This window comes from Diadema setosum, chromosome 21 (assembly GCF_964275005.1).
Source record: "Diadema setosum chromosome 21, eeDiaSeto1, whole genome shotgun sequence".
In the NCBI taxonomy this organism is placed as follows: domain Eukaryota; kingdom Metazoa; phylum Echinodermata; class Echinoidea; order Diadematoida; family Diadematidae; genus Diadema; species Diadema setosum.
In genome coordinates this window covers 17552620-17624708 of record NC_092705.1, presented here as the reverse complement: position 1 = coordinate 17624708, position 72089 = coordinate 17552620, and the positions used below count along the sequence as shown (strand labels likewise).

At 38.4% G+C, this 72089-nt stretch overlaps 2 protein-coding genes across 2 annotated transcripts in view; both read left to right on the top strand.

The window, feature by feature from the left end:
- Window positions 1–11399, top strand: part of LOC140244363 (sucrase-isomaltase, intestinal-like) — a 34901-nt gene extending 23502 nt beyond the window's left edge. The window contains exons 14-23 of the mRNA XM_072324004.1: window positions 1506–1540; window positions 2362–2478; window positions 3092–3237; window positions 4434–4518; window positions 5490–5546; window positions 6351–6475; window positions 7653–7747; window positions 8183–8232; window positions 10536–10697; window positions 11337–11399. Of these exons, the coding sequence (XP_072180105.1) occupies window positions 1506–1540; window positions 2362–2478; window positions 3092–3237; window positions 4434–4518; window positions 5490–5546; window positions 6351–6475; window positions 7653–7747; window positions 8183–8232; window positions 10536–10697; window positions 11337–11399 (935 nt within the window). The remainder of the gene's footprint in view (window positions 1–1505; window positions 1541–2361; window positions 2479–3091; window positions 3238–4433; window positions 4519–5489; window positions 5547–6350; window positions 6476–7652; window positions 7748–8182; window positions 8233–10535; window positions 10698–11336) is intronic.
- A 23196-nt stretch (window positions 11400–34595) lies between these two features.
- LOC140244494 (uncharacterized) lies at window positions 34596–70965 on the top strand. The gene is made up of 17 exons (XM_072324124.1): window positions 34596–34696; window positions 36668–36846; window positions 40183–40321; window positions 40845–40959; window positions 41852–42043; window positions 44839–44978; window positions 45770–45902; window positions 46601–46967; window positions 48404–48775; window positions 57379–57719; window positions 58764–58876; window positions 60090–60258; window positions 61794–61979; window positions 64125–64408; window positions 65316–65497; window positions 67739–67805; window positions 70327–70965. The coding sequence occupies exons 2-17, from the start codon at window positions 36787–36789 to the stop codon at window positions 70389–70391; spliced, it is 2925 nt and encodes a 974-aa protein (XP_072180225.1). The 5' UTR covers window positions 34596–34696; window positions 36668–36786; the 3' UTR covers window positions 70392–70965.
- The last annotated feature ends 1124 nt before the right edge of the window (window positions 70966–72089 follow it).

Here is a 72089-nt window from a genome sequence, read left to right as displayed (position 1 = left end):
TCGACAAATTTGATTACTAGTATCTTAAGTTTGACAAACATAGCCTAATATGTATGACATTACACACTAGAATTGATAAGAATTCAAAACATATTGAATCACCCCCTCCCACACACACACACACACACACACACACACACACAAACCGTTAAACCAAGAAAATTCTTTCAAGAAGTCAAAACATATTGAATCACCTCGCTCTCCCCACACATACATACAAACCGTTAAACCAAGAAAAAAATTCCAGACTGGAATCCTTAAATTATTCAATGAATTTTGCAATATCCTTATAAACAAGATATTATGAAAATAATTGGTGATCTAAACAGCCTATCTAAGAGTGAAGCCACCGTCGATCAAGTTGCGATATGATGGTATAACAAACGCAGCCAAATATATTTACTTTAATTACGTATTAAGAACTGGTTGAGTTGCTGGGAAAGAATACATTTCCAACTGAGGTATGCCATAATGATACCCACAAGCATAGACGTGCGTGATTTGAGGAAAATTGCTCAAAATTACGAAAGAAGTACTTTGCTCTGAAAAATAAGTGCAAGAAATGTAACGATATTGACGCAAAGAAGTTGCTCGAAGATGACCGTCAAAAATTGCGCAATTATATAAACAGACAGTGAGAAAGTCGAGATCCAAATATTGTGAAACGATATAAGCCTACGTAATAACTATAAAGACCAATGAAGGAAAACAACCCCAACAGATATTGAAAACTTATCATTATAGGCTACAGTAAATCAGAGAAAACATGTAGTCAACTTGACACTGGAAACTTTAAAATTATTTTCGAAAAATTTGATGAACTTGACAAACACTTAAAGAGTGCAAACAATGTTACTCAAAGAGACCTTTATAGTGTCGGTAGCATAAGTCAAGCTACTGAAATGAGAAATATATATATATATATATATATATAGTGTGAGAGGTGTATCTTCAGCTGCTAAACCCCTGGGCCGTCGCATCTTAGTAGTGTGTACATGTATAACGAGAGTAAAGAAGAGGCGGTAAGGGTAGCTTTTGAATCCTCACAATTTGATTTTACTTCGAGCTTTCGGGCCCTGCCCTTTATCAAGACTGAGGACAAATCGGACAAAATACAGAACATTGATATCATATACAAAAATAATGATGATCAAGACAAAAGTGAAAATAATAACGACAATGATAGAGGCAGAAACGACATAAAATAAATACACTAGTAGGAGTACATATATGCGTCAATCTTACATAATATAACATATATACATACAATCACAAACAAGCATACATACACTGACATATAAACACTTACAAATACGTATGATTACGTAAATACTCTTCTTTACTCTCGTTATATATATATATATATATTATGTATTGTCATTGTCTATGAGTACCAGCTAACGTAATACTACCAGTATCACGGTACTTTCTCTTGCGAACTTTTATTACATCAGCACATGAATAACACTCTTTTTTTTTTATTATCTCTCTCTCTTCTTCATCAGCGGTACTCGAGATGAGCATGTTTGGATTCCCATACGTAAGTTCATGCATTTTAATCAATTCACAATGAGACGTACCCTTAACATGTGAGATTATTCATTTATACCAATCCGGGGAGGCGGAGCCGAGGTAGTGGACTTTGAGCGATTCCGAATTCCACTTGTCCATTGTATTCATTTGAGATTAACAACAAACCATTTGCATCCAGAGAATAAGTTCAGCACCCAAATGTTCACAAGCTTTCAGGGCAAGTGCAGATCCATATTTCAGGTGCGACCAAGGTTGAGAAAATTTTGGCTTAAACTACATATCATTGCTTTAATCGATCACAAATCCCATCATTTAGATTTACATTTGTTTGGAAAAATACAAATAATCATATACAAAACAGTAGGCTCTCTCTCCTTCATTTTTCACAGTTATGTCTATTTTTGTTTTTTATGTTTTACAAGAAGGACTGTTTCACCAACTCCAGAGGTATCTTGCTTTGTTGTTGTTTTTGTTGTTGTTTTAAAGTTAGAGGGGCTTCGGCATGAGTTGATAAAACATTCGTACAAGTTTTGAAGAAGAAACAAAAATAACTTGGCCTGAAGCTTGGCACTTGACCACACTATGAGCAAAAAAAAAAAAAAAAAAAAAAAAAAAAAAAAAAAAAAAAAATGTGTACCTGAATGATATAGGCAATGTGTGTCTATATACTCGATCCTTTTGCCGGATGCAATATTGTAATCTCTCTTTCTTTCTCATCGCATATCTCGTGCTCATACAGTCAGACCATTAAGTTGTATAAAGTGGTTAATGCAACGGCATCAAAAACAGATTGTCACGTTGCACTCTGGTGTTATCTAACGAATGTAGGTCGGCGCTGATATCTGTGGATTTTTCTATAACACGACGGAAGAACTCTGTCATCGATGGATGGAGCTTGGCGCTTTCTACCCATTCGCACGCAACCACAACACAAGAGACACTATAGTACGTAATTAGGCCTACTATCATGACGCTTCATACTTGTACTAGTTGGTTGTTGTAGCCTGTTTTTCGTGCCAAAAAAAAAAAAGAGATATTAATTGTGAAACCCCCAAACAATAATTGGAGAGCACGTTCTCTAGAGAACAAATCTTTGCTCATTCTTCTTAACAATGAATCAACTACGTTGAACGGGCCCTCATCGCTTCCTAATTGGTGGAGACAACAAAGAACATCAACTGTGGTAGAGTCTACCGTATCAGGACAATTACACCTTCTGGCTAAATACCGGTTTGTGGTAGGGTTAAGATAAAGACTAGGGCTAGGGTTAGGTTTAAGGTTAGAGCTTGGGTTAGGATTATGATTAGGTACAGAATTATGATTAGGTATACAGAATTATGATTAGGTTTAGGGTCAGGTTTAAGGTCAGGGGTAATTGTCCTAGAACCGAGTCGCTATATACCAGAGTCTTTACACCACAACCATTTGATCGATCAATCGATCAGAAAATGACATTATTATCAAATTAGTTCAACCATTTTTCGCAAGAATTATTGCACCGCACAAATTATCTTATTATCAGCTGCAATAAATATCATTCATGTCGTTTTGGCAATAGGACCAGCATCCAACTGTGTGGACAGATGTGGCAACAACATCCCGTGAAGTTCTCCTCATTCGCTACCGTCTCTTACCCTTTCTCTACACACTGTTCTACCACGCCCACACCGAGGGATCTACGGTTGCCAGGCCACTCCTTCACGAGTAAGAATTACCACGGTATTACAGATGTCAAATGTTATAGCAAACATCCTACAGAAAGACTTTTGCTAGTAGGAAGTGTACAATATGCAATTAAAAGAAATATTGTCGTTGATGCGTCAATTAATTTCTTTTTCGTTATATTTTCATTTATGTGTATAAATCATTTTTGTTCATATTATTATTATTATTATTATTATTATCATTATCATTATTATTATTATTATTATTATTATTATTATCATTATTATTATCATCATATGTCATTGCTCTGTACCTTTTACTCATAAATATCGTTGGTGCTTGCATAAGCCCGAGCAACAATAGTAATAAGATGTCTCCTTTCGTTGTTTTCATAATTCTTTTTTTTTTTTTTTGGACGCAAGACTACTATTATTTTGCCCATTTGAAATTATTTATTTGCAAAAGGAATTAAGATGTTTTAGAAAGATAAGAGTAGGAAGTCGTGGATGTCGTGATTCTTATCTGCGCAAGTACGGTTGGTCTTATTAGGGAAACACATTGATTGTTATACAGTCGCATACTTATAGAAAACACTTTTTTTTCGACGTCAATGAATGCACGTCAGAGCACTATTGATTTCCGTTGATAAAAATGTTCGTAGACATACAGTATAATTAAGCGTTTTCAGTTGTCCGTCCTGTCAACTATTTTCAGAACGCGCAGCTCATTGTTTTCTCCGAAGTTGTTTGGCGAGGATTTCCGATTACTACAGTACATGTACTCCAAGTGCATCAAAGTGTAGCTATCCCATAATTCACCTTGCCCTTCCTTGATGCATTGCTAAGAACTACAAAAAAAAAAAAATCTTATATCAGCACCAGCAACAATTACAATATGTTACTGTGTGACCAAAACCTTCACAGTCCAGAGAAAAAATGTGATCCAGTGCCCCCCCCCCCCCTTTGACTAGATAAGCAGCACAAGCAATGCTCCTGCGAAGTTAAAATGTCTCATTTAGAAATGAAAGTAATATTTTGTTACGTCGTCAATATAGTACTACTACTATTGGTAAATGAAACATTACACACATAGTGTAATGTTTGATGAAAACATTTACATATAACATTGATATTTAGAACCATACATAAAACTAGCCAATTTCTTTTGAAGACATTTCGACTCCTTATCACTGTCAAGTTTAAAGACAATGATTAGAATGCCTTATTCTACTTCAGATTTCCAACAGATGTCAACACATTCACTATTGATCGTCAGTTTTTATGGGGACCATCCTTCATGATATCTCCAGCAACAGAGGAGGTAAGTTTGTTAAAAACGTTTCTTTCATGTTCTTTCCCCTGTAATTGTATGCTTAAGATTCATCAGAACAGAATCACAGCATTAAATGGGAATAAAACCCATACGGATGCATAAATATACAGAGACTCCAACTCTCCCGTTTTCGACGGGAGATCTCCCGCCGAAAATCCATTTTTGCAAAATCTCCCGTTCTCCCGCTTGAGATTTAATTTCTCCCGCCCTGGCTCTTTGTCTTCCGTTGGAAAGGATTTCTCACTTATTTCTATCGTATGTTGAAAAAATAAGCCTTAGATAGCATCAGAGAGCATCTAGAACCCTGGGAATTTCGCGCTTCGCACACATCAACTTGGAATCTCCCGTTTGCTAGGGGTTTCAGGCGGGAGAATCTCCAGATCAGAAGGTGCTTTTGATTGGAGTCTCTGAATATATATGTATGTATATTGATGGATTGAATGAAATTCGGCAGTATTAGAACACGTTAAATCGGACAATTCATTCAAAATTTGCGCAATGTTTCACCTTTTGTAGGTATATATTCGCTATCACAACTCACTTTTCTCCATTTTCTAAATCACAGAGTATTAGATTTGACACCATCATAAATAGAGTATCATTGATGGATGTTGAGTGTTGGATCAATCTGATAATCCCATCACTTGATTTGGTTGCGATGCATGGAGTCCCAATCCATTCAACAAACAATAGAGGGTGCCATGTTGTATATAATTGGAATATAGCCTTACCTTCAAATAGAATTCCTTCAGGTTTTTTCGCATTTTTCTTTTTTTATTTAATGAAAAAGAAACATGCAATGTCGACGCGAGTTTAATCTTTAAGGTTTTTTTTTTTTTTTTTTTTTTGTATTTGCTCTGAGATGGCAGGTCACATAATATTATGGTTTACATGTTTCCCTGTATCGGTTTTGTCTAATGGAAACTGCTTGTTTAATTTTCTTCCCACTTGCAACACAGGGACAGCTGTCCGTCGAGGCGTACTTTCCTGAAGCCCGCTGGTATGACTACCGCACGGTACGTTCTAAAGTCTCTTTATCAGAACTTCTCTAGAATAATGTTAACATTGTCATCAACTTCTTCATTTTCAAAGCCCCCCCCCCTTTCCACAAGTCATTCTTTATTGTCTTTATTCCAAGCATCGTTGTTAATAATTTCACGTTGTAGGTAAAACATCTTGCCCAAGGCTTAAATGAGCTGGTAGGTTTCTAGCAAAAAGAAAAACAAAACAAAACAAAAACCCAATAGTTCTGTATAAATATGTATCGAATGCATAAGCAACTTCGTGAAAATACCTTGCAAAGTTATGTATTATGTCATATAACGAAGATAACATCGATGACTGGTCCCACTGATTGATAACCAGTATTCATTTTAGATATCAATTTGTGTCATACTAATCATTAATACAAGAGAGCAAATTTGATTATCTAAACTTTTCCCTTTTACGAATATGATGGTCCTAAATCTAGTTTACTTATTACTATGGTATTATTATTTCAAAAATCAAGTTGAAAGAAAACGGTTTACAGGCAAGACAGTAATAGAACCAGTGACACATGAGAGAGCAAGGGAGGCGGGGGGGGGGGGGCAAAGGGAGAGAGGGAAAGAGGGGAGAGAGAGGGCGGGGGGATCTTCGAGCCGTCTAAAAAGACATTTTCCTTTTTATAATGACTTGAGCTTTTACTCCTTTTCACAATTTCTTTTTCACACGTGTGTGTGTGTGTGTGTGTGTGTGTGTATGTGTCTTTGCGCATGTATGCATGTGCGTTTGTGCAATATTTGGGTGTGTATGATTATGTATGTGTGTCAACTCACTAGGGTAGGGAAGAAGATGCAAAGGGACGCCTGGAAGTATTGAGTGCTCCATTAAACTACATCCCATTGCACATCCGTGGAGGTTACATAATTCCTGTACAGGAACCGAATGTCACAACGGAGGCGAGGTAAAGAAAGGGAATGATATACAATTAAAGAAGCAGAATATCTCATAATTTGGTCTTCTAAACAATATATGAAAGGATTTTCCTCCTTCTGCAGAAGCCATCCATTCAAACATTTGATTTATATTCCAAGCATATTTTTTTTTTCTTTATCTGCGGGAACCTAGTGGGAATTTAAACATCTCGTCAGAAAGGGTTGATTGATTAACTTCACCCAACAGATTGTTTAAAATTCTCTACAGATTAGATACTATATTCTTTCCGTCTTAAACGGAATGGAGAGGCAGAATCTCCTGCGTATCGCACTATTAGTTAAGATACAATGTATGTATGTATTATAATATATGTGACCGTGCATCACAAAACGAACATAAAGTCGCACCCCTTGATTTGACGTGAGGACTCAAAAAAGGTGAACCGGGTCAACTAAGTCAATTTGAGTTTTTCATATTTTCTGAAGGAACTACTCTTCTTCTACATTATTCTTAAGTTTGGGATCATGAAGTGAAAGAGAAAATGCATTTTCAGCAGTTTTTCTACAACTCTTTTTTGTAGAGTAGAGAGATCAGGTATGTCTTAGACCCCCTTTTCATTTCTTGACAACCCTTTGCACACTCTTCACTTTCAAGTCTGATAACTTTTCAAGGGATAAAGCTACTGCATTGAAAGTCGGCATTCATGATGGTCAAAATGTGTTTATAGAGCATGCTCAATTTCAATTTAATTTAATAATCCCTTCATTGTTGTTCCTCCAATGGTTTACATCCTGTTTTTGTCCCATTCATCGCACAGCAAGCATTTTTTGGTAAAGATTACGCGCTTGAATACATACATAGACCCTATATTTCAGAGCCTCTTATCTCAGTTCACACTTTTCCAGAATGCGTGCTTTCTTTCCAATGTTTAGATAGGTTAGGAGAGTCCATTTCAATTGAGCTATACATCATTTTAAAGCTTAGTGTCTGTTCTTTCAGAATCTGCTCTTAACTAAAATTCCCTGTCTGGCGACTTTTTGTTTGTTTTGTGATGCAGGGTCACATATACATATATATATACATAACGAGTTTCATTGATTGAGGAAGCACTATAGCACATATCCTTCGTTTTTTCACCATTCACTCACTTTCTCTCTTGCTGTCTCTCTCTTTGTCTCTCTTTGTCGGATGTTAATGTTGGCTAGTCGTCAGAATTCCCTTGGTTTGATCGTTGCCCTCGGAGACAAAGACAACTACGCCGCCAACGGTGACTTGTTCTGGGACGACGGGCAGTCTAAAGGTTGAGCGACCTTCATTTTGTTTCTGTATTTTCATTGTATGTTTTTATTCATTGTATGTTTTTATTAGTTTCAATTTTTGCTTGGGGTGTGAGCTGTACTATCACAAAAGGGAATAAGAACCACATAGTGACGAGTGTGACAAATGCAATTCACGTCGAAGTTGTTAAGTGTATAACGACGGTAAATGTATTGTTTTTATAAGACTCGATCCAATGTTATGTGTCAATTATAATCAGTGTTCAATAATTTCCTTCATTTCAAATCAAACGCTCAAATAATCTTCACTTGCTTCTGAGCTAAACTGCAGGCAAGTCGTTTTGCTATTTAGTTTTTTGTATTATCTCATTTAAGTACATGAATTCATAAAATGGATTCTCACACGTATTTTTGGAATACTTTTGAAAGTTGTCCACCCTTCTATTACTCAATTGCAGACTCTGTGATCACCGGACAGTACACTTACAGCCAGTATACAGTAACATCGGTAAGACTGCCAAGTCTTAATTTGCTGTGAATTCGAATAGGCTGATATTTCCATCAGAGAGAAAAATGGCAGGAGTGCTTCCACCATAGTGATAGATAATGCGCCATTAAGATGTCTTCACGAAGCCAGGCTTGTACGTACAATGAGACACGATTATGCATTAAGTCATGAGGAGCCCCAAAATGCAATGTCCTCGATATTTGTGTGTGTGTGTGTGTGTGTGTATGCGTGTGTGTGTGTGTGTGTGTGTGTGTGATTTGTACACATTTTACGAATGCATTCGTAGGGAGGCCTGATGAAAGGAAAATTATGCAATTAACCTGCATTATACATTACTACATTCATTTTCTAAATTAACGTGGGTGGATTTTGACAAGATCATCACTTGTGTTATGCCACGAAATCCAAGAATTTTTTATCCAGAAATTAACCACAAAATAAAAAGGAATGCATGTTTTAGGAACCTTAATTACTAGCTCTGAAGTGGTTTATTTGCAATGGTGATAACGATCTGTCAAATACATTGGCATCGATGATTACAGGAGCAGGGGCCGCGGAACGTTTTTCAGTTTGGGGGGGGGGGGGGGGCTGCGCAGCCGGGGGGGGGGGGGTGTATCACCGGCGTAGCCTGGATAATGATCTTGTGATCTTGGGAGGGCGGCGGTTACTATGCGAGGGAGCCAAGCGACCGAGCCCGAGCGAGCGGAGGGAAGGGGGGGGGGGGGGGAGGGTGTGGGAGGGGGATGTTCCCCCTCCCACGGGGAGAACGTTTTGCATTTTGATGTTGTAAATGGTGCAATTTGATGCATCTTTTTGCGTCTTTTATCGACTTGAAACGGCCCCACTTGTTTAAGGTAGCAGGATATTTTGATGTGGATTATTATTGAACAATTTGCCAATTAGCCTGGATAATGATCTTGTGATATTGGGAGGGCGGTGGTTACCATGCGAGGCAGCGAAGCGAGGGAGCCCGAGCGAGCGGAGGGAAGGGGGGGAGGGTGTGGATTATTATTGAACAATTTGCCTATAAAGTGGTAGCATTAAATAAACTTCTTGTATTAATTCATTGTTACTATTAATTTCATGAACGTTGTCTGCAGTTAAGCAATCAAACAGAAAAGGCATGCTCACGAGGGTGTATCTACAAAAGGGATATTTCTCTTCCCACACGAAGGTGATTTTACATTTTCAGACCTGAAATTCAGCGATCTGGTGGAAACTTTTGGTGCAATACTTGGATTTTTTTCTAGCTCCCCCACCCCCCCCCCCCCAAAAAAAAATATTTATGGAAATGATTTGGATTTTTTTTTCAGGAAAGTGTTAATAGCAAAATCACGGCATTTAGCTCTTATTTCGCGTGTGCATCATCTGTGTGTATTCACAAAGTCTAATGAGGTAGAGGGGGAGGATGTGGGAGGGAGATGCCCCCTCCCACTCGACGGAGCTTTTGCGTTTTTAAAATCAAGATAAAGCGATCTGAAGCACACTTTTTGTGAGAAATTCGGATACTGTGATTTTTCCCCCGATTTTTCCCCTTTCTTTTTTTTTTTTTCACGATCCAAAAGTGTGTGTGTGTGTGTGGGGGGGGGGCACCCCCCCCCCAGCCCCCCCCCCCCCCCGGTTCCACGGCCCCTGAGGAGTTAAGTATAATCATGACACGTCCATACAAAAACAAAACAGTGCTTATCGCTTAATTTTCTACTGCATGAAATTCAAAGTCTATTATTTCAGACTTCAAATTAATTGGAAAACTGAAGGGTCTAATACTTGCATGTTTAAAAATCGATTGAAAATACTTGAAAAATACATGTAAAAAAACCCAGATTGCTTGTGTGCCATAATTGAAATCTAATCAAAATAATTGCTACAATGCCACTGTCGAAATGCTAAAATACCATTGTTGATGATAATGATAATGACAGTTATTAAACAGTGATAACCATAACAACACAGCAGTAATAAGATGTATATAAAACATAACAACAAGAGCCTAGTTGTTTCATATATTACCTGTTTAATAAATAATGGTAATCAAAAATGCCTGATAACAAAAAAAAATTGAATAAAAAAAAACAAACAAACAAACACCAGAGTGTCGTCGATCAAGCTCGCATTTAATACACTTTATAATTCCATTCCCTGCTGAATACTCCTGCAGGCTTTCACACTATAAAAGGCGCATACATGCCAATCAGTCCCTTGCGTGGCACAAACTGTTCAGTCAGGACGGTATCCGATAATCTGTTTTTACCAAACATAACACTTCAATTTCATATTTTGTTTGAATGACATTTTATCGCCAGAATTCCAGCAGCAGCTCGCTCCGGATGACCGTCATTCACGACGAACTGCACCCAACTCTCTCTTACGATTCGGTTGAGATTCTTGGTTTGGGTGCTGAACCGACCATGGTCATCGTAGATAAAGAGTCTTGGACAGACGTCAGTTTTAATGTCACGACCAAGGTTTGTTCATCTTTCCTACGATTCACGGCCTCGTGCTATTACTCTTCCGTAGTGAATAATTAGGAAACCAAACAGTAAAATATAGAACATGCCAGTAAATGAGAGATAAAGAACGAGCATGGCCAGAGGGATGGGGAGGGAGAGAGAGAGAAGGAGGGGGGGGGGGGGAGGGAACGAGAAAATAATGTCCACCGGACATTTTTCCACCTGAAGATCATCTTTATCAAAGACTTTGCTGGTTTGGATAGTAACCCTTTAGTATTTGGGCCCCCTATAAATATTCCGTGGTATGTTCCCGCCCGCATGTGTTTGGCAGTATTGAGATCCTTGCGCTTTTTGTTGGATCATGATATCCCTGCATTTATATCATCACTGCACGTATAGCACAGTGTGAAAAGAAGGTGTGAAGACACAAAGAGAGAAAGAGAGAGAGATTTAAAGAGAGATTGTGACAGGACGAGAGAGGCGGCATGCAATCTCTACCACAGTGGATTAAAGTTCCATTATCACAAGTTAATAATACTCTTTTTCTTTCATTATTTTTCTTTCTCTGTGCTTATTTTGAAGGTAAGATGTTTCAGCAATATCTCTTGAAATAATAATCATCCTTTCTCCTACGTCTTGTCCTTCTCTCACAAGGTTTTGACCCTCAACAATCTAGGACTGAGTATGACGAGTGATCACGTGATTACTTGGGACTAGATGTACGCCATGCCCGCTGCATGTGTCTGCTTGCTTTGATACAGAAGACGACAGCGACATTAACCAAGCAGGGACTGATGTCCATGCAATCATGAAAATATGGCACAGAATTGCATTTTTTTTTGTCTTAATATAAAATATATATGTTTCTTGTGATACTGATTCCTGCCATCATAAGTTTCATGACATGCATTAAAATAATCATCAAACTGTTCCTCTATACAGAACAGGAACCAAACAATGCATAGTCTGTTTTCTGATTGCCTGATAAATAATGGACTTCTTTATCTTTGTCTGAGAAGAACCTGCAGGAAAATGAAATAGAAATGATCATAGATAACCCGGCTCGTCTGATTTTGTTTTCTAGCTTCCTCATTCGTTATGATATGCGTGTTTGTTATTATGTTTGTTATAATTATACACGCATATCGTTGCATGTTTGAAATATCATGATGATAATGGACTGAACTGAACTGAGTAGACATAGTTGATTGTCTGTGTAATCTTAGAATATGGTCTACTTCATAAGTCAGGTTGTAAGATATGGATTCTTTTAACAATTTTACGTATTTTCTGAGATGTATAACGATTGGAGAAAGTAGTAGTGTAGTGTACACCAAAAAAGCGAAGTATACGCTTCTTATTTTTTGATTGCCCTGCAAATTCATGACGAAAAAGAAAGCAATGAGATATGTAACACAGGATCGATCCCCAAGCCAATCAATTGTGTACAACTATACAGTGGCGCATGACATTGATTTTAGTGGCTGGGAATGGTCATGAGTTATGAGACGTCCATGTTAGATGTTCTTCAACCCAATTACCGGATTTTTGAGACAATGAAGTTTGTGACATACATATATGCGCAAACTAATGTGTAAACCGAATATTCTATACAAACCATCCATTGCCGTAATTGTATTACACAATCCGATGATCACAGTCATCATCGGAAGATTAAACGCTTAGTATTTGCATTTTCATATATTCAAATATTTTCATTTTGGAATAGGGGGCCTAACAACGTTCTGAAACATTCTAAAACACAAAGGAGGTTCTCAATCGTCAACTGTACCACAGTGCCATTAACGTAACATTGTTCATGATTGCCTATGTAGACTACAATGTATTTCGTCTAACCATGATTAAAGTTTACTAGTATTCAAAAGTCACGCGTGATACGTTGTTGTTGTTTCTGGTTTTCTTTATATCGCGTCTTGAAACCGACACCCTCGAGTTATACGGCCCAGAAGTCATGCAGCCCATAAGTCATACAGCCCACAGTCATACAGCCCACCAGTAAGACACCAGGTAAATATAGACCCACGAGTTATAAAGCCCATGAGTTCGACACTACGCAAAAAAAAAAAAAAAGGCTCACGAGACCGACACTACACGCAAAGCCCACAAGACCGATACTATGCAAAATAAGCTCACGAGACCAACACTATGCAAAGAAGGCCCACGAGACCGACATAAGCAGGATGAACAGTGATATCATGTAAAGCATTTAAGAATATCCAATTGTATAGAATGTACTGATAATGGCATAATGTAGAAATCGAGTGATGGGAAAGGGAAGGTGTAAGTGTGCTAAACTGCGTCAGTTGCCCTCCCTCACCCCTGGAATTTCCAATTCATTTTTTTTTTGTGCGCGTGCCTGCGCGTTTGTGGAAAAATTATCAAAAGTTACTAAAAGTGCGGACCAGATCTTACCACTTCACTTCCAAAAAAAGCAAGCACCATCATTGCGTGTTAAGTCCTCGACCATTTGTAGGTATTCTTGCTCCCACCTATCAAATAAAAAAAATTAAAAAAAAATCAGCGTATGGTCATGATTATAATACTGTATATTATAGTCGATTGAGATCTACGAAAATAAAACAACAAAAAACATGTGACTGCTAGGGGAATTTTAGAGTGCACCTTCCTTTTGGCATAATTGTAGCATGATGAGTTGACTGAAAAAAAAAACTGTTCGAAAGTAAAATTCAAAGTTGTGCAAGTCCATCTAATTTGCATAAACAAAATGGCTGCGAAATCATTACTTATTTATTCTTATTCTTGTAGGCTATTACTTCTCGGAAAATCTCTACAGAAGTGACAAATCAACGTTACTTCAGTAGCATAATGAAAAGGTAAGGCTGCAGACAAGAATTTAATACACTACCATCCCACAACGTAAAATTGTTGGCAAAATATGCGTTTATTAGTTGTCTTTATGACATTTTACCAATGCTTCCATTATTGATGGAGTCATATAGCAAACACTGATAATGGCGAGTTCACAATTACATGCAGATCAGATACAAAGTTGACGAATTAGGAAGTAAATTAACATATAAAAAGCTATATGCACATGAGGATAGAATGGCTGAGAGATGAGTGGTTAAGCTACTACACATACACGGATTTCGAGATTTTATGACATACCTTTGTTAGATCTTCAATTATGAACGACAAAGAAAAAGATCTCACGAAATTTTATGACAGTCAAGGATAACACTATCTCATGTACATACTGAATAAATCAATGCCTGTTTTGCATGTCTTATTTTGTCCAAAGTTCAATTATTATTTAAATTGCGTCAGGGACTATTAAACAGCTGTAATAAGTTAGAAAATAATTTCTTAAACGGTTTGGATTATATTCAATCATATGCATGCCGCAGCCAAATATGCGAATGAGCGACCCATGCACGCAAGGTACCTTACCTTGCAAATTAAATGCAATATTATTTACAATCTCACGCACAATAGTGAGACGGAAGTGCACCCGACAGTATGTTATTTTCCCTTTTATGACATCAACGCAACACCCTGCAAAGATAAATACATATACAGTACTAGGTGTTTCAAAAAACATTCCCCACTTTTGATCACTGATAGGCCTAGTTCAAAAACTATTCATCCGATAAAACTGTCATTGATATGAGTAGGCCCTAATAGCTGAATAGTGTGCAATTTTGTTGGAGGTGATTTGAATGTGAAAGCATAAATCAGTTTCATTAAATCGAAGATTGATTTTGAATTAAGGTTTTAGATTTTGGTGAAATTTTAACCCTCTGTACAAAAACTTGAACTTTGCACAGGAACCAATGATGTGTATGTGAGTGTGTGCTGGTAATGGCCCTGAACAATGGACATGCCTGAACCACCTGTTGACTAGGCGCCAGTCTTGCGCTCCCAGGCTCATGAATGCTTAATCAATAATTCATGTGGATTGCCCTTTGTATGGGCACTGCTAATCTGAATTCATGCACGGTAAAGGGTAAAATGCATGCACATGGAAAAAGGTAAGCACTTGTTTCCATGTTTGTTTGTTTGTTTGTTTGTTTGTTTTTATTTCTGCATTCAATCAGATACAATTTGAATACAAATTGTCAAAAAGGACAAAGAATAACAAGTGCTGTGAAATAAATCGATAACAGTACACAAATAGATACACATATGTGATTGCATTGAGCAATGTAGATACACAGAAACAAAAAATGAAATATACAGTATTTTTCAGTAAACAACAGAGATTATTTCAGTAATCAACAGAGATCACTTGTTTCCATGTGCTTGCAAACACCACATTTCATTCCAGCTGGCAATCATTTTCAAATTTTGCTTTACATTTCACTAAATTTAGGATATGAATAAGCATAAATGACCTAAAGTTCTTCATTTTAATACAACTGTCTACTAATAGTCTGACAAATTTGTTGATTTTTTGATAAAAAGAGATCATTTTTGGTAAAGAGTTCAGCAGCATTTTTCATTGGGGCGATTTGTTTCACAGTAGATTTATTTAAGGCTCCATATATACACAAGTGTATACTCTAATTGATTTTCTTTGCTTCCTGTCACCATGTTTACGACAGAACAGAAGGTATTCATTGCAATTTCGTTTTTCAGAAGTAGGGAGAGCACTGTCGCGACTCAACGACAGTATCGGCAGGCTTTTGACTTTACACAGATACTGCCAGAGGCTGAATAAAGACTAGTTGTGATAGTGGAATTTCTCATGAATAAATAATGAAGCATTCAAACCCTGGCCACTGTTCAGGACCATAGTCAGGGTGTTAACCACACACACCACACACTCCCATACACACCCATTGACCCCTATGCAAAGTGAACGCCTTTGTACAGAGGGTTGAAAATATAGCAAAGTCTCATGGATTCATGGATTTCATGAAACTGATTTGTGCTTTCATATTTAAACCACCTCCAACAAAATTGTACACTATTCAGCTATCACTCATATCAATGACAGTGTTATCTGATGTACGGTTTTTGAATATTATCAAGAATCAAAAGTGGGAAATGTTTTTTGAAACACCTAGTAGTTGACATTGGAAGAGGTTCATCTGATTGGTAATTCTCTAATTAAGGCGAAATTTTGCCTACGGCGAGTCAACGCCAGTCTGTTTTCTGTAGTGTCGAACTCATGTGGGTGTCGGTCTCGTGGGTTGGCCCCAACGGGATGGAAGTACAACAATGCGATGGGACGGGATAAGCAGACTGGACAGACCGTGATTGCCTTGTCAGATATCTATTTGAAACTGTCAAAAAGTAATCTTTACCGCTGCCATTGCTAATGAGAAATCTTGTAGGCCGTAATTAAACGGGATGAACGCAATAAAACGATACCGCACGTAACAGGCCTTAACAAAACTTAAGAAGTGGGCCGTAATGAGACGCGGCGGAAAATAATGTGTAGTGTCACCTGACCAGACACTGTGAGAACGGCGTCTGATAGCTACCTGTTCACCGCAGCGAAGACTGGGATGAAGACAATGAAAGAAGACTCGTACAATGTAGAATACGGAGGAGGGGAAACAGAAGAATGTCCCATCTACCCGCGGCGCACTGCCGTGGCCCCCGGGAACATGGTGTAAACGGAACACTACATCCTGAGATATTTCAGATAGAATGTGGCGAACAAAATAATGAGAAAGGTTTACCGTAGACCTTTTTTTTTGTTCCGAGATTGTCCATCACACGGAACCGAAAAATACATTGCGTACATTATACTCCATAGCAACGATTATAATTATTTCCTTAAAGCATTACCTATAGATGTTTACATAATAAATCACAATTGACTTCATAATCACAAAATTTCTTAAGCGCCTTACGCCACGTGTTACTGTGCATGCGAGAAGGCAAACATGACGGGATCTTCAGTCCATTTGAAAACCACAATAAGCCGCGCCTGACAATTATTGGCCATAGTGGGGGCACACCTGTCAACAGTATGAGGACCACGACCTACTAACTGCGGAATCGACCTTCTGAATGGCTTCTCTGAGGCCCTATAGTCACGGGGCGCCAAGTTTACTGCACTGAGCTCCTCGAAAAAAAAAAAAAAATGAGGGCAGTTGTTCACCTTGTGTATAAACATGGAAGGACGTTTCTTATTTCGTATCTCATCTTTTCGAGGAAACAGTCGAGATATTAGTGAATGTCACTGTAAACCATAAGCTGTGCTCAGTTCATGTTTGAATATTTTCTTTTGAGCGCCAACTACTGTGGGTGACACTGAGTCTTGAACGATGTACTGTTATTGATTACTGCAATGCATTTTGAAAACTAAAGTTTATTGTTTGCTTATACCATTATCCGTCAAAGATTGTCGCCCCGAGCCGGGGGCGACAATTTTTGACGGGGCGACAATTTATGTCGCAACTGAGTTGGCGGCATAAATTGTCGCCCCGTCACAAATTGTCGTCTGGCGACAATTTTTGATGCTCGTGCAGTTCCCAATTTTTGGGGTCATCCCACGAGACTGGCACCCACGAGTCATACGGTCCATGAGACCGACATCAAAAATAGGTCGATGAGTCATACAGCCCATGAGTTATACGGCTCACGAGTCATACAGCCCATGAGTTCGACACTACGCACAAGAGGCTCAGCGAGACCGACACTAAGCAAAGAAAGCCCACGAGACCGACACTACACAATAAAGGCTCACGAGACCGACAGTACGCAAAAGAGGCTCACGAGACCGACGCTAGGCAAAGAAGGCTCACGAGACCGACACTAGGCAAAGAAAGCCCACGAGACCGACACTAGGCAAAGAAGGCTCACGAGACCGACAGGATGAACAGCGCCATCTACATGTCAATTACCTGTACATGGTGTTCCATGAAGGAGAGAATTACATACTGGCGAGTGCATTAAATTTACGTCACGCTATCGAGCGAGAGATTGTAACTAATTGAACAGCACCATCTATTGATTAACGACATCAAGTAACTATGTAAGTCTACACGTGTGGCTTTTAGAGGGAAGTTTTGTCACGCTACGGGGAGAGACATGTTAACAATTTATATGTTGTTTTTTTTTTTTTTAAATAAAATATATTGTCCTCTTCATGCCCCCCCAAAAAAAGTATGAAAAAACAATAGAGGACAAGAACTATGTATGGTTTCATTTTAGATGCCATCGTTCTATTTTAACAAAAGGCTTTCCCAATTTCTAGATAGACGATGGACAGGATGTAAGTTTTTCCGCCCTTTTCTTTCTCGCTTCACGGGAGTTAAGTAGCCCTTATTGGATATCCTATCCGTCTTCTTATACCCGCCTGCTTAGAGTTCAATTCTATTTTTTTTTCTGCAACTGTAATGTATGACATTGCAGAGGATGAAAACGTTTTATATCGCAGCGATTCACCTCGATTTGTGGCTTGTATTTGTAAAATTATTTTCCTCAAAACGGTACATTTTTCATAAAATAGAATTATAGCTGTTTTCACGGATGCATCTTCTTTTTCCGAATCCTTAAAGCTACCTTATTAGACGATTATATCATTTTCTGTGAATTTGTACTAAATCAACATCTTTGAAGATGACTACTCCCCTTCTATATCATGTAGATGCCCGGTTTCATGATATGTACTCCACACATTTTGAGGAAATAACAATGCCCGGTTTCATGGTAATACTCATCACATTCGGTGAGCATAGTCCGGCTTCATAGTATAACACTGACACATTCTGTAGGCATGAACATGCCCGGTTTCAGGGTGTAATACTAATTCACACATTTCGTAAGCATAACCCTAATTTCATGATACAATATTTCACACATTTTGTTGGCGTATGCCCAGTTTCATGGTACAATACTACGACTTTAAGGTTACAAATTGTAAGTCGCATTGGGGTAGGGGATATACAGTTAACAACAAAATTATTCATACCTCAGGGAAATTTTTGGTTTTGAGCAGATGTCTTACAAGTAAGGGATTGAGTGCTGGTGATTGGGTGTTATATCTCAACATTTCTATTGTTATGCAAATGAGGTGAAACTGGAATTAATGTCAATTTATTGAGGACAAATAAGAGTAAAAATCTAACACCCAATCACCATCACTCCTTCCTTCACTTGTAAGAAATCTGCTTAAAACTTGTAATTTCTCAGGGGTATGAATAATTTTGTTGCTAACTGTAGCTGTACACGTCGGTTATGTAAATGGTACGTTACGAATGAATGAAAGTGATAGTCTTGAAACTGTAAAAAAAAAAAAAAAAATCAAGGAAATAATACACTCTGGAAATTTGGCAATATTTCTTCCTCCTCCATTTTCTCTCTCTCTCTCTCTCTCTCTTTACCTGCCCAAATATTGGTAAAACTGAGCAGCGGAATAATGAGTGTACTTTTAAGGCTAAAAGCACAACAACAGCAACAAAAACAAACAAACTAGAATTCCATGAAGTAGGCCTACTCAGCACAACATCACGCAATAATAATGATAATAATGATAATAAAACAGTCCGAGGCAGATGAAGGGGGGGGGGGGGGTGGGTACTATGATCCATCAAAAAAGAGTGGGCAGATGAGGCACAAACGGGTGGGTTTTTTAATATTTGAAAAGAAATTTGAACAATGATAAAGCTATTTGAACCTTTTCTCAAGCAAAGAGTAACTTTTACCTTACGATTGGAAAAAAAAATATTCTGCATCATTGACGAATTAACTTTTTTTTTCTTCCCCTAATTCATTCATCCCTATATCGATACGTCAAAAAACGTAATGGCTATGATATCGCTCTCCCCCAAATAATGATGATAATGATAATAACAAAAATGATAATAATAACAACAATAATAATAAAATTGTGTGAAGAAAATAAGCGGGTGGTTCTATGATCCACCAAACAAAGTTGCATATAAAAAAACGAAGGAGAAAATAGTTTAGTTTTTTTTCTCTCATAGCGTGGGAAAAGACATATGAATAATAATAAAGAAAGATATGAGGCCCTGAGACCCGTGGATTTCCGGGGATGCTTGGAGGTACGTGGGCCGGGGTGGGGGGGGGGGTGGGGGGTATCAAAGTCCAAATATCAAGGATATCTCCCCGTTTCGACGGAACTTTTGGGGAATTCCATGAGAGTTTTTAGTAATTTTACCCGAATTTTGTTTTGTTTTGTTTGTTCTCTTTTTTTTTTTTTGGGGGGGGGGGGGTGGAAATCTAGGTGTGTGTGTGGGGGGGGGGGGGTGAGGGACAAGACAACCCTCGGATTTCAACTGGTGCTGCTAACCCCTCGAAACTCAAAGTTCTATAATTCTTTTTTTTTTTTTTAGGGGGGGGTTATGTTTATGATTTTTATCTCAATTAAGCAGGATATTATAATTATTTCTCGTTTGATGTGTGACTGTGTATGCAAGAGTTGAACGGCTGCATGAGATTAGTATAATGGATTCATCTGTATAGACATGTGGATGTGATGTGTATGTGTACGAGTGTGTATGTGTGTTAATGCGTGTGTGCGCGCGTGTGTGCGTATGAGTACGTTGATATCTATGGTTATCATTTTAAAGTAATATATTTTTTTATAATAATTTGTATGAATTGGTTATTGTTTTGATATGATGCTGTATAGTTAATGTAACCGTTCTTCAATGTGATACATTATAATTTAGCCTTCGGGCTACTACTGTCCATGTTTGTTTCAATAAACCATTATCAAATCAAATCAAATCAAATCAAATCAAATCAAATCAAATCAAATCAAATCAAATCAAAATCAAATCAAATCAAATCAAATCAAATCAAATCAAATCAAATCAAATCAAATCAAATCAAATCAAATCAAATCAAATCAAATCAAATCAAATCAAATCAAATCAAATGGCGGGAAGATTCCAACCCATGGACCGGATCACGGCACATATCAGTATTAAATTTCTCTGTGAGTGTTGGTCATGGGTAGAGCACAATTAAACGAAGAAATCAGAAAACATGTAATTGTTTCATCAATCAAAATGTGGAAGATAAAATATGTAAACCAAAAAAAAAAAAATATATACATATATATAATAAGGCCCTCAGACCCGTGGATTTCCACGGGTGCTACTGGTTAATATATAAGCAGGTAAACGCCAGGCAGTTACATTGTGCTTTCATGGTGTAGGACCTATGCTCCTTTTCTTCTGTCTGTCCACGGAGGTGTTCAATACAAGAGAAGAGACAAGAATCTCTCCTTTGTAACCATGCTCTGTGCAGGGAAGAATTAATGAGGTCTATCGTAGGTGTTGATGAGTTGCTTTGACGAAACACAGCGTTCCTGTTTAAATGTGCATTGTTCCTCAATCACAGCAAACCGAGCGAGTAGTTCGATGCCCCTTCCAATACTTTCGGCAGCAATGTGTATAGAGAACAGGACACGTGAACAAAAATCAGTTAAAAAAAATGTAGGCCTACTTCGTTAACTGTAACATGATACTCAAGTATACACATAAGTAGGGCCCTGCTTTAGCCAATTGCATTTCATTATCAGAAAGATTTCACATTTAAATTCTAAGCTTCGCAAACGAAGCCATTTTGTGAGCAAGGTAGTTGATCGATTTTCTTTAATGAAGAAAAACTGAAGGGATCTGTTCCATGTCATATACCCCCCCCCCCCAAGTCACACACAGGATTTCCACATTTCTTCTGAACGGAGGTCTCCGTGATATCATATTCAAACTCTGTAAAAGAGCGGCTTAGAGCACAGTCAAAGACAGTGGAATGTATGTAAGCTTTCAAGAATTGTTATGCAATGAACCAAGGAAAACATGCACAAAGTGCAAAGAGATTTCACTACTTCTCAATAGGCCTATCGAGACAACGAATGCCCAACGAATTAAAAAAAAAAGTAGAGATGCGTTTGGATCCGTTGCTAATGCTTAAGACTAGCTCATAACAATCACCAAGTTTGACGTTCTTTGTTTTCAGTAGCTAGTTTCGCTGGAGCTGGAGCATTTTGTTTAATTTTTTTTTTATTTATTTATTTATTTTTTTTTGCGTATCCCTACAGCATAGCAACAGCCCCAAGCTTTGCATGCATTTGCATGACATTCGACGGTGGAAAGGCTTCATTTGACTAAAGAAACGTTAACCGCTGTGGCAAATTATACATTACTTTACGTGCCGGGATTACGTGTCATGACAGGAGCAGGAAGGTGTCAGAGAAGGAGAAGAAAAGAGAATCTTTTCTTTTGCCCATGCTCCGTGCCGCCGAGATGTTATGCACTCTACCGCAGGTGTTGATAAATAAGCCAGTTCGTAGTTCCACTTTGCGCATGAGCAGAAAAAGGTCATTTGTACCAAGAGGCAAGTTGGCTTTTAAATTCACTGAGATAAGCATCTGTCATACAACATGCATCCTTGTAAATGTTGCTTGCCAGTACATCCACCTGACAACAAATCTGGTATTTGGCAATAAGAATAAAACAGTTTTTTAATGCATTCAATGCAAAACAATGAAATGGATGCTTCCCCGACGGTTGATTGACGGACCATTCTGGTCACCTGGTCTATATACGCAAGTTCATTCATTGTTTGAACACGAATTCCATGAATTATTACGTCGGGCAAGCTTACCGGTACCCATAATGTCTCTTTGAAAACGATTGAAGTGCCTAACCAACTGAGAAAAAAGAAAGGTCATTTGTACCAACGTGCCCATGAGCTAATTACGAACTGGCTTATTGCTTTGACATAAGACAGCACTTCTGCTTAAATATGCATCATTCCTAAAATACAACATACCTAGCCAGTAGCAAAGCGTTGTCCTTTCAATATTTTCAGCAGCAATTGTTCAATGTGCAAAGAATATAGGACACACGAAGAAATGTAGTAAAAATTTTCTTCTTTAACTGTAAAATGCTATTTAACAGGTAGAAACACGCAATTGCCAAATACTAAATTCGATAGATTTGGTAACAAAGAGAAACTTCTGAATAGTTCGGAAGACCTGCGGAGAGTTGCGACTATTTACAGAGAGTTGCGGATATTTTCGGATAGTTACAGATTGTTATAAATAATTATGTACAATATGACGATCCCTGCCAAGTCAATGTATTATGACAGCAAATTCATCACATATTGGACTGTCTTACATTGTACACTGGGGAAAAGTGAAATTGAATTTCCGTACAAGTTGTGAAAAGTTTTCGCATTTCTTTAATTTGCTTTACAGTAATGAAAGATATGTGAAATTTTGAACTTGAAGTTTGAATTTTATTTGTGCAGCTCAGATATGGATAAACATCATAATGTAAAGACTACATAACATAATTATACCACAAATAGAATACTATCTAGATCGATAAGTTAAACAGAGTAAGAAAATATTACTTACAGTTATGGAATAGACAAACTGTAGTTATGCTGTCATTGTGCAGCGATATTCATGACTTTCTGGGTTATGTTAAGGAGATTGTTATAATAAAGCGAAGCCTATTACATTTCCAGAAAAAAAAAATCATTAGAACATTCGGACACCCCTCCCACACCCGAATACAAAAAAAAAAAAATGTAATATCCATGGAGCGTAAAGTGGGTAAGACTATAGAGAAATACTAAATTCGTTCTCATTGTATATCTTTTATCGCTGTCCCACACCTTCCCGGCCACACACACACACACACACACACACACACACACGAAGGTTCGTTATTCCGAAGTTTCGTTTTTTCCGAGGCTTCATTTATCCGAAACACACAATTCCCTATACCTAGTGGTTCGTTGATCCAAAAATGAAATTCGGAATAACGAACCTTCGGAATAATGACCCTTCGGACGAATGAGCCTTCGGACGAATGAGCCTTCAGAATAACAAACTTTTGCAATAACGAAATGTAACCCCCTTCCCACATACCGACGCACACCCGAACCGATACCACATCCTTCCTGATGAAACGATTTCCCAATAATGATAAATAAGACATAATGGACCGTATGCAGAAAAGCAGCATCCGCCAGCACGCAAGCTCCACTCCGAATTCATATACATCTGCCAAACAAACTCATCAAATTCAAAGCTGCTGATAAAATCAATATCAACATTTATGCCAGCAACAGCTTACTAGGTATCCCTCCCCGCGCGCAGCTAAAAAACACATACGCAAAAAAACTGACTTAATAAACACATTCTTCCATCACACACACACACACACACACACACGCACGCACAAACGCACACTAAATCATCATGTGCACGCGCACATACACACTTCCTTGAAACCTCACCATGACTTTTTACATGGCATGTTTGCATGGATGTAGCCATGTAAGTTATGTGTTAGTATTTCAATGATTATGTCCAGAACGATATTACCCAGCAAAATGTGCTTCGAGGGCGGGCGACAATCCGTGCCGCGACAATCCGTGTAGGGGGCGACAATCCGTGCCGCCAACGCCCGTCACGGATTGTCGCCCCGAGCAGGAGGCGACAATCCGTGTAGGGGCGACAATCCGTGTCGCAACAGACGTGCAGCAGTGTTCTGGATGCGTTGTAGCGGATTAAGACAGGAGCGAGGAAGACCAGCTAGGAGGCTGTTGCAATAGTCCATGTGTGAAGACACAAATGCATGTACCAGCGTTTCTGTCGCTGACTCATTAAGGAATCTCCTTATTTTCCCAATCCTAGCAATGCCAAAGGAAGCCGATCTGCAGACATTCCGAATGTGGTTAGTGAGAGTGAGATGCTTATCAAGAGTAACACCGAGATCCCTCACACAGTCAGAGGAAGAGACACATTCTCCAGCCAAATCAACAGAAGGCTGAAATCCCGGTTTCTGCCTAAACTGGGATGAGATGAATAACAACTCAGTTTTGGCTTCATTCAGCTTGAGATGGTTGCGGGAAGACCATGACTTAATGTCTAGGAAAAAATGAGAAAGACTATTAGCCATACATAACTCTGTTTATGTAACATCATTTCATATAGCAATAACATGTTTAAGAGTTTTTTTTTTTTTTAACCGTAGAAATAGCTAGGGAATATAAAATACAAATAACAAGCAATACAAATGTGTAAAAACCTCCCCAAAAGTTCCAATTTTCTCGTCATGATGTACTCTGTTTCAGCATTAATGTCTACAAGACATTTGAAAACCTTAAATGACTATGATACCTCCCCATAGCAATTTCAAATAGATTACTATGGAACTTTTATCCTTGATTTTTTTTTCTCATGTTATTGCTATAGCAACATAAATGGTGTGGAATGAACGTTGTGAAAACAAAAGCTGATAGTAATTTGTTATGAATATGCTACTCAATCTCGTCATTATTTATATTTTTTTCATTAAAATATCAGTATTTCCTCTTTAAGAACTGTTACCATGGCACCTGTCATTTCTATGAGGTAACAATGTAATTGAAAAAAAAAGGATTGCGTTAAGTTATTGAAGAGAAATGTATATATTGACATATTTTGGCCTCAACAACATGTTTTTACGATGTTTAATGAAGAACACATGTTTTTTTAAAGAAAATGATTTGTTGCCATGGCAACGGCTGAAGACATCCTAAAGAGAAGTGGCCATAAGTGGATTCCTTTTCAGCATTCCCAAACGATAAAATTTAACTCTACAAAATTGATCATTTATTTATTTATTTTTTTTAATGAGATACTTCTCCTTTCTGGGGAAAAAATGTTGTTGCCATAGCAATGATAGGAATGTGGCATGAGCATAGTGAAAAAAGCTGATAATTATCATAGTAATTTGTAATGAGTATGCTACTAAAACTTTTCATGTTTTCATGATTTTTGATGACATAAAATCATTTTCTTTTATAAGATAGTTGTTACCATGGCAACCATCATTGCTATGAGGTAGCTATGACAGTCGGAAATTGTGATTTTTTTTAATTTGATTGAAGTGATATGTTTATATTGACTTAGAATGGTGTTTATAACACGTTTTTATGATGTTTAATGAAGAATACATGCTCTTTTAAAGAAAATAATTTGTTGCCATGGCAACGGCTAAAGATGTCATTAAGAAATATGGCAACAGGTGGATTCGTGTTCGGCACTTCCAAAATAAAGGAAATAGCACAAAAAATCTCATTATACAGAAATTTATTTTCTACCAACGTATCTTATTCTTGCTTTTCTTTCAATCGCAATGCTTATTTTTCTTTAAAAGGCTGCTTTTGTCATGTTGTTGCTATAGCAACGAAAATGATGTGAAATGAACATGGTGGAAAAATAAGCTGATAATCAAAATAGTAGTTTATGATAAATATTTCACTCAATCTTGTCATGTTTTCTTGCTTTTTCATGAAAATATACATTTTCTTTAAAAATAGTTGTTGCCATGGTAACCGTCATTGCTATAAGGTAACTATGACAAAAAATTGTAATTCTTTTAAATTTGATTAAAGAGGCTTTATAATAACATGTTTTGGTGTTTACAACATGTCTTTATGATGTTTAATGAAGAATACATGTTCTTTTAAGGAAAATAATGCGTTGCCATGGCAACGGGTGAAGACGTCAGTTAGAAAAATGGCAACAAGTGGATTCGTGTTTAGTACCCCCAAAATAGGGGAAATAGCACCAAAAAAAATCAAAATCTACAGAAAATTTTAAGAATATTACAACTCGCCGTCTACTAATTATTATTATTTTTTTTTAAACACAACAATGGCTATAATAATTGTACAATCGTACGGTGGTTCTGCTGACTTCATAATTATGTAATGTATTGGTATGATATAATTTTCAAGTGCATTCTTTTAAAATAATAGTGGAGGCGTTGTGCATTAATATATGTAATGCTTTAGAATCGGTTATTCTGAATGAGCTGAATACAAATGAATGCTGCAAAGTCAATGTTTATAGCCCCCAAGATGAAACGAGTATTATTTGTTTATCTGAAAATAATATAGCGGGTTCGTGAATCCCACTATAGTGAATAAATTGTTTTATGAAAGAAACGTGAGCGATAAGATGTGTTGTTCAATGCGTGTTTATTGTTGTTAAAAAATAGCTGCTGATGACTGCTTCCCAACTACCAAAATTTAATCATCGTTTCCTTGTGTCAATATCAACATTTCCTGCCCGTTCCATTCAAATCCGTTCGCAACTTATTGATTTATTTTGCAAACAGACAAACAAGTAAACAAACAAACAAACAAAACAAAACAAAACAAGCGATCGAGTCCCCCTTTGGCGGAGATAATAAAATGACGAGCCAATGGGGGTTAATTAATGGCGACAAAAGGGGCCTATAGGGAAAGTAATCACATAAATTTACTACACACAACAAGCACAATCTAAGGAGGGCTATATGTAGGAACACGGAACAATAAAACAGAGGGAGGAGTTAGAAGTAAAAGGCAGGGAGCCAAAAATTTAAAGGAAGTTGGAGATTTTTAATCCCCGGAAAGAGGGTAGACAGACAAAAGGCAGGAGGGTAAACAGACAAAAGGCAGAGGTGGGCCATTGATGATCCCAAGGATTATAAGGGCAAAATGAGAGAGATAATGATAGGGAGGTAACATCAGACAACTATGATGAATAACATAACAGACACAGAATAGGAACAGTGACACAGCATCAGCATGAGTGAAGGGGAGGGAGATGAACAAGCAACGAGCCCTAAACCTGGTGTACATAGATGTTACCAAAAAACAAACAAACAAACAAACAAACAAACAAAAAAACGAAAGTAAGAGCTATTAAAAGCAAAATACAAAACAAACAAAAGATGATATAATAGTATATAGAAGTGGAACGATATAAAAGCAAAATTCAAAGGAGAAATATAAACAGTTATTATGCATATGTATTATTGCGTACATGATAAACCCAAACAATACAGGTGTGTGTGTTTGTGTGTGTATGTGTGTGTAAAAACGGCTATACAAAAGGTAACTTTGACAAGAGGAAGGAACAACTGACAGTGACCTCGAGTAAGAGGTGTAGGCACATAGGAAAAAGTGTATAAGGAATGACAGAAATCATAATTAGTATTCATTTCCCTCATCGATATCAGGAGGTATCGAGAACATGGGGTTGGATTGTGTCGTCTCATCCAGAGCTTACGATATCTGCTTGCTCGGATTGTGTCTGGATACGAGTTAGTGCTCAAAGATCCGATGCCCTGTAGAATCATGTCAGTGATAGTATGATTTTACAAGAGAAGCGACAGGACAGATATAATTTCTGTCATTCCCGGGCTCTATACAACTCATTTTCCTAATGTACACCTCTTACCCGAGTCTGGACTGAGCAATGTTGTGCGTAATCCTACCGTCCCCTCTAGCCATAGCAAGAGGAAAAACAATCTGTCCTTCGGATAGGACATAAAGTGGAGGTCCCATTTTTATGTGAGAGAGTATATCTGAATCATAGCCCGCCATAGAGTCACAACTCATGCACGTAAAAGATCCCGCTTCATTCATTCATCGCAAAGAGCAGGGTGATAACCCGGTGAAGTGGTCCCGCCTCACATCCAACTGGACCCCTGGGTGATGGAAGACCAATTGAGTGTAGCTGAATGGATGGGTTATCCAGCCATCTTCTCAGATGGAAAAATGACAAACAAACAAACAAACAAATAAACAAATAAACAAACTACCGGTTTGTTCCTTCCTCTTGTCAGAGATTAAAATGCTGGCCACAATTATGTTCAATGCTACAAGACAGCCAGTTGAAGGGCCTGTAGTACATCAAATAAAGCTAATTCGTAAATATTCATGAGAAAAAAAAAACAACACACACACACACAAAAACAACCTTCAAAAGAAGTACAAGTACAGCAACGGAGGATACGCCGTGTGACACACAAACATATACACATTATGTACAGATACGGTCAGTGAAATGCGTTTTTTTTTTTTTTTTTGTCGTCAAACATAATTTTATAAAAAACGTAATTCTGTTCGTACTACACTGCATACATAGGCCTACCGAAGTCTTGAATCACAGCCTTAATTGTGTCAACATCGACTCACAACATTATAAGCCATTTTTATCTTATTTGTTTGTTATTCCATTTTATCACTCTTATAATTTTATAGATTATAAATCTAATTATCACAAAGCCCTTGTATCCAACCGCCAATAATCCATTATCGGATCGTCTTACCTCGTGCAACATGTTTTCTTCATCAATTTTTTCTTAGTCCCTTACACTTTCCGTTTCTGTCCCTTTCCGTTTTACCTTGCTCATTTGGCTACATACCCATGCATATTTTTGGGGTCATTCACATGTTTCGATGATAATTACCTGAGGGGGCGGGATTTTAGGGGCCAATGTACTAATCGGTTTTTGCCTTAAAGAGAAAATAAAAATTGTCATGTCGTTATAAGTTTTCATGTTCAATCTTCACAATCTAGCTGGTCTTCTGTTTTTGGTAGATAATTTGTTGATATTTGACCAAAAAAGTGTGCAACAGATTGTCGAATTTCATTTCTAAAATGCAACTCTCCCTTATTGTGATGTGTACACGTGTGTGCGTGTGTGTGTGTGTGTGAGGGGGGGGGGGGTCAAATTTCCACAACCACCCGGCTCGGTTGCTCCGCTCCTTTATAGAGTGTTCTCCTCAAATGCCATGTAATTACTCTTGACCCGTGTCTCTCTATCTCCCCCACCCCCCTCGAAAATATTTCTGTTGGCCTCTACAATGATTTTCTATTGGTTATTCATGAATCATGATGATAATCTAACCTACACTATGAAACAAACAAACAAACAAACAAACAAAACAAAACAAAACTGCAAGACGAAGACATGCAAGTTGACATACATGGAGAGGAATTTAGCTGAACGTAGGACATTACAAGACTATCGATTTCCAGAGGCAAGACAGATGAACATGCCTATACAGCTGAAAAACGATGAAAAAAAAAAAACAGCAGACGATCACAATAATATTATGATAATCTTATGGATGATGGCCAAAAGAGAAGAGCAAGAACATATAGCGAAGGAGATGGCGAATGTACAAGAAATGTCCGAGACAGTGTGTGTGTGTGTGTGTGTGTGTGTGTGTGTGAGGATAGAGAGAAGGAGAGAGAAAGAGATACACTGAGGGAGAGAGAGAAGGAGAGAGAGAGAGAGGGGGGGAGCTAAGGCCTTATTGAGCACCCCACACAAAGCACTAGCACACCCACGGTTACTGTATATGCCTACAAACGGTCTTTGGTTACTAGTAGCTTGAATTTTGAAGAACGTATAGGCCTACATATTTATAGATATGATACTAATGATGACATATGGGTCATTTCTTCAAGTTTAGTCTTTTATGCTTATAGGCAGAACTGATACTTCTTTAGAATATCTAAAAACAGTTGTTGACATCTGCCCTGAGACAATTGCTCCCATAAAAAAAAATAATATTGATCTGCTGCTAACCGAAACATGAAATCTCCCCACATGATGATGATAAGGCCTAACTCTAGCCCTAATCCTAATCCTTATAAATAAAACTAAACCTAAACCCTATAATATCACAATCCTAACCCTAGTAACTATGAATCCTTGCATGGAGAAAATATAAGATCATAGGTTCAATTTCGCAGGAGCAAATCTCAAATATCAATTATTTCACAAACAGTTACATAATTAAGTACCGAACCAAGCATGCATGGGGACATGTAGCCTATAACACATATCATATAGATTAATATCAACATTAAAAAAGATAGAAGCAGGTTTATTACATGGAATGTTGTGTGCGGACCTAAAAAGAGCAGAGCATGCTGAAGAAAGCCCCCCCCCCCCCCAAAAAAAAAAACAAACAAACAAACAAACAAACAAACAAACAAACCAAAAAAAAAAAAAAAAAGAAACAACAGATAAATAAAAGTATGCAGAACACGGCCGGCGCCACGTTCTTAAAAGTGGGGGTGGGGGGGGGGGGGGTGGGGGCAGTTTATATTTCTGGTAGCACTTCCGGGTTTCATCAACTATAACAAGCGAAAGAATAATAAAATAAAATAAAGTCTTTCATCGGCGTACAACTTGGAATCGGCAAGTCTACCTTGTTATACACGTGGATTGAGTGAATGCAGCATAATATAAGTAGAACACATCAATGATGAAAGTTTGGGGAAAATCGGACGATCCTGTCTTTGCACCTTTTCCGGATAAGCTACGGGGGCTTGTTGGGAATAGGGATTTTCCAGCACGCAGGAAAATTTTCTGCGGGCGGACAAGAATGTTGGCGAGTTCCGTACTTGCGTCTTACCTAGCTGCTGCTTATTCTGTGTATTCCGTGTCCTGTATTCCGTGTGACCTGCGTGGGAGCTTCGAAACCGATCCATTTTCAGTTACGAGCGACATACGGGGGCTGCGAAGTACATGTAAGGTACCTGCGTTACAGCTGCGAAGTACCCTCGTATGAGTTGCCTGCAAAGTGCGAAGGGCCTCCTACTGGTGTTCTACGTGTACCTCTGCGGCCAAACCCTCGCGACTCACCCGGAACGAGTTTTGAGCATGCTCAAGGCCTTGTCACACCGTGTCTCGATACAGCGAGGAAAAAAAAAAAAATGCTACCCGGACCTCCCAGCAGTAACTGTTGGTCCGCACCTGACAGTATATAATAATAGTAGGTATCTCGCCAGCAGTTGTCCTATTTACCCGCAGCCACTCTTTTGAGCATGACCAAAACTTTTCCGGGTGAGTCGCGGGGATTGCCCGCAGAGGTCCAAGCAGAATACCAGCAGGAGGCCCGTAGCTGCCGCAAGTCACAGGCAGTTGACCCGCTTGAAGTACGTAAGTTGCCCGTGGATCTATGCTGTTGCGCCAGAAGCGCGTTCCATATGCATGAAATTCTAGTGGGACATCTGTCATATCAATTTATTCCTTCAGAGGAATTCCTTCACCGAGTTGTCAGCCCTCACTCGCCACCCGTGCGCCCACACGCAGGTCAAACAGAATGGACGTAAGTAGAACGTAAGTAACACGGGTCCGCAGGTAAGACGCATGCCTAACTTGCCCAAATCCTTGTCCGCTTGCAAAAATTGCCCTGCGTGCTCGAAAATCCCCACACGCATCGAGCCCTCGTATCTTGCCCAAAAAGATGTGACGGGGCCAAAGAGGTTCTATATGTAATAGAGTAAGCGCTCACCATTCAGTGCGTACAAATGAAAACGGGGCCAATTGAACAGTGGCGCGCGCGCACGAAAGAGGTCGACTACCAGAAACCCGAACCCGGAAGTGCCTATAGTAATACACGTAAAGTACAGCTTCGAAGATGGGGTTGGGTTGGAAAAATCATTCTAATTTTAAGGAAAATCAATATTTGTCCATATGCCTCCGGATTTTATAAGTGAGATACATTCTCAACACAGTATACGTGTTTAGATGAAAAAAGGACTTGCTCTAATGTGTCAAATATGTGCCTTAACATGAAGCCAAAATTTCCAAACAGGCATTCATGCATTCATACTACATAAAGACTGCAGAAAGGTGCAGTGTATACTCTTTGGTATGGGAGTACAGTTGTACTGATTTCACATAATATACGTCACTTAGAAACATCAGACACACATTCAACACACACTCCCACACGCATACAGCACACACTCCCACACACACACACACCCACAACAAACACACACACACACAACAAACACACACATAGTACGCACACACACGTACACACCAAACCACATTTTTCCAAATTCCAACACACATACACACACACACACACACACACAACACACAGTGTATTGTGTGTGTGTGTGTGTGTGTAGGAATTTGAAAAAAAAAGTGGTTTGGTGTGTACATGTGTGTGGGTATGTGTGTAGGTGTGTGGGTGTGTGTGGAAATGTGTGTTGTATGTGTGTGGGAGTGTGTGTTGTATGTGTGTCTGATGTTTCTAAGTGACATATATTATGTGAAATCAGTACTCCCATACCAAAGAGCATACACTGTACCTTTCTGCAATCTTAAGGAATGCATGAATGCATGTTTGGCAATTTTGGCTTCATGTTAAGGCACATATTTGACACATTAGAGCAAGTCCTTTTTTCATCAAAACACGTATACTGTGTTGAGAATATATCTCTCTTATAAAATCAGGAGGCATATGGACAAATATTGATTTTCCTTAAAATTAGAATGATTTTTCCAGCCCAACCCCATCTTCGAAACTGTACTTTACGTGTATTACTATAGGCACTTCCGGGTTCAGTCTTCTGGTAGTCGACCTCTTTGAAAATGGCGGCGGGTCGTTCAATTGGCCCCGCTTCTGTATGCGAGCGCGCGCTCTATTACATATATACAACCTCTTTGGACGGGGCCAAAACTTGGCCGCGGGTAAAGAGGACTTGCGTGCGCAACTCCGGGTAACTACGGGTGAGATACGTGCTAAAGCTAGGTACTGTCATGTGCGGGTCATCTGCGGGGACATCCGGGTAACGAAAATTGTTCTTCGCAAGTCGCACACAAGGCTTGCCCGGGAAAGTGTGACACGGCCTTAAAGGACAAATTCACCTTCATAAACATAAGGATTGAGAGAATGCAGCAATATTAGTAGAACACATCAGTGAAAGTTTGAGGAAAATTGGACAATCGATGCATAAGTTATGAATTTTTAAAATTTTTGTGTTGGAACCACTGGATGAGGAGACTACTGCAGTGTATGATGTCATATGAGTACAACAGTATAAAGAAAAAGTAAAGAAAATTCAACATATTTTAACTTTTTTCGCATAATAAAAGAGCAATTGACTTGCCTCTTTCTAAAGGCAATGGGAATAATATTACCCATAACATAAGTCAGTAACGAGTCAAGGGAATGTGTACTTTTTTCAAAAGATGAAATTTTGTGAAATTCTCTTTGTATTTTCCTTATAATTGTTGTACGCATGTGACATCATACACTGCAGTAGTCTTCTCATCCAGCGGTGACTGCACAAAAACTTCAAAAATTCATAACTTTTGAATGGATTGTCCAATTTTCCTCAAACTTTCAATGATGTGTTCTACAAATATTGCTACATTCTCTCAATCCTTATGTTAATGAAGGTGAACTTGTCTTTTCATGAATTTGAAAGTATCTGCGCAGTCGCTACTGGAATGAGAAGACTACTACAATGTATGATGTCGCAGGCATGATAGGAGAATTTCACAAAATTGTATATTTTGGGGGAAAAATGTACATCTCCTCTACTTGTCACTGACGTGTGTTAAGGGCATTATTCTCCCTGCCTTATGAAATAGGTAAGTCAAGCGTATGCGAGAAAAGTGAAAATATGTTCAATTTCCTTTAATACATTAATTTTTCTCTATATCGTTCAACACAATCTTGTAGTAGTCTTCGCCTCAACCAGCAGTGATTGAGCAGAAACTTCAAAAATTCATGACTTTTGAACGGATTGTCAGATTGTCCTTAAACTCTCACTGATGTGTTCTACTAATAGGCCTAATTATTGCTGCATTCACTCAATCCACATGACATAATATAATATGAAGGTGGACTTGTCCTTTAGCCACATTTTTTTCCTGGTGCCACTTCCGGGGTAGAAAAAAAGTGGGGGGGGGGGGGGGCAAAGTGGTTAGACAGGTAATAAATTCCGCTGTGTATTGTGCATAAAGTGGGGGGGGGGGCAGGTCCCCCCGCCCCCCGTTCCGAGGGTAGGGTACGATGCTTGCTATAAAAAATATCATGCTGTGTGAGAGCTGCGTGAGAACCACAGAGGTGAGTATAAACCAAAGAGGTTCTATGTTACATACATAGAACCTCTTTGGTATAAACCATATCTATTGTATAAACACGATACAGTTCCGCCGCTGTGCGGCGCTCTATCATCTTCGGCTTGTATGAGCACCTGCTGCAGCACTGCACTGCTGTGGTGTGAGACGCCATGAGATGGATGATGTTTTATGTGTACCGTCGTCGTACAAGTTCATAAATTCCTTTGCTTGCATCCGGATATCCATGCTCTGTGTCGTCGTCCCTCCTCACCTTTCTCCTCGTTCGGCTGTCGCTAGCTGGCTACGCTGGCTGCCAATTGCAGACTGGCTTGTTTCCACTGACAGGAAAAATAAAGAGATGGAGAACTGTTGGTGTGTACGGTATCTATTCCTCGTAAGCTTTAGTTTAGGCAACAGTAGGCGGGGTGTGGCCCAGATAAATGCGTTTTATTTTAACCTCGCGTGTAACTTACTGTAAGTGTCGAGGTCTACCAGTTAGTACCACTACATTATGACTACCATACCAACCAGGGAGGTAAGAAGAGACCTCCCTGGGCAAAAGTGCTGTGCCAGTGTGGGCTGGGTCTACCGATATGTGCACAGTTAGGAGTTAATTTAACCAGACCCTACTGGCTACTGTCAGTACTGGCACTGCACTGTCCCAGTGTCTGCCATGGCTTAAATTTGCCGTTTATTAATTAAACCTAACTTAGTAAACAAAACATGTCATACTAGTTGCATACAATGTACTAACATTAGATGTACCGGCGGTAGACGGTCTAGGCCTAGGCTATATCCAGGCATGGCATTACCGGACACCATGGGCATGGATGGTATTGCTGGACACGCACATTTATGCGTAAGGGCGTACTAACGTTAATGAATTTAACATTCTGTAATTTTACGCTCGAGACTTCATAGATTAGCCTCACAGAACTTTGTGTGGACCGAAATCGCAATAAAAAAACGCGACATAAAAATGTAAAAACACGAAGAAATTCACAATTTACCTCAAATTTATAGTTGAGTGACCTGCACTTCGTCATCATAGATAGTTCATATTTAGGCCTATGCATATTTGAATCACATTTCGTGACTGAAATTTCCTGAAATCCCACTCGTTATCAATTAGGCCCTACAGGAAAAATGCTGAAGATTCCAATAGGCAATAGAACCAAAAGTTCACTGATCGATATCAGAAATTTGTAGCTATCGTCCTCAAAACGCAAACGATGCGGAATAGTTGTGCACTAAAGGAAGGGGCCCGCAACTTGTCACCCGTGCATGCAGCTCCCTTAGACAAAGCACGTGAAATAGAAGTTGTTGATTTCTCACAAGGTTTTATTGCGTGAACTGTTCGAAATGTTCAAGACAGACATTTACCGTAAGATACAAAATTTGAGCCTCAAGACAGACATTTACCGTAAGATACAAAATTTGAGCCTCATTTGTCACCCACGCATGCAGCTCCCATAGACAAAGCACGTGAAATAGAAGTTGTTGATTTCTCACAAGGTTTTATTGCGTGAACTGTTCGAAATGTTCAAGACAGACATTTACCGTAAGATACAAAATTTGAGCCTCATTTGCCGATTTTTTTTTTTTGTCATCCGCTCAGGGAGAATGTGTACGGTGATTTGTTGAATGAATTGTGATTCTTGTGCAAGGACTAGGTGTGAAAGACGTCGATTAGTTCATTGAGAAAATCGTGTCCGGTAATACAATGCGATTTTGCACTGCGCAAAAAGAGAACTTTTTTTAGAGGGGTATGTTTGAAGCATATTTTCTAAAAACTGGAGTGAACAATTGACATAAGTTGGCTGAATTCGTAATTTCCAGGAGTCTGTGAATAAGAGGTGTTATTTTCAGCCGAAATTTCATCCTCTGAGTATGGAATTCAAATCCACGAAAAAAAAAAAAAGCGTCTGGTGCAATACTGTACTGGTAGATCACTAGTCTACTACTAAGCTGAACTAGCTAGGACCCTAGGTACCAGTGAGTTGTGTGTCTGATGAAGGGATGTAATGTAATTCCTCTAACATTACTACCTCTACAGTATTCTCTTCCCATTCTATGGAAATTTCTGCCGTGTCCTAACGTTTAGTATTCATATATACATTGTACACAGCCCTGTCTCTGTACACAAGTGCTGGCGCACAGGGTGGACGCCATGCTTTGCACTCTGGTCGGGCTAGCTGTGTCCTATATAATTCCATTATTCTACATCTCTCTATCATTTCACAATGTATGTTCATATATGATAATATGAAGAGTACAGTCCTTTCACCTTGCAAGTTGCAGTTTGATGACTTGTGATGTACATGTATGTACATCTACATGTAGAGTCCAGACCAGTCCAGCATTGTGTGTTGCCCTGTTGGTGATCGTCGACCCACGTCAATCCCATGCTGGTTTGTTCATGAAAAGAAGATTCAGAACCGGGGAGGCTACTGTAGTTTGCGATGGAGTACCAGGAACAAATCAGGCCCTGGAATGTCTTTCTCAAGGACCTTGCAGCTCAGGTACTGACTAGTCAAATTCTAATTATTATTTAGCACTGTATTGATAAGTCAATTGGTATAATCCCAGCACAATTAGACCTCTAGTGAATTTCAGTAGTACCAAGCGATAAATAGAAAATGTGTGTAGAACCCGTCTACTAGGAGTCCATGCTTAAATGCTTGAGAGAAGCGGAACAAGGAAGGCTGTAGTGCCTGTACAATGTACCTCTCTCTCAGTACCGAAAAAGGACAAACTTTCTGGATTCTAGATTATGCAGACTGTCAAGGTTTAATGTTAGACCTGGTAGTCAGGGGCGGATCTAGCTTTTTATAAAGGAGGGGGTTGGGGCGGTATGCGAGGGAGCGTAGCGACCGAGCCCGAGCGAGCGGAGCGAGCGAGGGGGGGGGGGGGGGGGAGGGTGTGGGAGGGGGGTGTCCCCCCTCCCAGAGTAGGGAGAATTTTTGAAAATCTGTGTGTGAAAATGGCGTTTTCTTGCATCTAAAACACTGGTCAGTATTTTTGGTATAGAGGTCATTGCCATAAATAGAAAAAAAAAATGAAATTACAAGTTTTTAAAAAAAAGATAAGATTAAAAAAAAATGGTCCCCGGATTTTTTTTTTTTTTTTTTTTTTTTTGGGGGGGGGGGGGGTTGCAACCCCCCCAACCCCCCCTCTAGATCCGCTTCTGGTAGTGGTACTTCGGTACTTAATTGGTAGCGTTGGGATACCATAATTGTGTTGGAAGGCACTGGCCCGGCTCAGGTATATTTGAGAATCCTCATAATTATCATTGTGTACCGCTTGCTCACTACTCACAGTATCTCGATCTTCAGTCTTTATTTAGAACAGAAGTAAACACACAGGTGAGGAATCTTGTCGGGAGACAAGTGTTACCGATGGACATATAAATGCTCCAGTGCACATCTGTAACGTACACCGTGTACATGTATTCGTTGACAGGCCCTATTCATTGTTTCAAGTGGTATCCCATTGGGCTGCAAAGTAATAAGGACTGATTAAATTCCACGTGGTCCAGTCTTCCCATGTCTCCCCGTACTACCGGGTCTTTCAAACCATGTTCCGGTTCTAGAAATCTTGCTTATAATGTCCATGTGTATGTTCATTTGTGGTTTCAAAATGGAACAGACACATCAAGTTTGTCATGCTTGAAATGTGATTTTAGATATAATACTGTAAGTTGTCAATCAGATCTTCATCTTGTAGATGGTAAATACATGTAATTGTACATGCATGATTGTTTTTAAAGTGACCTGACAGATGAATTGATTTTGTTTTGTGAGGATGGTTTCCGATCAATGAGAACTAACAAGTTCATAACACTTGCCTTTCAAGGTAATACTGAAGAAAACTCCCTAAAGCACAAGACCATATACCTTGAGAAAGGATATGAACAAATTGCTCTTGGAAAGTATTCCACTGCACAATCAGCTGCCAACAATTGTTGTTGTTGTTTTTTATGCCTCCGCCACGAAGTGGTGCCGGAGGCATTATGTTTTCGGGTTGTCCGTCCGTCCTTCCCTCCGTCCGTAATGAATTTTGTGGACAGGGTAACTACCAAAACCTTTTGAGGTATCCTAATGAAACTTGGCATGTATGTGTATTAGGGGGTGAAGTTGTGCCTATCAACTTTTGGGTGCACATGCTCAAGGTCAAAGGTCAAAAGGTCAAGGTCAAATGCTTAAAATTTTACTATTTCCCCCATATCTATGCCATGTCTGAAGATATTTTCTTGAAACTTAGTGTATACATGTATTACTCAATCAAGATTCTCTAGTGAAAGTTTGGGATCATGCGGTCAAAGGTCAAAAGGTCAAGTAAAAAATGTGAAATTTAACTTTTTTCTCTGTATCTTGGAAATAGTTCCAGGTATCTTCATGGAACATAGTATATATGCATGTACTGACTGGCAGTGATTAGCTAGGGAATTTGGGGCTCATGGGGTCAAAGGTCAGGGGTCAAAGGTCAAGGGCAACACTTCAAAATTTTACTATTTCCCTCATTTTTGTGCAATGCCAGCAGGATTTTTTTTTTTTAAACTTGGTGTATGCATTGTTAACCTGATAGTGATTCTCTAGAAAGTTTTGTTTTTGTTTTTGTTTTTTGTTTTTTGCCCAAAAGGTCAAAGATCAAGTGAAAGTGCTGAACTTACTTCTTCCTCCATATCTCGGAAGTGGCTCAAGTAATTCTCTTATGAGTTTTAGGGTCAATGGCCAGATGAAAATGGTAACAATTTACTATTCAATACAGAAATTGCATTTTTTCTCCATACCTTGAAACTTACTCAAGGCATAAACATATGAAAGGGTCAAAGTCAAGTTTAAGTCCTTCAATCCCCAAATACGTGCTCTCCTATTCGTCCAATTAAACCTATGTCAAGGAAGGTGAACATTCAACACTTTTGTGACAAACATGTCATTTTGATATTTTGCCAGTTTTGTGAAAATGTAATCACACATTGTCCACATGTACTATAGACCTATCAAGAGAATCATGCATTATGGCGGAGGCATACCAGTTGCCATAGCGACATTTCTAGTTTTTTTTTTTACATTAATTGTGCCTTTGTATCTCTCAGGGTTTTTTTTTTTTTGTGTGTGTGTGACAGATATAATGCTAAAGTCATACAGTTCCCTCGCCCCCACCCCACCACATTTTCTTTCCTGCAATTGCATCAGTTTTACCTTATCAGTGGTTACGGATTATTGATAAAGCATGTACAATTTGTAAGTCCTAGGAGTAATGAATAGAGCTCTGTAAATGCTTGAACTTAATACCTCCGCCAAGGGAGGAGGTTATGTTTTTGTTACCGTTTGTTCGTTTGTTTGTTTGTTCGTCCCTGTGCAAAATAACTCAAAAAGTAGTAAACGGATTGGGATGAAACTTGCAGGAAGGGTTGAAAATGACACAAGTAACAAACGATTAACTTTTGGTAGAGATCCAATAATTTTGGGGGAATTTATGAAGGATTTTTGACATTTTGGCAGGAAGGGTCAATGAACTTAGGAGTTTAGGCTGCGCGTATTTGAGGTTTGCATGTGCGCACTAAAGTGCGTGCCATGGTGCGTGATCTAGTTTCTGCTAGGGCGAAGCGCCGTGCAGCTTAGGGTTTATGACGTAACAAAGGCTTCTATATTGGGAAATCGGGCGACTTTCAGCACACAATGTTATACATTGTAAGTACGTATGGGTGAAAATCACTGGAAATGAGCTGCATGCTTGGCGGAGGTCTGCGCTCTCAGAGTGCTTTTCTAGTTCACAAATATTTTTACAAATTACAGTGAAGAATGTGGAGGATGTCATTGAATAAAATATGTGCAATATTATACATTTTGTAGGTTACAGATGAGGAATTTGACGTCATCAAGCGAATTATTGGCGACAAACTGTCTGCCAGAGAGAGGGAAGCCATAGAGGAGCCTGGTGAACTTCTGGAGGTGCTGGAAGACAAAAACCTGATTGGGGAAGATAATACAGGTAACAGCTACACTGTACATACCAGTATGTTATCCCTAATATGAGATTAACACCACCAGTTGATCTAACTGATATTGGAAAGGTTCTGGCCAGTGAGATGTTCATTTGATGTGAGGAATCTCAGTCTTAGAAAGCTTTGAGATGAATTAAAGTGACATTAGGTCTATGGTATGTATTGATTTACAGTGTATAGAAAAAAAAAAGAAAAAAAGAAGGAAACTTGAAATTGCAGAGAATCGCACAGTCTAACCTGCCCACTTTGCTAACTATGGACTGGTGGACATTTGATGATGAAATTAAGTTCAATTAGTTATTACATATTGTTCTTTCCTGGGTATAGCACGGTGCCAGTTTTGATGTTACTTTTTTGTTTGTAGGACATGTTCACAATTATTTTTTTTTGGCACAGTACATTCAGTTGTGAGGAAGACATGTACATTTGTTTTATGCTCAAGAATGTTTTTATTTCATCTTTCCATTAGTAAGGCAGTAATTTTGTTAATGATTCTGTTCAATTTGTCAGGATTGTTGAAAGAAATCTTTGAGAAGTGTGGCTACCTTGAGCTGATTCCAGAACTGAATCAATATGAGGAAAAGCGGAGAGAATATGTGAAGAGAGTCAGTATGCTGGCAGGCAGGTATGGCACACCTTTCACATTTCCTTTCTTACATACATTGTACCTTTCGGATGATCAAATACATTGTAGCAGTTGATGCGCAGTGCATGCAGATGTGGCTATAGTTGGTAGTGCTGCAAATATGGGTGTAACTGAAAATTCAAAGGCAAGTTATAAGTGGTTTAAGCTGTTTAAAACTAGAAGCAGATGACTGCTGTGAATATGCAGAATAATTGAGAAGTACTTTATAATGCTATTTTTGGGAGATTAAAGGTTCACTTTGTAATGGGACACAAAACCTCCATCAATGGCAATTCAAACCCTTCAAATGAATCATTATGTGTTTGTGTGTGTTCACTCCCATGCCAGTCATCATCTTTTTAATGTGCTGTGTCATGGCAGTTTGGCAAGAGTGCTGAGAAATCAGTACAATATTCCCCCATCAGTAGCATCATAATGTCAGAATGAAGAGAATTGCAGTTCTGTAATTGGTGGTCTGCTTTAACTTGATGAAATGGGCATTATTAAATCAAAGTGTCATGCCACATGACTCATGAGCCATATCATTCTGTTGGTGAACCTACACATAGTTATGATCTTTGTTTATACCTGTAGCAGAATCTATTATGTTTTGAGTTTGAGACACTTTGTACTGAGTATGATTTTTAAGTGTAACACACAACCTGTGAGGATCATGAAGAAGTCACAGCACTTGTTAGTTATTTTGCTTCCAGAAAAAAAGAAACCAAACCAAGCCAAATAAAAACACAAAACAAACAAAAAACTATTTCCATAGTTCTTAACCACGATAAGAGGGTATGATCAGTACCTCATATCCGACATAGTGATTCAATTTATCCATTGTGATTTAATTTATCCATTGTTATGTTCTCCATGCTGGCTTTGCTCTCAGGCGAGATCCTCTCTTTGTAGGAAGGGATGAGTACATACAGGACATCATCGATTTCATGCGAGGAGAAAGCAGGATATCAGGCAACCGCAAACTCTGCTGCGTCTGTTTGTGGGGAATGGCTGGATCAGGAAAGACAAAGCTGGCTGCTGAAATCTGTGCAATCTATGCAGAGATTGAGAAGCCCTCACCCACGTAAGCGTCCTGTGGATTTTGAAAGTGCGATTGTACACCATGTTCAAATTTGTTTAAACAGATAGAATGAATCGAAAGACTAGAATGTAGTAAAACTTTCATCAAATTTGGAGTAAACTAGGTCAGCTATAGAATATCAAGTTTTGTATAATAGAAGCAACCACATTATGCAACATAGACAGGATATAGATGTCATGGCCTCGGCAATCCTTCATTGACCTTCACTTAAATCCTTACCAAATTCTTTTTTTTTTCTCTTTTTGGTCGTTGTGATAGAATATCAAATGAATCATATCAGCACTTGTGATCTTAACAAATTTAATTTGTAGCGGGAATCAAAGTGAAGAAACTCGCACCTGAATATTTTTCTTGTCGAATTGTTGCTGTGCAACAATTGAACTTGAGGGTAATTTTTAGGGAAGAAAGGGTTGCGGTTTCAAAGTCGTCTACACAGTATAATTTAAATTTCTTTATTATCTCAGCTAGCTTTCATGCATGTGTTTGTGACCAGTAGGAAGAAATACATTTTGTTGAATCTTAACCCAACTTGTTTTATTTCTTTCTTTTTTTATTTATCAGAGTCAATTTGGATATGACTTGCACTCCCCAGAAAAATATTACTCCATAGTTCTCTTGGATTTTTATGCCTCCGCCACGAAGTGGTGCCGGAGGCATTATGTTTTCGGGTTGTCCGTCCGTCCGTACGTACGTCCGTACGTCCGTACGTCCGTACGTCCGTACGTCCGTACGTCCGTACGTCCGTCCGCTTTCGTTTACGCGATAACTTGAGTAATATTTACTGGAATTTTACCAAACTTGGTCCAAGTATGAAGTATGATGGGGCAACGATTTGATAAGATTTTGGGTGAAATCGGCTAAAGATCAAAGGTCAAAGGTCAAGGTCAAATCATGAAATTGTATCCGTTTACGCGATAACTCAAGACTGTATGGAGCAAATTTCACCAAACTTTGTTGGAGGATGATGTATGATGGGGCAATTACTTGATTAGTTTTTCAGTGAAATCGGACAGAGGTCAAAGGTCAAAGATCAAGGTCAAATCCTAAAATTTATCTGTTTATGTGATAACTCAAAACTGGATGAAGCAGCTTTCACCAAACTTGGTCCAAGGATGATGTATGATGGGACAATTAGTTGAGTAGATTCTAGTGACATTGACAAGAGGTCAAAGGTCAAAAGGTCAAGGTCAAATTCTAAAAATGTTGCTATTTCCCCCATATCTATGCAATACCCGCAGTTATTTTCTTGAAACTTAGTGTAGACATGTACTACTGCGTAAGGATTCTCCAGAGAGAGTTTCATGTCATAAGGTCAAAGGTCAAAAGGTCAAGTGAAAATGTTGCAATATCACTTTTCTTGCAAATGGTTCAATGTATCTTCATGGAACATGGTACATATGCATGTACTGACTGGCAGGGATTATCTAGGGAATTTAGGGGTCATGGGTCAATAGTCAGGGGTTCAAAGGTCAAGGTCAACTCCTCAAAATGTTACTACTGTATTTCCCTCATACATGTATACTAGTATATGCAATGATTGCATTATTAGTTTTAAAAGTGTTTAATATATGTACATCTATTACTTGATGGAGATTCTCTTGGAAATTTCCAACCAGAAGGTCAAAGGTCAAAGGTTAAGGGTCAAAGGTCAGGTTTAAATGAAAAAAAAAAATATTTTGTACTGTAATTACACTCTTTCTTCATACCTTGAAAATTATACTCAATGCATAAACTTATAATAAGGTCGGTCAGAAATCAAGTAAAAATTTTCAATTCCCCAAATACGTGTACCTGCACTCTTTAATAGACAATTATAGCAAACCCAGTTCGTGGAAAGTGAACATTCAAGATATTTCTGACAAACCTGTTATTTCGATATTTTGCCAGTTATTTGAAACTGTCATCACACATTGTCAAGACATTGTACTATACACCTATTGGGAGAATCATGCATTATGGCGGAGGCATCAGTCGCCGTAGCGACATTTCTAGTTTCTTATATTTTGTTTTGTCGTAACTTTATAGATTATCAAGAGATTATGAAATATTGGGTGTGCCTTGATAAAATTGTATGCCTGTTTGCACTCAAAGTGTCAAATGAATTTGAAGGACCATAACATATGCCTGAGAATGTGAGAACATGTCAATGTAGGTAGCTGTAAACATGGAAAATGAGAAAAAGAGCCTAAAATTTTATAATTGAGGGGAAGAAATCTATCGGTCTAAACAACAATTTTGAATATGTTGTCATGCATGTCGTATGTAAGTGGTGTAGCATTTGCTGTAATTGCCATGCAGTTCTTCATTCTTGTTGTGTGTTAGGTAGGGCAGTGGTCAGTATATGCTTTCTTTTTGTTATGTGTCAGTAATAAATGCCCCCAACTCACTAGAAAGGTGACCATGGCAACCATGCCAGTCTGTGAAAGGTTCCCGTATCATGTCACATTTGTGTTGGGATCAGAGTCAATATTTTCTTGTGTCTTTAAATTTTATATAGCACCTGACTAGCGATATTTGTGAAAATATAAACCTCGCAAAATATTATGCATGTGAAATATTGAGATTCACATGTTGTAGTATATTGTTGTAGCAATGTGAAAAAAAAAAATCCATAACTACAAGTGTATCCCCACTTGCTTAACAACTTCACCTTTGTGGAATTGATGCATGTTGTTGTTGGTTTTTTTTTCTTTATTCTGCTTCCAAACACCAAATCCTGTATTCCTGTGAGGATTTTGAGTAGCTGTACTTATTTCTTTTTTACTATTTGCAAACAGATTGATCTTGGTTGACCTCAATCAAAAGAAGTCAATTAATGATGTTGGAATGACCCTGCTGAGCGCTGTGGGTAGCCCTGTTGATGTCCAAGAGTTTGAGCTTGAATTGGTACTGAGGTGGATTCGAGAATGTATTACAGGTAATGGGTCAATCAAGCAACGGGTTAGTGTAATCTTACTGGAAATTTTAATCAATTCTCATGTTCCCATGGTACTTTTCATTACATTTGTATGTTGTAGCATTTCTCAATCCATGAATTCTGTGAATGTCTCTCATGTTCTAATATGTTCTTGACATTTTGTTAATTTAGGATGCTCTGTGTTTCACAACAGTGAGTGATCATCAGCAGTTATTTGCAACTAATAAATATGAAATCATTGATTTGTTCCAAAACTTGAATATCTAATGTGATCAAAAATAAATTACGTACCCTCTGATATTGAATTATATCATCCTCTTTATTTTTGATATGTAAACTTATTCTGTTGGCTTTTGGTCTGCTTCATCAGGGATATCTGGCCAACATAATATGTGTATTTCATACGTTGGTTCCGTTTTCTTCTCCCTGTCATGGGTAGGTCCCTCATGCATGTTGATTTCATCAATAGTTCTTCCATACAAAAATTATTTTCATTAGACTCTCAATTAGAAGGGGGAGAATGACTGGATAATAGAGCAGGTGACTTTGTGTGGGTGTTTGTGTGTTTGCATAGCTGAGAAAGGGTAAGAGAAGTTGTCACAGGCAAACAGAGAGATAAAAAGAAATAGAAAGCTCCTGAGGTATTCTTTTTTTTTTTTTTGGGGGGGGGGGGGATTGGACACAAAGTGATTGTGTGTGTGATCTTTGTACACATATTGAAACAATGCATCAGAATTACTGTGTGACATCTTTTTTTTGTGTGTGTTTTATGTTGTTTTCTACCACTACAGAGTATGTTCTGCTACTCGACAATGCAGATGACTTGTTGAAACCAACATCTCCCACCAAAGATCATTTCCAGAATCTGCTCAAACAATCTGTAGAAATTCCAAATGCAAATGTCAAGATCATCCTCACGTCTAGGTAATTTCATCAAACTTTGAGGAAAAAAGGCCAAATGAAACAAGAAAATATTCATAAACTTAGCAGCATTCCCTTCCTAAAGTGTGTTTACAAAGACTGAAAATAGATTCTTTGCTGTTTGGTTTTGCTCGGCATATAAAATGGTGGTTGATACCAAATGATCGTGTTCTATGTCAAATGTTCTTTTTTCTACCAAAGAATATGTCCTTTTTGTCAGGTATCTTTATTCAAATTATGTGCCACTACCGTGAAAAAATGAAACTTGTTTATACATGTAGTACAGTAGCAGGGGCAGATCCAGGAATTTCGTAAAGGGAAGGCACCTTTACAAAATTAAATGGGGGGGGGGGGGGGTAGCACAAGCCCCCCCCCCATTTTTTCTTGTAATTTCTTTTGTTTTAACAAAAAAATAGAGGGTGTGCACCAGGTGCGCCCCCCTCTGGATCCGCCACAGCAGTACATGTAGTTGGTGATTCAAATAGGCAATAAAAACACTGTTTAGGGATGTGCTATTTTATAGTTAAGAGGTAGAAATTTTGAAAAGTGATAATGAATGGTCTCTGGTTATTTGATGTGAAAAAGCATTCTTTGATCCAAATGATAATTTTCATAGGCAAGAATGTTGTGCCTTTTTACAGATAAACCTTTTGTAATGATATGATGTTTCCTTTAATATATTTTTACACCGGTGCGCTTAGATATGCAGTGAATTTCCCTTACCTGAGCAATACATCCAACTTCAAAGAGATGGAGGTGAAACCACTGGAGATGGCAGAGGCGGTGCGTCTCCTCACCAAGTCTGTCCAGTGGGGTGCTGCAGGTGAACTCACAGTGGTTGGCCGGGAGATCATCACAGAAAAGCAAGCCATAGACTTGGCTACACACTGTGGCAACAATCCTCAGGCCCTGCGGGCAGTTGCCAGTCAGCTGAGATTTGGAAAGAGTCCCGAGACCATCTTGCGAATCCTGGCGAATCCCATCAAAATGGAACTGGTCCTCAATGACCTCAGTCTCTTTGGCTTGGGGCAAGATGCCACTAAAGATTCTGCAGAGGGTTCTAAACAGGTGAGAGAAGAAGGACATTTGTCACCTGGTGTCACAGAACCAACAATGCATTGCCAGATAGAATATTCAATTTGTGCCAGACTTCAAAAGAGATTGTGTAGCCCAAAGTAATCTTTAACTTTTTTAATCAAAGGGATTGGTACAAGCGTAGTTCCTTACAAGCTGAAATAATTGATCATAATTCCAAACTCTGAGAGTTTCTTGCTTTAGAGATGTGGCATGAAAGATAGAGGGTTATATACCAATCTTTTTAAGTGCGCTATTTATAGGGTGCACACAAAAGATAATCTTAATATGTGATAATTAACTGCTGTGAAGGAATTATCACGCAATAGAACTTGGCATATTGTATCAACATGTACATGACAATTTCAAAGTTGCTAACTTTTGTATACATCATTTTTTACTTCAATTTCATTTGCCTTGTGCACACAAGGGAAAAGACAACAGAAACAAAAGGAAAACGGGTCTGTTAAAACTACAAAAATATTACATTCACTGAATTTGTGCTTCCAAAATAGAGAAATTAGAGATGAGATTAGTATTCTTTCAGAAAATACTGAACAGGACTCGCTGACAAGGTTCATCTGATTGGAGAATCAACTGGATGAGCGTTCTTTTTATTACAATCAGTGGAAATTACCTTAGCTTGATAAGACTTTCGCCTGCTGGCTCTGCAGGCTTCTTTAGATAGAGCGTTGTGAGGAAGACTTCTCACGATATTTGTGAACGGCTACAACAAAACGATCCGAAATTCAGGGAGGTCGATTTTCTGAAAATGACATGACAATACTCCCTTACTCTTTGGCTCTAATTTCATATATGTGACCCTGCACCACAAACCAACAAAAAGTCGCCAGACATGAATTTTTAGTTAATGGCAGATTCTGAAAGAGCAGACTCTAAGCTTTATAATGATGTATAACTCAAATCAAATAGACTCTCCTTACCTATGTAAATAATGAAAAGAAAGCACACACTCTGGAAAGTCTAAACTGAGAAAAGAGGCAGATCTGAAGCACTGGGTCTATTCAAGATCTTTATCCTTACCAAGCCATGCTAGCTGTGGTATGAATGTGGAAAAAAAAACAGGATGTAAACCACTGGAGCAACATATCATATCTTGTCACAAAGTCTTATGTTTGCTATACTCGATTCGAAATATCTCTGGATGTAAAGGGTGCCTTTTAATGAATTATACATCAACTTCAAACTTTATAGACTGGACTAACTAGATATCATGCTCATAGAAAATTGGAAGAATCTGACTTGTAGCTGCTTTTGACGTGACAGGTCTTATATCAGCTCATCCTCAAAGAGTAAAGTATGTCATATTTTATAAGCACTGCTGTCTGCTAACTTGATGATTCACTGATACTTGTTTGTTTTACCTGATTTTTTTTTTCCCCATTCATAATTGTATTATGCTATATAAGGTGCTACAATGCCTGGGGGTGATGTTCCAGGACTTGGCCCCTCAGCTGAAGCCAATCCTTGTCCAATTGGCCATCCTGCCTGGCCTCTTCAGCCAGTCATGGGGCCTGACTATCCTGGCTGACCCTGCTGGTAATATGGAAAGTGAGCTAGAATTCTACTTGGATGATGTCGTCCGCACTAGTCTTCTAGTACGGGAGTCGCTGGAGATCTTCCACCAGGAGCGTGAAAGAAGAGACTTGGGGAAGTTCTACTCCATGCACCCACTGGTCCGTTGCCTCTGCCTGATGATGGTTCAGAAGGATCCTGACATGAAAAAAGCTTTTCAGAAAGGACTCCTTTCCTTCATCAACAAGTGCTTCAAACTTCTCCAGGCAAGTCTTGGTGGCCTAAATCTGTGACCCTGATTGTACCAGCCTTGTAAAAGTCATAGATGTTTGAATACAGACATACACATGAAAAGGCAATTTGACTGTAACGAGTAATAGAGACTGTATCATAATTATCACATCAGTCCAAATTCCAAAATCCATGACTTATTCTCATTTTTCCTCTCTGTGATTTCTTGCAGTATTTTACTACCTCCTACTTTTAATCTTCTGTGCAATAGTCATGTCAACTTCTTCTGTTTTTATATGCCTGTAATGTTACAATGAAGCTCTGGTTTGCAAGGGATGTTCACACTTTCCTTTCAAAATATCAGAAGTGGGAGTGCAAGTATGAAAATGCATATTCTCTGTATTTATGGTATAATGTAAAGGAAAAAAACAACAACAACAACCTAAAGTAACTAGACTCGGAATTTGTCAACACTGACAAATTAGGTGATCCGATCTATTTGGAAATCAATGATTTGAGTCCTGATCCCAATAGGCATGACCAATACAGGTTTCATCTGTGTTGAGAGGACATTGGCCATGTGATGTTTGGAGTCTCATTTAGAAACGGGAGTCAGACCTGCCATCTTTGGTACCGAATTCCGTATGCACTAACGAAGATACAGAATGAAGTATATTTGACCTTTGACCCCATTTTGCACACCAAAGATGACATCCTTGCAACTGATTGACAAATTGCCCTACATCGACGTAAATAGGCACTGAATTGATCAGTGTTTTAGTAGTAGCTGATCAATTCAGTGCCTATTTACGTCGATGTAGGGCAATTTGTCAATCAGTTGCAATGAAAAACATCTCGACGGAAGAACTTCATAAATTTGAATAAAGATGACATCTGAGCAAAAAGTAGTTATTTTGTGAAACGATTCTTGTAAAATGGTCCTTGCGTGTGCAAAATATGGGAAAGATAGGACAAGTATTCACCAAGATACAGGATGAAACATTTATGACCTTTGACCCTAATTTACATACCCAAGATGGTGTCCGATCAAGTAGTTGTTATTTTATGAAATAATGTACGTGACATGAACTAAACATGTGCAAAATATGGGGGTGATAGAGGCTGTTTTTCTTGTGTTATTGCAAAGAAAGTTGCAGAAAGGAAGAAATATCTCAATACATCGAAGATAAGCTTTAATGTCAACCAAGTTTTTTTTAGCATGATCCAGACATCGTATGAAAAAATGAAAGGTACGTAAAGATAGCGCAAAGTCTCAGCTACAACATATTAAAATCTGGGAGAAATTCACCGAAGGGTAAGTGAGCTAGTGCTCGATAAAGACAATCATATCAACTTTCACATCTAGAAAAATTCCCTCCCATAGAGATAACACGTCATAACGAAGATACAGAAAAAAGTACATATGACCTTTGACCCCACTTTGCTCAGACAAGATGACATCTGAGCAAAAAGTCGTTATTTTGTGAAATGATCCTTGTAACATGGTCTTTACGTGTGCAAAATATGGGAAAGATAGGACATATATTTACTAAGATACAGGATGAAATATTTATGACCTTTGACCCTAATTTACATACCCAAGGTGGTGTCCGATCAAGTAGTTGTTATTTTATGAAATAATGTACGTAACATGAACTAAACATGTGCAAAATATGGGGGTGATAGGGGCTGTCTTTCTTGAGTTATTGCAAAGAAAGTTGCAGAAAGGAAGAAATATCTCAATACATCGAAGATAAGCTTTAATTTCAACCAAATTTTTTGACATGATGCCGACGTCGTATGATACAATAAAGGGCACACTTACGATAGCCCAAAGTCTCAGCTACAACATACTAAAATTTGGGAGAAATTCACCGAAGCATAAGTGAGCCAGTGCTCTATAAAGATAGTCGTGTCAATTTTCCTTTCCATAAAAACTGCACTCCCATAGAGATAACACGTAAACTGGTCAAATTTGACAAGGTTACATTCAATCCATTTTTACGAGGTGATGCCATCATCCAATCAAAATTGTGTTATTAAATTTATGATAGAGCATTTAATAAGCTACAACATACTGAAATTTGGGTGAAAATAGACAAAGGATAAGTGAAATACGCTCGTGTGAACTTGAAATTTGATGACGTCATTTTGAAAATTTACTTTTTTTACTTTATTAAGAAATTTGATATCTTTGAATCATTTTTTCAGTATCGCCAACCCATGAAATGACATGTACAACTCATCAGCTTTCAAAATATGTAAAGAAAATGGGGGGTCACTGTCCATCCTGACGAGTAAAATCGGATTTAAAATTTGCGGTTTTTTGGCATTGTTGCACTGTATATCGCCATTGACGCGCGCGCGGAATTTCAACTTTGACGGGCCCGTATGACGTTATATTGAGTCGGATTGACTTGAAACTTGGTAGAAATATTCCTTGACATTTCAGGCATCTGATAAATGTGAAAAAACGGGAAATTTCTATTGCATATGAGCTGTGCGTGCGTAAATGTGCGCGCGCGTACGCATCCGTCCAATTTTTTCAATTTTTCAAAAAATGCTCCAAATGGTCTGAAACGTGTGCAAAAAAAATTTGAGCTCGATTTGAGCATACAAATATTTCAACGCGCGCGTACGCGCACTTTTCAATAATAAATATGAATTTTAATAATATGAGTAGAATGCGCTTGACTTGAAATATATGTGACGTAAATTTCATTGAAAAATTCCTTTCCATTAATGAGATATGCATGAAAATGTGTTTTCATATAATGACGTCATAGTGACGTCACGGTCGACTGATCACTATGATTTTACTTGCGCTGTCGTCTTTGGGACATGATACATACATGGTATAATTTTGAAATTGAAAGGAACAGGACTTTCTGAGCTAACCTCTGCACAACTTTTGGGGAGAAATAAAGAAAAAGAAGAACTAGACCCGGAATTTGTCAAGTCTGACAAATTAGGTGATCCGATTTGTTTTTAATCAATGATTCGAGTCCTGATCACAATAGGCATGACCATAAGGTTTCATCCTTGTTTAGAGACATTGGCCGTGTGATATTTGGATTCTCATTTAGAAAAGGGAGTGAGACCTGCCATCTTTGGTACCGAATTCCGTATACACTAACGGAAATACAGAATGAAGTATATTTGACCTTTGACCTCACTTTGCACACCCAAAATGGCGTCTAAGCAAAAAGTGATTATTTTATGAAATGATTCTTGTAACATGGTCTTTGCGTGTGCAAAATATGGGAAAGATAGGACATGTATTCACCAAGATACTGGATGAAACATTTATGACCTTTGACCCTAATTTACATACCCAAGATGGTGTCCGATCAAGTAGTTGTTATTTTATGAAATAATGTACGTGACATGTACTAAACATGTGCAAAATATGGGATTGATAGCCATTGTTGTTGTTCATCTATTGCACAGAAAGTGGAAAGAAAGAAAAATAAAGAAAAAATTATGTTATTTTATAGAAATTTGAAGGAGAAGCAGAAAAAAATCAGAAAAAGATAAAGTAAGGAAAGGGAGATTAAGATTAACTAAAGAAAAAGAAGAAAAAAAGTGTTTAAAAAAATTTAAAAAAAATATTGGCAGGGGTGAGCCTCGAACCAGGGACCTTAGGATTACGAGTCGGATGCGCTACGCAATGACCTATTTCATTCTCCATAGGCCCTGTGTATTAAGCAAAATGACGCTGCATCGAAGCCTCGTGCCATTTTCAACCAAGTTTTTCGACGTGATGCCGACATCGTATGAAAAAATGGAGGGCACATTCACGATAGCCCAAAGTCTCAGCTACAACATACTAAAATCTGGGAGAAATTCACCGAAGCATAAGTGAGCTAGTGCTCAAAAAAGAGAGTCATGTCAATTTTCACTGCCAGAAAAACTGCTCTCCCATAGAGATAACACGTAAACTGATCAAATTTGACAATATTACTTTCAATCCATTTTTACGAGGTGATGCCGTCATCCAATCAAAATGTTGTAATTATATTAATGAAAGATCATATAATAAGCTACAACATACTGAAATTTTGGGTGTAAATGGGCAAAGGATAAGTGAGATACGCTTGAGTGAACTTGAAATTTGATGACGTCATTTTGAAAATTTACTTTTTTTACTTTATTAAGATATTTGATATCTTTTAATCATTTTTCCAGCATCGCCAACCCATGAAATAACATATTCAACTCATCAGCTTTCAGAATATGTAAAGAAAATGGGGGGTCACCGTCCATCCTGACGAGTAAAATCGGATTTAAAATTGCCGTTTTTTTGGCATCGTTGCACTGTATATCGCCATTGACGCGCGCGCGGAATTTCAACTTTGACGGGCCCGTATGACGTCATATTAAGTCGGATTGACTTGAAACCTGGTAGAAATATTCCTTGACATTTCAGGCATCCGATAAATGTAAAAAAACGGGAAATTTCCATTGCATATGAGCTGTGTGTGCGAATATGTGCGCGCGCGTACGTATCCGTCCAATTTTTTCAATTTTTCAAAAAATGCTCCAAATGGTCTGAAACGTGTGCAAAAAAAATTTGAGCTCGATTTGAGCATACAAATATTTCAACGCGCGCGTTTTGAGATAAAAATGAATTTTGAGAATATGAGTAGAATTCACTTAACTTGAAATATGTGTGACATAAATTTCATTGAAGAATTCCATTCTATTAATGAGATATGCATGAAAATGTGTTTTCATATAATGACGTCATAGTGACGTCACGGTCGACTGATCACTATGATTTTACTTGCGCTGTCGTCTTTGCGACATGATTCATATATGGTATAAGTTTGACATTGAGAGGCAATGCACTTTCTGAGCTAACCTCTGCACAAATTTTGTCCAGAAATAAAGAAGATTAAAAAGAAGAACAAAGAATCAGTACAGATACAGAAGGTGATCCGAGAGGATACTCGGATCACCTAAAAATGGTAGAAATCCTCCGCAGGATGGTAGGATCACACAGGGTTAAAGGGTGTGTACAGTTCTGGTCGAGGTGAGGATTTAGCTTTTAACGTTTTGCGAAATATTTAGAAACCACTCTATGAGATGTCAAAGAGCATGCAGTTCTAAGGGGTATCAAAAGTTTATTTGATGAAAATCGGTTTTGAAATGGCTGAGATATCCAAAAACAAGGTGAAACAAAGAGATCCTAATGAAGTTGTGGCATGTCGCCTTTTATTATTAGCGCTTTTTTGGATATCTCAGCCATTTGAAAAACAATTTTCATCAAATAAACGTTGAATCCTTCTTAAAATTACATGCTCTTTCATATTTCATAAGAGGCTTATCATTATCTCACTTAGGAATGTTCAAAACATTAATCCCCACCTCAACCAGTACTGTACAGTCCCTTTAATCACGTGGTGTCCTATGATCTGTAGGAGTCCAGGATAAAGTGTCGATGCGCTATCACTTCAAGGTTTGAAACCTGCCAAGGCCAAGTCTATTTGGTATATAGAAACTTGATATGGATGAAGAAGAGTTGTGTACTGGACTTTCCCATAATGACTCTACGTGAGCCTAGAGGAAGGTGCGAGACAACAAGAGTTTGATATAGACTATAGGAAGACAGTATATTCTTGTTTTCTCCATAATTATGTCACACATGTATTTGAAACTTTGCATAGCCTACATATTCGTAACACTCAAGAAAGTCTATATCTGTGTGAAGTGGGAACACTGTCTGGTCCAGAAGGGCATGGTTAAACAATGTTTCCAGTGTGAAAAATATGGATGTATTTTTCTATTCATCTTCTGCCAGGCAAATACTGATGCACATTGCCATGCCCATTAATCTGTCCCCAGAGCGTCAATTCATAGATGGGAACCTGATATACCAGGTTCCCAAAACGAGGCTCACGAAGTGAACACTTTAATTATGTCAACATTTGTGGCATAAATTCATTTTTGTAAAGCATTATATTGAGTTTGAAAATGGCTTTACTGGAAAGATTACAATTCCTGCTGTCAATATCTGTTCTTTATCTGTCTCAGAATTGTGTATATTTGTACGTAATTTGCAGTGTACCTCTTCCAATGTAACTGTGTGCTTATTTTGCTGAAAACTCATTTGAAGGTATAATTATGTAGCAATCGTGGCTGAGCTTGGCATATGCAGTTGACTGTGGAAAGGGAATAATGTAATGCTTGACTGCTTTTACACAGGCAGATTACCTACCCTTCTGTTTTTGTCAACTGGCAAAAAGAATCTGTTTTAGGGCATCAAAGGTTCTCTTAGATTATTACTAAAGGACAGATTGTCTGCTGATTACATTCCATGCCATGCTATGTAGTTTAGAAAAAAAGAAAAAGAAAAAACTTGTATCATTATTTTATACTGTATAAGCTGTTATTTTCCCGAACTTTGCGAGTCACAGTCAGATCACAAATTTGTTGCGTTACACTATTAAAGGACAAGTTCACCTTCACAAACATAAGGATTGAGAGAATGCAGCAATATTAGTAGAACACATCAGTGAAAGTTTGAGGAAAATTGGACAATCGATGCAATTGTGATGAATTTTTTAAATTTTTGTGTTGGAACCACTGGATGAGGAGACTACTAAGGCTCGTGATGTCATATGAGTACAACAGTATAAAGAAAATGTAAAGAAAAATCAACATATTTTCACTTTTTTCGCATAATGAAAGAGCACTTGACTTGCCTCTTTCTAAAGGCAATGGGAATAATACTACCCATAACATATGTCAGTAACGAGTCAAGGGAATGTGTACTTTTATCAAAAGATGAAAATTTGTGAAATTCTCTTTGTATTTTCCTTATGCTGTTGTACGCATGTGACATCATACACTGCAGTAGTCTTCTCATCCAGCGGTGACTGCACAAAAACTTCAAAAATTCATAACTTTTGAACGGATTGTCCGATTTTCCTCAAACTTTCAATGATGTGTTCTACTAATATTGTACATTCTCTCAATCCTTATGTTAATGAAGGTGAACTTGTCCTTTAAGGTAATACTGCATTTTGCAAAACAGTTGGTTTCAATTTGCAAAAACAACATCTCGTGAAAATATCTCTCACCTCCTCATTTGTGAAAATATCTGTACGCAACAGCTTATACAGTAAGGGGGGGGGGGTGTTCTTTATTCTGCCATCCATCATTGCTGTTCATTATATCACCCAGACAGCTTGAATGGATATTTATGCAATAACTTGATTGTTACCCAACAGAGTTTATTTAGACTCTGATAGGAAGGTCAACTGTATGAATAGTCATTCCTCATGAGAGCACAACAGTTTGTTGTGACAGCACCCTCATTGTTCTGATTTGGATGCAAAGTCACATTTCTTGTTTGTGCTGTATCAGCCAAATGTCTTGTCAGATTTTATTCAAACTTGCTCTGGAGGTTTATAAGGACTATTCTAGGTGAAAAAAAAAAGTTTTCATTGATACTGCCGTCATTATTCTGACTTCTGTAGGATGCCATGCCATATTTCTAGTATGTGCTATACCAGCCTCATATCTGGTTGGATTTCTTTGTATCTCACAACAGTTAACCATATTATACAACATTTTGACCTTTAAAAAAAAATCCAAATAGGGCATGGGGGAATGGGTTCAGGGGATACATATGCTCGAACAGGTCCCCCATCAGAGTGCTCAACAAAATATGGGTGTATTTTCTATTTCCTGAAGAAAGGGAAATTTGTAACATCAAAGACAGAGGAAAATGAAAAGGGGAAAACAGAGTTAGCGAGGCTCTTCTGTTCACAGAAATGCTCTTAAAGAGGATATCCACCCCCAAAAATGAATGAGCTAGAGAAAAAAAAGAGAAAAAAATATTCCCTCCAGAATGATTGAAAAAGACTAAAATCAGATCAGAATAGAGGAAGATATGACATTTTGAAATTTCACATTTTTTCGGAAAACATTTCTTGACCGGTCCTTATGAGTATTGAAATGAGGTGATGATGTCAAACCCTCACAAAATTTCATGGGTGTTCTATATGAATTTCTGATTTTTATTTTTTTTTTTTAGCTATTATAAGAAGTAAAAGTGTTATTATTACAAGTAAAAGTGTGTTTTCATATCAAGATATATTAGAGTTAACATCTGATCTCTTTATTTTGGGGGACTTTATGGCAAGTTTTATATTTATACACCTGAAATGTCAGATTTTTGTCATTTCTGTATATGAAATTAATAGGAAATTGTGAGAGCATGACATTGCCAACTTGTTCGTTGAATATTCATAAGGACTGGTTCCCCTCCCCCCCCCCCCCAAAAAAAAAAAAAAAAATTAAAATGTTGTGTCTCCCTTAGTTATCCAATTCTAATCCTTTTTGTATCTTTCTGTAGGGAATATGTATTTTACTTTCTTTTGAAGTTTATCTATTTTGAGAGTTAGGGTTAGGCTGAGATCTCAGCCATCGATCGTATAATCACCATGAAAATTGGCACATTCATGACTCTAGGACATAGAGCTCTTACCTCATTGCACAGTGATATTGATAGAATAACAGCACATTTATTTGAAAAGTATAAAATGGACTCATAGAGTTTAAAGTTGCAAACAATAGTCATGCAGCTGTTTATTTTGACAAGAAATCTGTCATTGATTAAAATCTGCAGGATTTTACCAGCTATGACAATGAGGATGCAAGTGGTAGTTTGCAGAGGATGGAAAATGAGAAGGTGAACATCACCCAGTACCTGGAGCTAGAGATGCGCAAAACGTTTGATGGCAAACCCCACCCACTGTTAGAGTACCTGCCCGACTATAATGATATGTTGGGCTATTCTGACATCGCCAGGAACAGCAATATTCTCGCATTTATGGAGCGTTTCATGTTCACCGAGCAGAGGTCAACCTTCTTCGAGCAGCGAGCTGAGGTTGCCCACAAGAAAGGGGACGTCCCTGGCTGGGTGAACTATTCGGGATGGTTTGCAGATCAGCAGTTACAACTCCACAAGTGAGTCTAGTGTGGGAAGTAGCCTTAATTTGCAATCCCGCTGGAATAATATCTTCATGCAACTGCCCAATGAAAGAACCAATAATGTCACAGCATATTTTTATGTAGTATATGCCTATTACCAGCATAAAGGGCCCAGCACAATCTGGCTGAATTACATCGAGACATGAAGGGTTGGACATCGTTTGAAATTGTAAGAAACTGCTATATGTCCACAGTCTGTGATTGTATGAATGTTCCAAAATATGGAGTAATTAGGGTTTCATGAAACATGTTACCAAGGTGTTTTGATGTGTCCTTCATAATGTTGGCCCCAGTATGTTTAACCCGTTGAGGATGAGTCCCGAGTATACTTGGGCAGGTGTCTATGGGAAATGCATGTTGTAGCAAAATCAAACTGTCCTCAATGGGTTAATGTCAAGCACTCACTCAGTGGCCCGGACCACAGACCCTCAATTATAAGATTCCTGGTCTGAGTCTGCCAGAGTGGTTATGTCCATTAGACAAAGCACTTTGTCCTCATTGCCTAGTCCCGTACAGGGGTTGTTGATTATAAATGGTAAGATGTTTGTCCTGTGGAAGCTGCTTGTAATCATTAAGGGCTTTGAATAGGATCCACATTAATTCAGTCAAATCAAACAAACGTGAAAGTAAACTTTCTCAATAGGGTTGTATGGTACAGCTTTAGCTTGTTCTATACCATACAGTTTCTAAACAGTGTATGTTTTACGTAGATAAATAAAATGACATTTGTGAGCTGAAAGTCAACAATATGTAAACATGTCAAAGTGTCAAAATGAACTTTTATTATTGTCATTGATTACATCTTCATTCACCATCGTCCTTGTTGTTAAACATTGGCTTATGAAAACTTGTGTTTACCTCTCTTTATATGGCCCATAGAGATGTTGACTCAACTGAGACTATGATCTTTGACAGCTCATAATGTGTCTGTTCCACGAACCTCCCATTTGGACTCCAACTTGCATTGTAACTAATGGTTTCCAGTGATCATTTTGTGTTTTTTTTTTTTTTTTTTGGTAGATTTGAAGAAGCAGAAAATGCGATAAAGGAGCCTGTGTTGGTGTGTGAAAAGAGTCATCCACCCATGTCCACTCAGCTAAAGGAAGGCTATAGCCAGTGTCTGTATGTCAAAAGTGAGTTGCTTCTTACTGGTAGATGTCCACAATGTGCTATTCTTAACCAAACTAAGTGGCAAAATGCTTAGCTTGACTTGCTATTCAGAAACTCATCATCAATTTAGATAATCTGTCCATGCTTGACCTAGTTGTGAAGTCAGCAAGCCCATTCAGGTGCAATGTGCCTCAGTCCAACAGGCAGGCCATTGCAATGCAATAGAGAGTAGAGATTAGGTAATCTTTTTTATCGCCACTGGTTACCTCTGCCAAGAAAGGAGGTTGTGTTTTCGTTACTGTTTGTTTGTCCGTGTACAAAATAACTCAAAAAGTTTGGATTGGATTTAGATGAAACTTGCATGAAAGGTTGAGAACAAAACAAGGAACAGATGACTAAATTTTGGTAATGATCCCTAAATTTTTATTGATTTTATGAAGGATTTTCAATATTTCGAAGGAAGGGTCAATGAACTTCACAGAGTTCAATCTCTTTGAGCTGCACATTTTTTAGGTTTTCATACCCGCACTAAAGTGCATGCTCTAGTCTGCTAGGGTGTGGCGTGCCGCACAGCTGAGGGTTGATGACGTATCAAAAGGCTTCTTTAATGGGAAATCAATCAGACGACTTTCAGCACGCATGTTACGTATAGGTGGAAAATTACTGATCTCTATGAAAGAACAAGATAATTGGTGGAAATTAGCTGCTTGGCGGAGGTCCGCACTCTCAGAGTGCTTCTCTAGTTTTCTGTTGTGCCAATTGGCAAAGAAAGCAATCCAAAGTTCATGTCAATCAGAGAACAAAGCACAGTAGGAGTGAAATGCCATGTATGGTTCTGTATAAAAAAAAAAAAGTATGCTTGAGAAGAGTGCATTTCAGAAGGGTTTCAGAATTTTCCAGTACAGGAAGAATAAATAATTGCTGCTGAAATCAATGCAATCACGCTACAAGGCTATGCAATTAAGCCTGGTAAGAAAAATGTTATAGTTGAATGAATACTTTCTCAGTCTACGTAAAACTTGTCTGAGCGTCAAGTACTGTACTTTCTGATCTATTTCTTGCATTCGATGAGAAGACTTGAAATAGTGAGTTATACTGTAGTCGATTAAACTGGTCAGATTGGTGATGCCGTAAAAATATTGGATTGGAAAATGTGGCATACTTTTTTCTTCTCTTCTGTTTTCTTCTCTTCCCATCTGTGGTTTTACATTCCTTGGGACTTTTCCTCACCTCTAGGCAATCTGTTGGTTCACAAACCCCAGAACAGGAAGCACATCCAGAGGCAGCAAGGCAAAGAAGGCATCCGTCTCATGGAGAGATGCATCGAGATGCGCCGAGAAGTCTGTGGAAACAAAAGTATAGTGACAGCACGTACTATCAATGCCCTAGGCTCGATCTATTTCAGGTGAGCTTAATTATGCACCAGAGAGAGAGGGGGAGTGAGAATTACTGTATGTGCCCATGTACACTCTTTTGTGTTAGTTCATATCCAAGATATTAAGGCAGCTATGCCTCATGGCTTTAGGTGTGTGTATTTATGCCTCCGCCATGAAGTGTCGCTGGGAGCATTATATTTTCAGGATGTCTGTCCTTCCGTCTTTCGGTTTCTCTGTCTGTCCGTCCGTAATCAATTTTGTGGACAGCATTACTGAAAAACTGTTCGAGGTATCGTAATGAAACTTGGCAGGTATGTGTATGAGGGGGTGAAGTTGTGCCTATCAACTTTTGGATGCAGATGCTCAGGGTCAAAGGTCAAGGTCAAATGCTCAAAATTTCACTACTTCCCCCATATCTATGCAGTGCCTGAAGGTATTTTCTTGGAAATTAATGTATACATGTATTACCTAATAAAGATTGTCGAGTGAGAGTTTCTGGTTATGAGGTCAAAGTTCAAAAGTCAGAGGTCGAGTAAAAATGTTAAAATTTCACTTTTTTCTCCATATCTCAGATATGGTTCAAGGTATCTTCATGGAATATAGTACATATGCATCTAGTACTGACTGACAGTGATTATCTAGGGAATTAGGGGGTCATGAGGTCAAAGATCATGGGGTCAAAGGTCAAGGTCAACTCATTAAATTTTACCTACTCCATATTTATGCAATGCCTGCAGGATTTTTCTGGAAACTTGGTGTATACATGTATTACCGTACCCAATAGAGATTCTATAGGAAGTTTTTAGCAAAAAGGGTCAAAGGTCAAGTGAAAGTGCTAAATTTTACTTCTTCCTCCATATTTCTGAAGTGGCTCAAGGCATCATCATCATCATGAAACGTTTTGAAAAAAAAAAAAATCATTATGAAACTAATGTTCTGTCCGATAGTGATTCTCTTGGGAATTCCAAGGTCATAGGGTCAAAGATCAAGGGTCAAAGCCTGCCAAGTCAAAATGCTAACAATTTACTATTTAATACAGAAATTCCACTTTTTCTCTGTACTGTGAAAATTACTAAATGCATAGAATTATAAAAGGGTCAAAAGTCAAGTAAAAGTCCTCAAATTTTCAAATACATGCTTTCTTAGAAAATGTAGCCATTCATGTGATTAAACCTATTTCAAGGAAAGTGAACATTCAACACATAATAACATGTAATTTTAATATTTTGCCACTTCGATTAGATTGTCTTCACACATTGTCAAGACGTACTATAGACCTATAGAAGAATCATACATTATGGCAGAGGCATACCAGTCACCATAGCGACATTTCTAGTTTTGTTTTTGTTTTAGTGAAGACTTATGCAGGTTTTGTATGAGTACTACAGATAATTTCAATGAAGCCAAATTGCTTGACTCCCTATAATGGCCACTTGTGTATTAAAGCAAACTTTAATTTTTGGGTTCAGTTGTATGTAGTTATGCATTCTATTTGACTGTATCTCTATCTAAGTTTTTTTTTTTTTAAATGAGTCTCTACTGCACAACTTGATCCCATATTTAGGGCTAATGAATTTGAGAAAGCCCTGAACCATCACAAGGAGGCCCTGGCAATCATGAATCAACTCACTAACAACCACCCTGAGATCCACCCGGACGCACCATTCTATGTGATGAACATTGGCACCTGTTATCACGAAATTGGATACCTCTTTAGCCTTTCAGCAACTCAGAAAGACCAGGGAACAAAGTGAGCGTAAATGATCTTGTTCCCAATATCTTTCTTTTTTCTTTCTTTTTTCCCTCCAAAGAATGTACAGATAGCATAAGTACATGTACTTCCCATAGTTGCGGACATGCTCAGTTCTTAGTTTTAATTGAAGTATGTATAGGTTGGCTAGTATGTTGCAAAACGTGCACATTCTTTGGACAGCAGGGCAGCAACAAAACATTCATTTTACTTCCATTTCTGCCAAGGAAAGCAGTCACTACCAGTTCATATGCTGTAGTTTCTGAAAGATGTACACAAAAAAAAAAAAAATGATGGTTAACTATAACCCAAGTACACATTGTAAGTGATGGAATCATATGTGACCGGCGACAACGGTTTCAGGCAAAAGTCGGAAATTTTGAAATTTCATTTTTTCACTGAATCACATTGCCCATATCCTAAGCTTTGCATTGATATAAAACGCTCGTATTCTTCGGCATCATAAGTGGGCATAGAAAGAGAAATAAAATGCACTTTTTAAGATGTTAGCCTGACAAAATTGCGAGAAAACAGGCTTTGAAGATTCACCTCTTTCTCAAAGACAATGTCGGAGCGGCGATGCGAGGGGAGAATCACCCATCCGTATGATGGTGCCAATCGATGTTAAGCTCCGCCTCTAGCAACCACATCGCCTTCTGATTGGCTCACTGAGAGAGTCAAATTTCCCGGGCACCTTCCTCGGAGCTCAGCGTATGGAGCCGAAAAACAATGCGTTTCGCTCGGGTTTGTTTACAGTACGTCTTTCAAGATGGCGGATACGATAATTGCACGTACAGCTGTATGGTGTACATGTACATGTGTATTTGGTGCACGCATTACGCAATGGCATCCGCACGCCATGACCGTGTGCATGTAACAGGAGCGGTGGCGAATCCACACATTTACGAATCGCGTTTTCATTGTGGTTGATTTGTCTATATCATTGGCGACCCTTTTGAAGACAGAAAATTGCCAGTGCTGGCAAGGGTCACGCTTCCTGTTCGTTTTGCTTTTACAAGACATGCATATGTTGCTTTGTTCGGTGGTGTTGATTAAATTAAAACAAACAAACAAACAAACAAACACGACTCGTTAGTTTGGTGCGATCTTGACGTGTGATATTTGAATATAATTAGTCGCATGTGACCGCTCCTTTCCTCTCATCTCCCTTCCATTGAGTCAGTCTGCTGTCATAATTTTTACTACATGTACAAGTAGACAGTTTTCTTTTCACACGGTTATGTCATGCTACATGATCTTTGTTTCACTCCCGTTGTCGAACATTGCGGTAGAACAGTTTGGATAGAAAGCCCACTACAGAGAGAGCGTATATAAACCACTGTGGCAAGAACAATGGAGCATGTAATCGTGAACGCGTGGACAAAGCATTCCCCAAACGCTGCAACTGGTGTCTCCGAAAGCCGAATTATGTAAATGTATGCGACGCACCAGCCAATCGCATGCGAGACCCTGCGCCGTGGCAACGCTTGGGATATTGGCGCGGCGTTCGAAAGAAGCTCGAAACTGACGAGTGCGATCAAACATAGGGTGCTTAAAATTCCATTTTCGATAGGAAAAACTTAGTCTTATGCTTTGAAATTTAGTGTAGATGTAGAAAACATATCAAAGATTCGATTTCTGCAAAAAACCTAAATCGACAAAAATAATGGTCAAAATCTTTGTACCCCGCCTAGGAGGGAATTTGCTCTTGCGACTTTTGCCTGAAACCGTTGTCGCGGGTCACATATGATCATACACTACATATACATGTATTGCGATTGCTGAAAAAAGAACTTGTTCCTTTTCTAACAGGGTCTCCAGTTTTGAATAAGTTATGTCTTATCCAAACCATGACAACACATAAATTTGACCGAAACTTTCAAAATTCATAACTTTTGAAGTGATTGTGATTTTTCCTCAAACATATCTCTGCATTCACCAAATCCATTTTTCTTGGTAGGAATAAAGTCTCTTTTAATGACTGTGCTAACTCCTCTGAAAAAAAAAAAGCAACAATAATTGACCTGAATGACACTGGATGGCTTGGTAAATAATGAAATGTAATGGAGACAAATAAAAAAAAAAAAAGAATTCACAATTACAAATGCTGATCACTTTTGTTCACTGCACCTTTTACTTTTGAAGGTACTTCCAGGATGCCATCAGTGCATACAACCAGGGTCGTGACATGTTGCGTGGAGTGGGCATGGAAAGATCGCACATCATGGGGAGCATGTTGAAGAACTTAGCCATGACCTACTGTGAGATGAAGGAATACAAGCAGGCCCTTACTATTGCTGACATTGCTGCAGGCATCCGGGAAGAGACGCTTGGCCACAATCACCCAGACGTTGCCAGGGCACACTACTTTGTGGGCTCACTCTACATGTCTCTTGGGGATGAGGAAAAAGAAAAAGGGAGACCAATCGGTAGGTGTGCAGTGCAGGGGGAAAAAAAATAGATATGAAAGGTGCATGATCCCGTTTTTTTTTTAGTCAAATGCGTACTCAGGTGCACGGCGCAAGTTTTCATATTCCTACGCTATCGACTCCTCTTATAGCGCTTACGCTGTGGCCCACTTCCCCAAGTCCGAAGAAGTGCGATTCACTGTAGTCAGTGGTCCGATCACAGTTTGGCACATGATGTGGCTGAGGGGGGGTGACAGCTTTAGCAAACTATTTTTGTGATGTCATTATAAGAAGCACATATGCAAGCACCCTAGCATTACTACAGACTGCACGATGTGCAGAGAAAACAACGAAGGCAACGTTTCTTAGCAACACCTACGCACCTTACTCTTGATGACAGCTCAACTTCGGCAATCTTCGTATCAATGCTAATGGTGATTGGCAGTATCATCAACAGCGCCCTCTACACTACCGGGACTATGCACCTTTAAATGAAAATGAAAAATAGGTGTTGGCATGTATAAGAAATTTGGGATGTTCTTTAGTTTGTAAATTTGTCCATGCATTTTTGTCATATGAATTAATATCTCAAAGCAATGAAAAACAACAATAAGCAAAACAAAACAAAGAACTTTGTTCCATTGAGACCAAAGGAGTTATTCTTTCTGATGTGTTATCATATTTTAAACCCATTAGAAGAAAAAATTCCAACTCTTCTGAAAAAAAAAAAAAAAGCCCCCCTGGCTCACAGATTTGTGTGACAAGTCATAAAACTTCACAACATTCTGTTTGCTTTAGCAGCTACTTACAAATGCAGTTTTAGACAGGCAAAACCATTCTTTCTTAAGGTATTAGCCATCAAAGTAATGATTTTCATATATGTCTGTGGATGTAGTCATGTATTTATTTTCTAATTGGTTACATACAGCTGATATCAGGGAGTACAGAAAGGCAAGAGAATGTTTTGACCGTGCCCTAGAGATAGAGTTTACGGTTGGCTATGAGCGACGCAGCCAGGATTATGATGACCTGAAGGAGGACATTGAGAAACTCTTCACCAAGATTCTCATGAAGAAACGTGAATGGGAAAAATACAAAATGAGGATGGTGGTAAGTCTCTAACTGTTGTCAAGTAATTTGCACAAACAGAAACTAGCACAAAAATAAAAGCACAGGAATATTTTGCTTGCCATATGTTCCTGTGTGTGATGTCTTGATTCCACGGAATTAAAAACATGCAAAACTCTTCTTACCCCGCCAAGCGCGAAAAATTAGTCGCGTGAAAATATCCACTTTTACAGTAGTTTGTTTGAATTTGTGAAGAGTATTAGCTCTCCTGAGTCAAAGGCTCAAGTGAGCTATCCTGATCACTCACCATCCGTCATCCATTATGCCATAACTTTTTACATTTTCATCTTCTTTATAACCCCCCCCCCAACTTGGCAGGTAGCGTCCCTAGGAGAATAGAATCTGAATTTGTTCAAATGGGTACTACGCCCTCGGACAAGGGTCCAAATGGGGGCCTTGATTATACATTTATACATTTTCATGTTCTTCTTGAAAACCCCAGAATGGATTTTCACCAAACTTGGCAGGTAGCGTCCATAGGGGAATAGAATCACAGTTTATACACATGACAACCATGCTCCACATGGAGGGGAGGGGGGGGGGGGGGGGGGACCCAGTGCATTATACCTAGGGTGACAAGGTGACCACATGTGTACTTAATACAAGGACCACAGAACAATCTATTTGGAAAAATAAAAAAATAAAAAAATAAAACTGGAAATACTCTGAGTAAACACATTTATGTGAATCCACTTTGAAGGTTATTTTGTAGATCCAGGGGTTGGATGGGGATCAAATGGATGGGGGGTGAAATCGCACAATTAATTGTTTTTGTTTGTTTTGTTTCTTTTTTGGACTGCATAGTTATGATTTAATACTGTGTACTTGGCAGGTGTTTTTGTCAGTGTAATGGAATATTCATATGGACACCATGCCCCCATAAAAAGCCCTCAAAGCTGCCCCACCCCCAAAATTTGCAATGTTCTCAGGTAGTAGTCTGCAAGAATGTGTGGATGGTGAACTTGCAATACTCAGGTGGGCACCAGACCCTCAGGTGTGTTTGTTTTCTCTGTTTGTTTGTTTGTTTTTTGATCAAGGGTCCTTCCAATATTATGCCTGGGTCAAGAAGCACAGAGTGGGGTAATGGGGGCCTTGATTATACATTTATACATTTTCATGTTCTTCTTGAAAACCCCAGAATGGATTTTCACCAAACTTGGCAGGTAGCATCCATAGGGGAATAGAATCACAGTTTATACACATGACAACCATGCTCCACATGGAGGGGAGGGGGGGGGGGGGGGCAGTGCATTATACCTAGGGTGACAAGGTGACCACATGTCTACTTAATACAAGGACCACAGAACAATCTATTTGGAAAAATAAAAAAATAAAAAAAATAAAACTGGAAATTCTCTGAGTAAACACATTTATGTGAATCCACTTTGAAGGTTATTTTGTAGATCTAGGGGTTGGATGGGGATCAAATGGATGGGGGGTGAAATCGCACAATTAATTGTTTTTGTTTTGTTTTGTTTCTTTTTTGGACTGCATAGTTATGATTTAATACTGTGTACTTGGCAGGTGTTTTTGTCAGTGTAATGGAATATTCGTATGGACACCATGCCCCCATAAAAAGCCCTCAAAGCTGCCCCACCCCCAAAATTTGCAATGTTCTCAGGTAGTAGTCTGCAAGAATGTGTGGATGGTGAACTTGCAATACTCAGGTGGGCACCAGACCCTCAGGTGTGTTTGTTTTCTCTGTTTGTTTGTTTGTTTTTTGATCAAGGGTCCTTCCAATATTATGCCTGGGTCAAGAAGCACAGAGTGGGGTAATTTTGTTGACCAACAATTGTGCTAAGAAAGATTCAAACCCAGGGCTGTATTTTGAGGATACAAGAACCTCATCTTATGTTGAACAGTGCTTCCATAAATAATTCATCAGCGCTTATATTTGTGGATTGGATTCTTGAATTGAAAGATTTAGTAAAGAAATGAGTCCTGTGTGGATTGTGATAGATGTTTAGCCATTATTGTAGTTAAGAGAAAAATATCAGAAAAAGATTATGCCTCACTTTATGTTGTGATTACCATTTTAGCCCTGTACAAGGAAACAATTGTACATCATGCTGAACTAATGAAAGCTATAACATACAATTCGTGAGATATTGTTACTTTGTTATGTTGTGGATAAAAGAAGTCTTACGTAAGGAATTTACCGAATGTTGCATTTTGATCTGGCCATATGAATTCGTTTTGTTTTTGTTTTTTGTTTTTTTGTAGAAACATGAGAAGGGAGAATTTGTACCACTGAAGGAGCTTGGGCAGGAGGAAAGGAAACGTCCAGGAGGTAAAAGAAAAAAAAAATTATACATTACGTAGATTCCAATCCATGTGTACTAATGACAAGCATCATGGAAGTCAAAATGTGCACTTCAGTTATTGTTACCTTGTTTTCCACCATTACTACCATTTCGGTGGCAAATGAGAAAGTGAGACAACGCTTGTTTATTCTTACTCTGTCTCAGAAAATAGTGTGACTGCTCATAAATTTTAAATTTGAGTGACATTTGGTATGTGTCAAATCTGCATAACTAGCTATACATACACATCTCCTGTACATAGCCTCTTTGTAGCGGTGTGATGCTCCTGTGAGTTCAAATCAAAAACTGAAACACTGGACTTTTACTCCTTAGTTTATGACACCAACTGTTTCACCACCCCTACTCTCCGTGCTGCTTTGGTGGCCTGAAACATTTCATCTGGTATGCCACCCAGAACAACAAACCCTAAAAATAACTGTTAAACGTGGGAGAGATTTTCTCCATTGTCAAATTTTGAGAACCTTACAACAAATTTGGGGAGACAATTTCAACATTAAAGGGGAAATTCCCTTTACCTATACTATTGACTAAAACTCTCAGAGTGATATCAAAACAGAGCAATGAAGTTTGATAAAAAATTTAGCAAAATGCCTTTAAGTTAAACATTTGGAGTTAAAAATGTTGTGGCACACTAAAATTGGTCAAAAAGGTTGCCATGCGAAAAAGCCAAAGAAATATTGTTGCCTCACAGCTCTTTGTTGATTTTTCATAAAAGTATGAAGTCTTTTTGTCCCCGCCGAACGAGTTCGAGCAGGGGACTATGAAACGGGCTCCGTACGTGTGTGTGTCCGTGTGTCCGTCCGTCCGTGTGTCCGTCCGTGTGTCCGTCCGTGTGTCCGTCCGTGTGTCCGTCCGTGTGTCCGTCCGTGTGTCCGTGTGTGCGTCCGTGTGTGATCAAAATCTTCAATTTGCTACTTCTCTGTCATTTATGAGCCAATTTTGATTCTGTTTGCTTTATATGATAGCACTACATGGGAGCTTTGAAACTTGTACACAGAATTTCAGTCGTGACCTTTGACCTTGACCTTTGACCTATATTGTACATTTTGCTACAAAATGCTACTCCTTCGCCATTTCTAACCCGATTTCGATTCCGTTTGCTTTATGTGATGGCACTAGGTGAGGGCTTCAAAACTTCTACACAGAATTTTGACCTTTGACTTCTTTGACCTTTGACCTTGATTTTTTGACCTATATTGTACATTTTGCTACAAAATGCTACTCCTTCGCCATTTCTAACCCGATTTCGATTCCGTTTGCTTTATGTGATAGCACTAGGTGAGGGCTTCAAAACTTCTACACAGAATTTTGACCTTTGACTTCTTTGACCTTTGACCTTGATTTTTGACCTATATTGTACATGTTGCTACGAAATGCTACTCCTTCGCCATTTTTAACCCGATTTCGATTCCGTTTGCTTTATATGATGGCACTAGTTGAGGGCTTCAAAACTTCTACACAGAATTTTGACCTTTGACTTCTTTGACCTTTGACCTTGATTTTTGACCTATATTGTGCATTTTGCTACAGAATGCTACTCCTTCGCCATTTCTAACCCGATTTCGATTCCGTTTGCTTTATGTGATAGCACTAGGTGAGGGCTTCAAAACTTCTACACAGAATTTTGACCTTTGTCTTCTTTGACCTTTGACCTTGATTTTTGACCTATTTTGTACATTGGCTACAAAATGCTACTCCTTCGCCATTTCTAACCCAATTTCGATTCCGTTTGCTTTATGTGATAGCACTAGGTGAGGGCTTCAAAACTTCTACACAGAATTTTGACCTTTGACTTCTTTGACCTTTGACCTTGATTTTTTACCTATATTGCACATTTTGTTTCAAAATGCTACTTCCGGCGGGGACATATGTTACGCACCGCGTAATTTCTACTTTTCCTTGTTTAGCTAATAATTCAGCCCCTTTCTTTGTATGATACCCATTGTTAAAGTGGTCATACTCTTATAGTTGAGAACAATATGAAGAGAGGGATACAAGTTTTTTTAGTACTATGTTTGTTACGTGAAGATGATTGTGTAACTGTCTTATTTAGCTTTCTCACAGTACCCCCCAGGTAGACAGAGTAATCCATATTTAAGAAACCATTACATAAATGTAACAGATAACCTCATGATTTTGTTTTCAATTTGAAAGGTTGTATGAAAAAAAAAAATCATTTTAAGAAAATTAATATCACATTAAAGCATGGTATGCACAAAATTTCCTGAAAAAAACAGTTCTGTTTTACTGACCGTCATGAAAAGACGCCCGGCCAGTCTGTTAGTGCACAGTGAGTGATGGGATTGATGAAGCTGCAGCTGTAGGAAAAGTGAAGAGAACATAAATCATGAAAGCATTGGCCAGTCTTAAAGTTCGCACACTTAACTGGTTCCATACATTATTCTCAAAGTCCCATAGACTGCACAAAATTTTATCAGATTTCTCTAGGCATTGGATTACCTTCTGCGTGCTTTTCTATTCTACTAGATCCTCCTTCTGTTGCCAGCCTTGCAGAGCCGGAGAGTCCTCCCAAGAAATGCATACTATCTTAAACTGTTCACATGCGTGAGAATGGACTTGTCAAGAGGTGACTGTGTCGAGGTGCTAAACTACCTGATGATAGGACTCCTGTCTAGGAGGAACTGGAACTTTGTGCCGTGTCTTGCTTTTAACCTGATGCCTCTAAAGATAATAATTGTCTTTCTCCACAGAGCTTGGTAAGGGTAAGGCATCTGATTTTAACATGAATGTGGTTTCACTTGGTAGCAGTTCTCTGTCTTTCCAAACTATTGCAACTCTTGTAGTAGTGTTGGCCATTCCTTTTAGGCAGATGGATTGCAGACATGCATTTGTAGTGTGCAGTCGATATTTCAGTAATCATGCCAATCAAATTGCAATCACAATTTTGTAAAGCTTGTCAATTGTTGCAACCTGTCACTGCAGTCACTCAATACTTTACTGTGGACTAGCTTTGTTTTTATGGTGTATCACATACCTTTGTCCTCTCTATGGCCGGGATGGCAACTCGTTTGTTTACAGCAACCATTTCTTCCAATCTACAGGATATCTTGTAGTTTACGCAAAGATTGCAATCACTGCTGTGCAGGATAATTCATAGAAGAAATAATGTGGATGATCTTCAATCATTTATAGATATTGATTAATAATTTAGCAATAATGAATAATTTATAGATGTACATGTATTATTATTTCAATAATGATGATTGTCTTTCCGTAAAAAGACTATTTTTACTTTTCATTAGTGTTTTTTTTTTATTGATAACCAATATAATTATTAATGAATTTGTATTTTCGCTGACATACATTGTAGCCATGCCTCCAAGGATACATTACCCTAAATGTTTTTGTTTTCCCTCTTTGCATGATGTGATTACTAGTATATTAATTGTCAATATTTATACCCCCGCCACACGTAGTATGAAGGGGGATAGGAATCACCGTGATGTTGGGCGGTCGGTCGGTCGGTCGATCGGTGTGTTGCAAAATCTTGTGTCGCGAACTCCTTCTACAGTTTTGAAGCAATAAATGAAACTTAGGGTAAATGATGATATTGAGGTATAGATGTGCAAGACATGTTTTTTTGTGTTTGTTCGTACAATGTGTTGCCATGGTAACCATAATTTTACCAAAACCTTGTGGATTGAATAACGTCCATAGTATTTAAGCAATCAATTTCAAAATTGGTATCTATGATGATCTATAGGTGTAGTTATGTAAGACACTCTTTGTGTTTGTACTTGACAAAGTGTTGCCATGGTAACCGCATGTTTTCTTCGAAATCTTGTAGAGTGAACAACTTCCACAGTTTTGAAGCAATTGAAATCAAATTTGGTAGGCATTATGGCCTTGAGGCATAGATGTGGAACACATAATGTTTGTGTTTGTCGGACAAAGCATTGCCATGGTAACCATAATTTTACAAAAACCTTGTGGATTGAATAGCTTCCACATCATTCAAGCAATTAAGGTCAAATTTAATATGTGTGATGATTGGGAGGTGTAGTTACGCAAGACACCAATGTGTTAATATAAAAAAAATGTGTTGCCATTGTAACCACTCATTTTTGTATCAAATTGAACCATTTGATCTATGAAGGTGAAATTTGGTGTGTATGATGCTCTTTAAAGCCCCTGTTCCACTATTCCGTTCTCGCTACGATTTGACAATTTTCTCAGATCGGGAAGGATCGTGTTAAACCTCTAAGTACGCTGCAGTTACGACTACCACG

Coding starts and splice junctions, on each gene's coding strand:
- LOC140244494 (XM_072324124.1), top strand. CDS start 36,787: ATGGAGTACCAGGAACAAATCAGGCCCTGGAATGTCTTTCTCAAGGAC. Junction 48,776..57,378: donor AGTGCTTCAAACTTCTCCAG/GCAAGTCTTGGT, acceptor TAAAATCTGCAG/GATTTTACCAGCTATGACAA. Junction 57,720..58,763: donor CAGCAGTTACAACTCCACAA/GTGAGTCTAGTG, acceptor TTTTTTTGGTAG/ATTTGAAGAAGCAGAAAATG.